The sequence below is a fragment of the Prosopis cineraria genome, unplaced genomic scaffold (assembly GCF_029017545.1).
Source record: "Prosopis cineraria cultivar Desert tree isolate PC_DT_omini unplaced genomic scaffold, ASM2901754v1 PC11, whole genome shotgun sequence".
Taxonomy (NCBI): Eukaryota; Viridiplantae; Streptophyta; class Magnoliopsida; order Fabales; family Fabaceae; genus Prosopis; species Prosopis cineraria.
In genome coordinates, this window is record NW_026555342.1 from 29,597,987 (window position 1) to 29,670,075 (window position 72,089).

At 30.6% G+C, this 72,089-nt stretch overlaps 1 protein-coding gene across 1 annotated transcript; it reads left to right on the top strand.

Annotated features, from left to right (window-relative positions):
* Nucleotides 1-20,138: 20,138 nt before the first annotated feature.
* LOC129286443 (receptor-like protein 43) lies at nucleotides 20,139-50,456 on the top strand. Its single transcript, XM_054922405.1, has 5 exons — nucleotides 20,139-20,613; nucleotides 20,686-20,826; nucleotides 21,350-21,715; nucleotides 35,271-36,442; nucleotides 50,268-50,456. Exons 1-5 carry the CDS (start codon nucleotides 20,139-20,141, stop codon nucleotides 50,454-50,456), a joined length of 2,343 nt encoding a protein of 780 aa, XP_054778380.1.
* Nucleotides 50,457-72,089: the final 21,633 nt, after the last annotated feature.

Consider the following 72,089-nt stretch of genomic DNA (forward strand, 5'->3'; position numbering starts at 1 on the left):
TTGATTAATTCCCACGATGTCTCTGCCTATAATGAAATTACAAAGGAAGCTCTTGAAGATCAAGCAAAGCAGCTTTTGGATCAATTTAAAGATAAGAGAGCAGACAATGATAATTTATTTCTTGCTCCTTACTGCTAAGGCTAAGCCACTTTCTAGCTACTTTTGGTACAAGTAAATATTTTTTATATTTACTTATTTGATAACACTTGTTATTTCTTATTAGGGGCAACTAGATGCTTATTGTGGTTAACCCTATTGCTCTAAAAATTTGGTATCTCGATCCTCTTAATAGAGAACCATGCAATAGGCCAAATATGGTGGAACTTTTTAATAAGTAAGTTGAATTTTTATCAATTATTATTTTAATACCCATATATATATATATGAATTTCTAACATTTATTCTTTACTTCCTTCTCAGAGCTGTGGTCTTGTATCATACTGCGACCATGTTGTCCCCTAGCTTAAGGGCATTAGACTCTTGTGAGAAATGGGTCACAGTTTTTAATCAACAAACCATGGCCTTTAACTATTATTTTATTGATATGTGATTTTTCTTTCATAGTGTCCACTTCAGCTAGATTAGAGCAATGACTGTGGCTATTGCTTGATGAGATTCTTGAAGGACATTATCACCTATGCCCCTACCACATTACCTAACAAGGTATATATTAAATTTAAAGACACTTAAATTATAAATTTTAATAACTTTTTTTAAATAGCTATTAACTTGAATTTGTTATTACTCTTTGCATACAGTACTTCGAGGATGCCTATTGTGTTTGATATGTAGCTACACATATAGAGAAAACCCTTGAAGAGGTAGCTCAGGCTGTGTTCGACATGTGGATAGTAGCAGTAGTTAGGCCCAATTAGTTTTGGTATACACATTTATTTTTTTTGGCTAATTTTATGTCTAAGGCCAATTAGCTTTGAAATTTTAGCCTGCAAACTAGGTAAAATTATGAATATTTTATGGCATTGGGTTTAGGGTATAGGTAGATATAGAAAATTAAAGATGTTTGGATTGTAATTTCAATATAAATAATGATTCATTTGTTTTTGATTGCTAGCTGGCTGGTATATATATTTGATTACTTTGTATTTTCAAGCAACCCTCAACTTTAAAAAAAAAATACAATAAATACTTGATAGTTATTTAAAAAAAATGTCAAATATAAGTTTACTTGACGGTTATTTCAAAATAACCATCAAGAATTGTAAAATACTTGTTAGTATGAAGCAACCATTTTGGCAATATATAACATAGAATTTGCCAAAAAATATTTGATGGCTTTTTCATTGTAATCGTCAAATATTTCTAAATACTTGACCATTATTTTACTATAATTGTCAAATATTACTAACTACTTGACGGTTATTTAAAAATAACTGTCAAGTATATTCTTGTAGGACACTTATACTACAAATGTTGAAGTGATTATTTGACAGTTATTTTGAAATAACTGTTAAGTAATATCTAAAATATTTAATAGTTTTTAACCATCAAATAAATATATGGCGCCCCATTACTTGATGCTTAAAAACTATCAAATAATTTTTAAAATAATCGTCAAGTAAGGGGGTATTATGTAGTAGTGTGAATGAACCCTAATTGATTCTAAAGGCATATAAATTCCTAATTATACAAGAATTGAGTTCCCAAGAATGCAATAATGCATGAATATCATCCTAAAATGTATGCAAATAATGCAATATGTCATATAGTAATATCTTAAGATCAACAAGTTAATTTATTATGATAAGACTCATTAGAAATTTAAAACTGCGCCATAATGTCTATCCCAAGCCCATCTTTTATCTTTTGGTCATCTTTTGGTCTCATAGCTTCTCCAATTCTATATATATATATATATTATGAATTCTTTTTGCTCACACACACACATATAATGAAATTTATAACATCATATTATTTACACAAGGAATAAAGATAGCACAACTCTTTCTTTCAAACAATTTTTTTTTTGTTTTTGCCAAAGAAACAAAGAGTGATGGTTCGAGAACCCATCCAAAAGGGTGTCACATACTAAGAAAATTAACAAAGTAGTACGCAACAAATTCATTGATAAGCTTAAGGTATTATTGCATCAAACGTCAATCACAGGACATTACAGAAGCTGCAGAAGGGAAAATGTTAGAAGAATGGTATAGGGAAGAAGGTTCAGAGAGAAAAAATAACATACAGAAAGATACAAATCACAATAGCCATAATGCCAATCACTTCCCTCAGTCCCTTTTCATAACGTCCCCATCCTTCCATAGCCTTGAGCGGTTGCTGCGCCTCAACATAGTGGGTCCTTCATTCTTGCCACCTAGCTCATCCATGCTGTCCTCCAGCTCACGCAATGTGGCATCACATGTAGCGTGGGGTGTGACAATGCCCCCTTCTACGACATTGACCTTGTCCCTAAGGTCAAAGGACCGGTAATCAGCTAGCAGGGTGTGCACGTGCATCTTTCAAAGTGGGGTCAGGAAGTCCATCCTGGTGGATGAAGACGTGTGTTGCCCAACTAGGACCATGTTTGATCTGACAAAGATCCAGAACCTCCGAAGGTTGAATAATAGGGCCATCCTCGTCAGAACACAGGGGCAAAGGAAGATATGTGGAAGCATCTGAACCACAGTAGTTTTCCAAAGGTGAGGTGTGGAACATGGGATGGATCCGTGCATGGTAGGAAGCTATAATCAATACACAACAAAGCCAACACGATCGGTGACTTTGAAAGGGCTAGAGTATCTAAAACCCAACTTCTGATGATGCCGAAGTTCCACCGAATGCTGATAGTACGGCTAAAGCTTAACGAGAACGAGATCTCCACCAAAGTCGAATGAAACCCCAACTTTAAGTTAGGCCCATACTGATGAAAATATTGATGAGTCTAGTCTTGACAGACTAGTTAAGAACCTCACTACCAATGTTGACGAACCCAAAACTCCCTTATTCCTTACAACTCTTTTTGACTCACCCACCAATCCTCCTACTGTACAATCTGTTACTAAAACATTTTAGAGGAAGAAAACTTGACCAAATCCAAGACTCACAAGCCTAACAAACAACATTGAGGAGATATTAGTCTGTGGAAAATGTTGTGACTCAAGCTCCTGAGCAACACATCGCTACTGAAGTAGAACGAAGAAGAGGAAAAAGAAGTGGAAAAGGAGAAGGAAAAAGAAATTTGTGTTAATAAAATACAAGTTTCCAAGTTATATTTCCACTTTCAACAAGATGAACTGTGTTTATAAATTTTCTAAGATATATTGTTTTATTTGTGGTTATGATTCTTCATTGTTTGTTTACTATTAATATTATTCAATTATGAGACCGATGATAAATTATGCTATTAACTGTCTAGTACCATTAACAACGAGATTAGCCTATTTATTTCCAATATATAATATAAGCTCATGATAATTGTTTCCATTATTATTATTATTATTATTATTATTATTATTATTATTTGGTGACGTTATTTATTAAAAAAATTTGGTAGTGAAAATAAGGGGTGGATATCTAAATTTTATTAATTTCCATTTATATGTCAAGACCTCAAAATCTAAATTAAGTTAATTAAAAAGCTAACAAAAATATAAGATTTTATGGTGTACTCTTAGGCTTCATAACCGCTGACAGAATCGTCTGGCCAAACATATACGTGGCACTTTATGAAGACGCCAACAACGCCCGAAAGAATTAAAAAAAAAAAAGTGCCAGAAGAAAATGACCTTTTGGTAGCGTCCCTCCCAACATCTCACTCATGTGAAGCATTTGGATGATTTATTCGTGAAAAAATATAATAAAATCTCACTAAAATATATAAATAATAATCAGGTCTCTTAAAATATTATAATTTTTTTAAAGTCTTAGGTACCTTTTTATATTAATAATTTTATATTAAATGATTAAATTGTCCCCTTTTTAAAGACATAATGGGTTCACATGGGAATTGTGATCGATTTATTATTCAATTCTTGCAATTTACATCATAAAAGTTGTGATTGCTTAAAGTAAAATTGTAACTAGTTATTTTCAAAATTTGGACTTTAATGATAAAAGAAATTTCACATGAGAAGTTGTAATTTCAATTCTTATATATTCAATTCTTGTGATTCACAAAATTGTGATTGCTTAAATAAAAGTTGTGATTGATTATCTTCAAAAGTTGGACTTTAATGATAAAAAGAAATTTCATATGCAAAGTTGTGATTGCTTAAATAAAAGTTGTGATTGAAAAATTAAACTAGACCCGTTAATTTTAATTTAAAAAGGGGCAATTCAGACATTTAATCTAAAATTATTAATGTCAAAAAGTTACTCAGGGACTTCGAGGGTTATTTATATATTTTGGTGAGATTTTATTGTCATTTTTCAATTATTCTTTGTCTATATTTATCATTCATTTTTAATTTTATTCCTAAAAGCATTACATACAAAAAATGTCATTGAACTTGTATGATTTTTCTTAGAAAGAAAACAGCAAAGAGATGTAGATAAGTTGGAATCAGTTTCTTTTAAATTCTTGTGGTTATAAGGAAAAAAGTAATAACAATAAAGCGATGAAATCAAAATTGAAATAGAGGAGCTAGCTTTTGCATAAACTTAAATCAAAATTAGGTAATGTAAAGAAGATTGGTTACTGTCATGCAGTGGTGGCAAATTTATGGACTTGAGTAGCGTTGGAAAATGAGCTTTAGACGGCTGGATATGAGAGAAGAATATGCAGAACCAAGAAGCAGACTTCTGAAAGTGGCATGGCAATGGTGAAGAAAGATAACCAATGTGGTGATGCATTGGCAAATAACTAGCATATGGATATGGGATTAGGGCTGAATCTTAAAAGCCTGAAAATATTTTAGGGTTCTTATTTTTTAAAACCAGCCTTGGCCCTCACAGCAAAAGGGCAGGTAGTTTTTTCTTTTACAATTTAAAAACCTAATAAACACATTTATAATCCCAAAAAAGCTATTACACATATGATGAAGTTTAAAAAAATAAATTTAAGTAAATCCACAACAAATATGTAAAATTTAAACATCTAAATCCAATATCATAACCATGACTATTGACTCATGACTTCGTTTCGTGAATGACATCTACATGTTGCTTAAGGGGGCCTTAGCTAATTTAGTTATAGGGTTTCTGTTTTTTTTTTTTCCAACTAAAATTTTTATAATGATAACAATAGGACTGGCCCTTTTTTAAACATATTAAGGCTAATACTTTTAAATTCAAAATTTAATTGCACTACCTAAACCACTACCCTGGCCCTAGCTATATTCGGGCCCATTGTCCCGACAATACTAGTAGAAGGTATACATACTTGGATTGAAGAAATTGAATACGTTAAGCTAATTTGTTTGGCAGACAGATGTGGGTTTGGATTTGAAAGGGATTGAGTTGGTATTGTTTTTTCATGTTTCTTTTGGGCTTGGTTTGAACCAAAGGACCCCTCTTTTTCATAAGTCCGTTTGTTTAAGAAGGTAAAACACTTGAAAGTGGATTGGGTTGCATTGGTCGAGAGAAAACATAATTATAATCTTCAGATCTATGGTTTATTATTATAAGAATTATTGAAGTTTTAACATCTTTATTTCTATGCAAATTATTTTACTGAATTGGTAAAAAGTATTCACAAGACATACTGTCAATTCTACAAAAACCGAGTTCCACAAAAAATAAAAATCTTGCCTTTTGATAAAATTTAATAACAAGCCAAATTATTATTTATAAATTATGAATTGCATAGCTCATTTTTTGAAATGCCCATATAAATTATAAATCATTAACCCTGAGTCTAGTAATGCATAGAATGTATAACAATAATTTGGATGCATGTATAGCTAGCAAACACTAGTTTGAATTAAATTGCCTTGCAACTCATGAAGATGTGTGTAAAAATAATTATTCAATAATCAATTTAGTATCATTTAAGTGGTAACTATTATGAAAGTAAAGGTAAAGCTAGTACCAGTGTTGAATTGGCTAAATAAACAAGGCACAAAACAATATTTAATTTTTCTCAGCTAAAGACTCTCAATCTTTAGCTAGATTTTTCTTCTCAAATGCATTGGATACAACTACTGCGTGTTTCACGGAAATATCTCAAAAGTATTTAGTCTTTAATTGACTTCTTTTAGGGGACAACAATTAATCTTTCAAAGTGCATGATTGTGTCCTTGCGAAATGTACCATGTTCCCATTGGTAGAAAAACACAGCAATACTAAGATTAATAAGTTTATTATTATAGACTTATTAGAAATTTCTAAATTTTATTAATAAATTTAGAAGTTCAATAAATTTCGATATCAAATACTTCACATGGATTAACAAAAATAGTCAAAAATTATTTTTATTACTATAATGATAAAGAGTTGTAACTACTTTTCAAGATTACCATCTAATTAAAATTAATATATATTAATTACATTTAATTTTTTCTTATATAATCTCTCCCTACAGTACAATTTATTAAGGGCATTAACGAAAAAGAAGAATTTAATGTTATTAATTTTTTGTTAATGGTATTTTCCCTTATATAAGCCCCTCATATGGGACCTATCCGTAATTTTCCCCTTATAAAATACAATTTTCTTTTTTTACCGACCACAAATCAAAATAATGTAATGATAATTAAAATGTAATTCCTCATCAATGTGATAGCAAAAGAAATTACACAATGCACAATGTTCTTTCTCGTTCTTTGTATCAACTTCTTTTTGGAGACAGCATTCAATCTTTCATACTGTTTAGTGTCCTTAATAAATATTATCGTAACTTAAGTCTACCTTAACCCAACAATACAATTGTCAAATCAAATCCAATAATTAATACTTTGTAACATGGTTCACTAATTTTTATATTGATTATTTCATATTTTATATTCAGAAAAAAAATGTGATAATCCCTATAATTTCATTCAGATTTTCATTTAATCTAAAACTAACCTTGCTCGTATAGCTTTTAGGATTTCAAAAAGTCATAAATTATTGCCGATATAAAATTTTAACATATAAGTAAATTAAATGAAGCTACATTGTTTATTGTCAAAGTTGTTTCTTCTCAAGAAAGCCAATGATACAATTTTCGAAATCAAATTCAATAATCAGACCACATAAGTGAATGTATTGAATTTATTAATTAAATGTGCGTATTAACAAATAACAACCTCTTGGAGATTTTTATAAAATTTAACAATAGGCCATATATTATTTATAAATTATAAATTTTGCATAACTCACTTTGTAAGTTCCATACATATTATAAATCAACCTCATGTATATGGCATATATACTTGATTTGTGAGTAGATTTTGAAAGTCTGCAGACTTTAATTGAATATATCTAGCTATCAACTTTTATTTTTGTGATATATGAAGCTCATTAAATCCACTTTACAACTTTATTTTTGGGAACATACAAGTCTTCACTCAAGACAATTAATTATTTATAGGTCCATTGACAATTGAGCATAGGAGAATGACAACAAATTGACAATTGAGCTTATGGACATTCACTTAAGCTCAGTTGTCAATTGACCTGGGAGTATTAATTTCTTGAGTGTGACCTTAAAGTAATTCTCTCTTATTTTTCTAAAGATAAAAATATAAATTTTTGAAAATACTTTTCATTTGATACTTCATTTATGAAAGAATATTAAGGAGAAAAAATATAAAATGGGAAGGGTAATACTAAAAAAAAACATTATTAATTAAACCTTATTTTATTAAAGTATTTTATATTTTGGGACATTAATCTCCCTCAAAAGTGTCTTATAATTTGAAATGGAAGGAGTATTATTTTTACTAGATGAACAACATAATTACTAATTAATGATGATTCACCTTTTTTTATACAAAGTGATTCATGGTACCATTTAAGTGGTAATTATTATGAAAGTAAAATTGTAAAAGTAATGGAAGTAACAATATGTTGGATTGGCTAAATAAACAAGCTAAGAGGCAAAACAATATTTAATTTTTCTTAGCTAAAGGCTTTCATTCTTTAGCTAGATTTTTTTTTCCTGCAATGCATTATACAACAATTAAGTGGGTCCTCTTAATGTTGACAAACTTTTGTTGGTGCTACAAATAAATAAGAGGCGTAATTTTTTTTTTTCCTCCCCTAAAAAACTCTTCTGCCAGATTTTTCTTCTCAAAGTCTTTGAATACAACTATCGCGTGCTTCACATAAATGTCCCTTCACATAAACATATATTCCAAAATTCTTCAAACTTTAATTGACTGTATTTATTAACTTTTTACTTGTAGGTATATGGCGTACTTAACTTGTGAGTAGACCTTAAAGTTACACTTAATTTATTTCACTCAAAACACCTTATAAATATCTCAAACTTGAGAAATATCTCGACTTGACTTGTTAAATTTCTTTTACAACTTTTCAAAAATACTTTTGATTAACAATAGTTGCAAACAAAGTTGTCATGGTAAAAATCAAGGGCAATTACAAAAGGGAAAATTATGTACAAATCTCATGAAAGAAGTTTCTTTGCAAAAAAAAAAAAAAACTCAAATTTTAAAAAATGCAGTCAAGTCTCCAGGGACTGGAATGTAATTTGAATTTTAATAAAAGAAGACCTTATGCCTTACTTTTTGAAACAAAAAATGTAAAAATTACATGTAGGTCTCATGGAGTTGAGTTATTTACAAACAAGTTTTGCAAAATTCAGAACTACAACTAGGTCCCTTGGGATCTAAGTATAATTTAAAATTTAGATAAAAAGATAATAATATCCCTATTAAATATATGTACATTACATTAGTCAAATAAACATATATACATATTTACGATCATTTCATCAATAATTTATAATTATAATTTCAACTTTTTACAACTGCAACTTTATATATCTAATAACTAAACTGATCAATTTAACTATTAAATATGTCAAGTTACAATTGTAAAAAGTTAAAGTTATGATTGGCAATTACTGGCAAAGTAGCTGTAAACAATTAATGTTAAACTTTGTTTGTAATGCATTATTGTTTAACTATTGGATATGTGAAGTTATAATTATAAAATGTTAAAATTATAGTTGTAAATTGATAATGAAGTAATTGTAAATTAATTATTTAATTGACGTAATGTATATTTAATGGGGGTATTATTGTCTTTGCAGCCTAATTTCAAATTACACTCAAGTCCCAGTGGACCTGGCTGTGGTTTCTAAATTTCATGGAACTTATTTGTAAATAAGTCTGCTCCACGAAACTTATATGTAATTTTTTCCAAAAAAATTCTAGAAGCTGCCGATTTTAACTCAAACTAGCAGAATAAGAGAAAAGAAAACCACAACAACTGTCAATTACAATTCAAGAAACTCATTTTATTAACCTCCACACCATCAATAATCATATTAGCCTTATCATCGCTGGACTAAAATGCATCATTTATCTGCTTGACTGTCAAAGGAAACAATAACTAGGCATCATGATTCTGCAAAAGCCAAGTATTAAGTTGGTTTAGAAGTAAACTTTCACCAGTAAGAAAGCTACCATAATTTTGACCAGTATTCCAAAAAATAATCAAACCAAAACGTTGCAAAACTATGCGATTATGAAGAGGACTAAAACCTAAAAACGCGCATACTTCATAGAAGGTAGTTGTGCCGTTGAATTGGCTCGAATGTATGCTTGTTCTTGCTCTTCATGCAGTTCGGAAATCAAAGCCCTAATAGTAGAGAGCAGCAAAACGGAGTGTACTGTTCCATAAATTTGAAATTGAAATTTCTTTCTAGCATATACAACTAGTCTGATTCTGAGGATGCTAGATTCCACGATATAATTGCAGGAGTCAATCATTACGAGAAATGAATATTCCTCTCATAGTTCAAATGCATACGTAGCAGGAAAAGGGAACAAGCCGGTGACGGAAGCTAAGAGTATAGGGATATAAAGGTATTTTCACTTAAAATTTCAATTACAGCTAAGTTCCAAGAGGCTTTATTGTATTTGTTTAATTTTGCAAGACTTATTGGTGAATAAGTTCCTTATATGAGACCTATATGTAAATTTTCCATTATAAAAGCACAATTTTCTTTCTTACCGACCACAAATCAAAATAATGTAATGATAATCAAATTGTGGCCACTCATCAATGTGATAGCAAAAGAAATTGTACAATACGCATTTTCTTTCTCATTCTTTGTATCTTTCATATTGTTTTTGTCCTCAATAAATATTTATCTCATGAGTCAGACCATGTTCACATCGTGACTTAAGTCTACCTAAACCCAACAATACAATTTTTAAAATTAAATCCAACAATCAAGACTTCGTATCATGGTTCACTAATTTTATATTCAGGAAAAAGGTTACAAACTCTAAAATTTCATTCAGGCTTTCCTTTAATCTAAAACTGATCCTTGCTCGCATAGTTTTAAGGAATTCAAAAAGACGTAAATTATAACTGATATAAAATTTTAACATATAAGTAAATTAAATGAAGCTGCGTTGTTTATTGTCAAAGCTGTTTTTTATCAAGCACGCCAACGATACAATTTTCAAAATCAAATCCAATAATCAAACCGCATTAGTGAATGTATTGAATTTATTCATTAAACATGTGTGTGTTGACAAATAACTAACCTCTTGGAGATTTTGATAAAATTGAACAACAGGCCATGTTACTTATAAATTATAAATTTTGCATAACTCACTTTTTAATTGCAATATAAATTATAAATATTAAATCAACCTCATGTATATGGCATACTAGATTTGTGATTAGACCTCAAAAGTTTGCAGACTTTAATTGACTATATCTAGCTATCAACTTTTTTTTTTTTGTTGATATATGGTGTACTTAAAGTAAATCTCAAAGTCTTGTGAGCAGATGACTTTAATAGAGCCAAAAACACCATCAAAATTCAAAAGAATTGCTTGTACTCATTTTCTAAAGTTGCTTTAATTTCCACTACTCCCAATTATTATTGCACCGCAACGTCTACAAAATGGAAACAAAAAAAAAAAATCAACAGGACATGCGTGATGCATCAATAGTAAAAAGAAATAATTATTGCAACATGACAAAGTTGGAAGTTAATTTCAAGGATCCCATAGTAATATTACATACTCTTTTCCTTGCTATATACAAATTACTTATAATTACCTTACTGGAATTAAGTAATTAAATTATCAGTGTTGTTTAAAAAGAAAGAAATTTTCTAATTTATCCTTGTTAAATATTTTATGACCTTAAATATATTTTATCTCTCATATATAACATTATTTTTTACCCTACTAAGAAAATTGTGAAAAAAAAGTAAAATAGGAAGAACGTAATATTTTTACTAGATAAAGAACGTAATTTAATGATTATTCACTTTATATATATATATATATATATATAAAGTGATTCATAGAAAGCATCACCAATTTTTCTCAAAAGATAATTTATATATAGGATGGGATCGAGTAAAGGCTAGATATTTATACATAATCAAATATGGCTGTCATATATCTCACGGGATGGTCATGTAAGGTCATCATAATATCAATAGATTCAGACCAGTACTTTTGCAAAACTATTACGAGCAATGATGCTTCATCTCGAAATCCAACCTTCATATTATAATTTTTCTCTTGATCTCTATGAAGAATAAGATTATAGAGACAGCATTTATAAGTGTGCTAATATGCCAATAGTAAGATCCAAATTCTACTACATATATGTGTATGTGGTGGCGACATTGGCGTGCGCTTATAAAACATGGATCATTTCACCAAATCAGTGATAATCAAATCATGTTTTGTATTAACTTAAACAATTTTGCTTATATAAGCATACCAAAGGAGTCTTTATTCACACGGCTTATTATCTATATTTTCGATCACTGTTTATCATCATCTATATTAGTGCCGGTTTTTGCAACAGTAATTACCAAAATATGGAAAGGATTTAACTACTTCACATGGCCGATAAAGAAAAATAGTTAAAAATGATTTGTATCACTACAATGGTAAAGAATTGTAACTACTTTTCAATATTACATTTCAATTAAATCAATATTATATTAATCTCTCTACAATACAATTTATTAAGGGCATTTACAGAAAAATAGAATTTAATATTATTAATTTTTTTATTACTAGCTTTTTTGGTGTTAAAAATAGCGTGTTTAACGAAAATATCCCTTCACAAAAACATATATCCCAAAACTCATCAAACTTTAATTGACTATATCTATGAAATGAAGCTGCACTGTTCCTTGTTTCATTCATAAGAAGCTGTTTCTTGTCAAATGGATTGTGACTACAAAGGGCTGATATATAAAACACAAATTTGACTACCATCAAGCACGCCAACATGTTTCCTCTATATTTCTGAAGACTTTAATATTGATATATTTTTTTGTGTGACTTTGTGGTCTTCTCAGTTACGTTCTTTTGGGGATCCTCACTGTAGCTTATGAAACTTTTGACCACAAATGAAAGAACACGGCAAAGTAATATGAAACTTGGGTTTTCTCTTTCACTAGACAACTTCTTTTACAGGACAACTTTTTTTTTTTTAGTTATTTGCGTTCTTATTAAATATTTTCTTGTGGACCAAACCATGTTCACATAATGAGTTAATTAATCAAGGAAAATATATGCAACTTTTATGTTGATTGAGATATTTTTATTCTGGTAATTAACACCTTAATAATCTCTAAATTTAATAACAAATTTTCATTTAAAGTAAAAATATACATATCATAACATTTATTATTTTGTAATTGCTTCTTCAATACAGTAATGATAATACACAAACACTCACTGTTCTCATATGAAATATTTATATAATCACATTTCAGAACAACTTTTGTTTTGCAAAACAAAAAATTGTTTGAAAAGGTGTATTTTGTTTTCTATTGCGAAAAAAAATTAATTGTTCTGAAAAACTAAAAATTAGAATATCTGTTTTCATGTTTCTTACTTTTTGTTCTCCAAAACAAGAGAAATGGTAGAAAATATCATATTTTCATTAATGACAGTTATGTTAATTTGTTTCGCCACTTTATATATGTTTTTTAAAAAATAATGACTCAAACAATTTTTTTTCATTTTTGTTTTCAAAAATTCTACATAATTATTTTAAGAACAAAAAAATAGAAAACAGAAGCGTTCGAACCTGATTTCTGTTTTCAAAAAGAGTTTTATTTTTTAAATAAGTTTTTTGTATTTAATTGTTTAAAAAAATAGAAACATCTTAAACCTGTTTTCATTTTATTTTTCTTGTTTTCAAAACATATTACATTTTCATTATTGAAAATTACAGATACCTTAATCAATCACTGTTATTATTGACCATTTTGAATTCTAAAATTATTTTTAAATTAACAGAATCAAATAAATTTTCTTTTTGCTTGGTTTTGGAAAAATATTTTAAAAATTATACTGTGTAATAGTTTTTAAAAACAAAACATAAAAACTTAACCAAACAGGCTCTTAAGCTTCTTTCTTCTTTCTCTTCTTTTGTTTTGGTTTCTTTTCTCAACAGCCATTTCACTATGCACGAAATTTTCAGACCACACTAGTGAATGGATTGAATTTGTCAAGAGTTTATTAAATATATGTGTATTAACAAATATTTTAGAGATTTATATGTATCATGCTAATTAAACGCTTGGTTATCTACATTAGTTTAGTATAGGGTGCCTAATGCTCCTCAAAAAAAAGTTTAGGGAAAAAAATAATTTTTAATCCTAATTAAAATTTATAACAATTAAATTTTTCATTAATGATTTCATTTAATTTTTATATTGATTATTTCATTTTTTATGGTCAGGAAAACGAAGATAATCTCTAATGTCATTCAGGTTTTCATTTAATCTGAAAATGATCCGTGCTCATATAATTTTAAGATTTCAAAAAGTCATCATTTTTTTATTTCTCAAAAGTATCCTCTTATTAGATGTAATCTTATTCAAGGTACAATTGGATACTAAATGTGGGCACCTTTCCTAGTGGATATTCGAATCTTAGTTCACCACATTGTAAGGAACTAACTCCTTCCACTATACCTAACCCCCATTGGTAAAAAGCCATCAATTATTACCAAGATGAACTTGTAAATTAAATGAAGGTATCTCTTGTATCATTCATAAAACGATGTTGCTCATCAAATGGATTGTGACAAGTGTGATCACAATCAGACTGGACCGGCTAGTTTAATCAGTCAAATTGGAAACTAGCCATATGTTTGGTTAGGAACTAGTGGAGAACCAGCCAAAACTAGTGAAAAATTAATTAGAATCAGTTTTTCTGTTTATTTTAATTTCAATAATCCAAAACTATGTTATTTTGTGTTTTTATTTATCTTTTCGTTGTTTTTTAAGTATTATATATATATATATATATATTATTAGTGGCTCTGGTAAATTATGAAAATCTGTACTATCTTAGTTGGACAATTTATTTGTCATACTCGGTAATTTGTAATGGACAATAAATAGTATTTTGAATTGGGCATGTATGAGATTGTGTTGGTTTAATTTAGCATGTATCAGACTGATATGAACAAATATTACCGAACATATTTGGATAAGTATGGCAGTACATAGATAAATTAAATAATGCTGAAATTTTTTTATCTGTGCTATTTAAAAATTATATTTTGATTGGACTGGTCCAACCATACACGGTTCAGTGAACTAGTGTCCTCATTGATTCTATGCCTGGTTTGGTTCTGAGAACATTGATAATGAAAATGAAATAACGTTCTTTCGGGGATAATCTCTGTAGCCTATCAGATTTGACTGCAAATGAAATAAAAGTTAACTGATGATGAAAATTTGGTCTTCTTTTTCATTGCGCAACTTCTTTTACAGGAAATCTTTTAATTTTTTATAGTTATTTGTGTTCTTATTAAATGTTTTTCTTATGGGCCAAACCATGTTCCCATGATGAGTTAAACTGATGAAAATACATGCTATTTTTACGTTGATATATCTTTCTTTGAGTAGTCAACGATTTAACTATCCCTAAATTTTAATAATAAATTTTCATTTAAAATAAAAAAATCTATATTATCACTTTTATTATTTTATGTTTGATGATAACGTGTTTTACTTGAAAAATGTACTCACCTGATCATTATTGTTTCATGAACTTAACCTAGTATTCATAAATTTATTCCCTGGATTTTGCATTTCCCTTTGAAAATGGTGTGCAGCTTTCTGTTTCTTACTCGTCTTCGATGTCAATAAATGCTGCAAAAAAACAATGCAAGACTACATCCGCAAGGATTTCTACAAGAATCAAGAAATCCTTTTTTCCCCCAACTGAGCCCTCCCATTTCCCATCCATAAAAGGTCTTATCGTGTGATTGAGGATCGATTAATTTTTTTTTTTTAGAAAAATATGGTTGGCAGACGTAATTTTCCTGCAAATTACTATATAATTATATGTGTTTGCAGGTTGTTATGGATAGACATGACAACAACAAGTCCATAGTGGAAGACTTGAAAAGGTTGGATAATGGCTATAAACTTTTTCTCGCTAGGTAAATGAAGTTGCTCTTTTTTTTTTTTTCAATCATTCATAAGTTGTTTCTTGTCAAATGGATTGTTTTTTCCTCCATTACATCAACTTCTTTTACTGGTTGCATTGGCATATTAGCCTTTGTTTATAGATATGAGACTTACTTGACTTGAGGGTAGACCTCAAAGTCGCACTTCATTCCATACCAAACAACTTATAAATATTTCAAAATCGTTCAATAAAAAAACACAAATTTCTTTTTGACTGACCGCAAATTAAAATATTGAAATGATAATGAAAATAGGGTCCCTCATTGACTGACCTTTCAATTTTGAAATGAAACACTTGAAACTTGATTTTGGATTCCATTGGTAGAGAGAACACTGTTGTGTTAAAATTAATAAGATTATATGAATTATTAGAAATTCCTAAATTTGATTAATAAATTTAGAAGTTCAATAAATTCCTTAAATTCTTTGAAGATATTCTTGAAATTATTGGAACATATTAATGGTGGAACATATTAATTTTCTTTTTTCTTTTCACTTTTTCTACGCAACATTTTCATACCATCAAATCAAATAATGTAAGGTTGAATTTATGGTCACCTACTGAATTTCTCTTTTGTAGAGGGATTAAGTGAGTGTTACTTTAAATTTAAAATTAAGATTATTATGCAATATTTTTAATTTTGACTCATCTTTCCTTTAAAGTTTTTGAAAAGAAAATATCAATTACGGCATTGCTTCCTTAATTTGATGTTTATTGTAAAATATGGTGCTTCATTTTGATTTTTTTAATTTCAATATACCAAAACAATGTTATTTTGTGTTTTTATTTATCTTTTGGTTAATTTTTAGTATTATATATATGATTAATTAGTGGCTCAAATAAATTAAGAAAATTTGTACTAGCTTAGTTAGACAATTTATTTGGCATATATACTCGATGATTTTCGTAATTTGTAATAGACAATAAATAGTATTTTGAGTTGGGCAAGTATGAGATTTTGTTAGTTTAATTTAGCATGCATGAGACTGATATGGACAAATATTACTGGACATCTTAGGACAAGTAGCATATCTGACAATATTTGGATAAATATTGTTGAAGTTATTTTGTTTCTGCTGTGTTTTTTTATTAAAAATTATTTTGATTCATGTAGGTCCAACCATGGTTGAGTGAAGTGTATCTTGACTAGTTCAATTCCTGTTCTAGTTCTGAAACATTGATTGTGATTCCTAAGATCTCATTTATTTGTGGCTTTTTGGTCTTCTCGCTAACATTCTTTTGGGGATCTCTGTAGCTTACCAAACTTGACTGTAAATGAAAAGATACTGTGAAGTGATAATGAAAATTTGGTCATATTTGTGTTCTTATTAAATGTTTTCTTATGGGTCAGACCATGTTCCCATGATGAGTTAAATCAAGTAAAATATATGCAATTTTTACGTTGGTTGATATATTTTTCTTAGAGAAATCAATCATTTAATTATCTCAAAATTTTAATAATAAATTTTCATTTAAAGTAAAAAAAATCTATCTTATCATTTTTATTATTTTATGTTTGATTTTTCAACGCAATAATGATGATACAACCACAATCACTCACCATCCGATTATGAAATATCTATATGATCACTTTGATGACTTGTTAATGGATTAAATTTGTTAGGGTTTAATTAAAATAAATAAAAGTTCTTTTGAGCTAGTGTTCATAAATTTATTCTCTCGATTCTGTATTTCCCTTAGAAAATGGTATAGCTTTCTGCTTCTTACTTGTCTTTGCTTTTGTATTTATGTTATCACATAGATGAGTGATCACATGTTGATATCACTGCATTATTTTGATTTGTGGTCAGTAAAATTGAAAATTGTACTTTATCTTGAACGAATTTGAGATAATTATCAACTGATTCATGTGAAATGAAATGAGAAGACTGTGAAGTCTACTCACAAGTCAAATACGCCATACACTTATAAATAAATATTGATGTATATAATACATCCAATACAATTGTTTAACTATAAAATATTTCATTTGCGTCAATATTATTATTTAAAGTATGTTTTGAGAAAAATTAAGTCTTTTTGGATTAAAAGGGAAAAATGTCTTAAAATTTTTTGAAAGAAGCACCGAGTATCATTACCTTTTTGAAAAAGCAATATTACCTAGGAAGTATCAAAATAAAGCAACATCACCCTTTGCTAATGAATTTATTAAATTTTGGGAAGGTTTTTAAATGCTAAAGTATTTTATTATTAAAGTATGTATATCTAATAGGAGTATTGAAGTTGGAAACTTGTTAAATGTTTAGACAGAATTATTAATGAGATTTAAAATTTTCCTTAATTTTGATGAAAATTCTGAAAGAAACTTACAAATAAGAGTAGTATTTTTGTAGTCAAGAGGATGCAGAGATGGTAAAATTAGGAGTATCGCTTCTTTTCCATCTGTCAATAAATGCTGCCAAAGAACCATGCAGGAACACATCTGCAAGGATTTCTACAAGAATCAAGAAAGCTATTTTTACTGTGCACTCCCATTTCTCCAATATTAAAAAGGTCTTAATATGGTTGTAGGATGTAATTTTCTTGCAAATTACTATATAATTATATGTGTATGTTGGTTGTTAAAGATAGACATGACAACACTTAGTCAATAGTGTGGAAGACTTAAAAAGGTTGGATTATGGTTATAAAAAATCTGATTATATGTTATTGATGATGGAAGACTTTTTGAAGCTGGATTGTGTCAAATAAGACATTAACAGTGTTCGTTTACATTTTTCTCTCAGACGTGAATCACAAGTCCATATTGGAAGACTTTAAAAAGTGACCGGCATTATAACCTAGAAAAGAATTTGATTATATGTAATCATAATTTAATATCTACGCCATTTTTGTCAACAGCAAATATATTTTTGATGACCAATTATTTGAATGTCTCTAACAAAAAATCCTAATTGTAAATTTTCCCTTTTTTAACACGCACAAGTCGTTTAACAAGTCAATTAATACGAAAGACTTTACAAAGCTGGGTATGATGACCCCACAAAAAAAATAATTTTTATTAAAAAATTTACTGCTCAGCGTCATAACAAATTAATTGCTATTTTTAAAGTTACATCAAATTTTATAAGTATTTTTCATTAAATACTAATATCTTTTTCAGTCTCTTTTAAATTTTTCATTAATTAGGAGCATATTTTTAAGAGTATTTTTGAGATAAAACATATTAAATATTATAGATTGTGCGCGCGCGCGCTGTAGTAACAAGTATTTTAGAGATGTAAACGTAATATCATGTTAATTAAACACTTGGTTATATACATCAGATTAGTTTTTCCTTTATCTTTTACATTGTGACAGTGACCAATATTCAGCTTTGAACTAAAATCAGATTATTCACATTGTCAACACGTCTTCTTTAATTATTATTGATAATTAAAATTTATAAATCAAATTTGCAAATTGCGTTTTAATTTTTTATGATCCTTCAATATAATTTTTGTGTGAAAGGAAGCGTGACTTTGAGAGTCAAGCACTTCATGACAAATGGGTTGTTGATTATGACTTTCATATGAAATGCTTATGAATATCTCAAAATCGTTAAATATAGAAACACAAATTTTTTTGACTGACTGCAAATTAAAATATTGAAATGATAATTTAACATACGGTCCCTCGTAGACTGACCATTTAATTTTGAAAGTGAAACAGATTTTGGGTTCCATTGGTAGAGACAACACAATGTTAAGATTAATAAGGTTATTATTATATGTCTCTTTTCTTTCCAGTTTTTCTACGCCACATTTTCATACCGTCAAATCAAATAATAATGCGGAATTTATGGTCACCTACTGAATTTCTCTTTTGTAGAGAGATTGACTGTTACTTTAAATTTAAAATTAAGATTACCATGTGTTTTTTGCAAATAACCTTTCTATACAATTTATATATTTTATTGTATATTCATTAAAATATATAAGCTATAAATAGAAAAGTAGAGAATTAAAATTAACTTGAAACAAACACAAGTCAAAAAATAAAAATTCTGCATAGTATGAGATTTCTATAGGAAACGATATTCAGGTTTGTATTGGCTTAAACTTTTTCCTCCCTCTCTCCTTATATTTTTTATTTTGATTGATTGATTAATATGGAACCCATTCACTGCATGCTATTTTATTTAAAATAAAATTACTTGGGTTCTATTAAAAACACTCATCCCCGTAGAAATAGGAGGGGAATTACATATTCATCAATTGAAAATGTTAAAAGGCCTTATCAAGAAAATTACATGTCAAAACTGAGAAGGTTAAAGTACTTCATGCTTGAAACAAAAAGTATTCAAGATAGCTGTGATATTGATGTGGTAAAATCAAATGTGAGATGGTAAAAGTAATATCTTTAAATATAAAAAACAGATATAATTTACCAAACACACTAATTATAATTATTATTTTAGTTGAATTGCTTAATCTTGTCAATCATGAAAGAGGCGTCCTTTTGATTTTCTATTTGTCATTGTGCTTGCACGCCTTGACTTGATTTGGAATTGCTGGAGTATAAAATGATATATGTACAATTCCTAGATACATAACTTGCGATTTTGACAAGTCTGATATGCTAAACATGGGAAAACCTCCTTCCTTTGTTTTCCTGATCTTCTCACTCCATTGCTTCATATCCTCCTTAGCTTTGATTGATACAAACATCACTACAGATAAATCTGCACTTCTTGGCCTTAAATCTTTTATCACTTTAGATCCATATGATTCCTTATCTACTTGGTCTCTCTCTTCTTCCCCATGCAATTGGGTTGGTGTCACTTGCAATACTCGCCATGGAAGGGTCCGTTCCTTGAATCTTGGTGGCACAGATCTTAAAGGCACCATATCTCCACAACTGGGAAATCTCTCATTTCTTGTTGAACTTGATCTCAGTAGCAACAATTTTTATGGTCAAATACCAACAGAGTTAGTTCAACTGCGAAGATTGAAACTATTGAACTTGAGCTACAATGACTTTCAAGGACGAGTTCCAATATGGATAGGAGATTTATCTACACTAGAGCACTTAAATCTTCAAAATAACAGCTTTGATGGATTTATTCCACTATCTCTATTCAATCTATCAAGGTTGGAGACATTAGATTGGAATTCTAATTTAATTGAAGGAACCATTCCTATTGAGGTAGGAAGACTTGAGCGTTTGAAAATTTTACGACTTTCGAGAAACAAACTTTCAGGAATCATTCCTCAAACAATTACCAACTTATCTTCACTTGAGTTATTACATTTGTCTTATAACACTTTGTCAGGTATGCTTTGGATTATTTTTATATCTATATTTATTTTTGCTATAAACTTCTCAATTTGGTTAGCTTGATATATTCCCTCAAGGATCACGTGGAAGGATCTCAGTTAATTTGTCTAAACTAATTTATATTTTTTGGTATTTTGTGTTCTTTTTATTCAGTTTTTGTTTTTCGGTTTTGAAATCATTTTATTTTCAATAAATCACGTGCAACATGCCACTGAAGCAAATAGAATATTTTTTTCTTTATGAAAATGTATTCAAATAGAATATTTGCTAACATTGTGAGCTTTATTTCCTATGGATCTTATCCTTAAGTATAATTTTTGCTTTTGAATCTGATGTCAATAAATATGCATATAACTACCCCTATATATCGTCTTTAATGTAGAACACATGAAACACGAGATTGAGAAAGCACTCATGCTTTAAACAAGCATAAAAAATGCATACTTTAAAAAGTTCTTCCATATTGTTACTGCTCATGATACACATTGACATAATATTTCTCTTCTTGATATTTCAAGGAGGCATACCAAATGAGATTGGTGATCTTCCACGACTACAGATAATATATCTTGGAGATAATCAACTTGCTGGTTCTATACCAATCTCATTATTTAACATATCACTGCTACAAGAAGTTGATCTTGCAATAAATAATTTATCTGGGAGTCTCCCAACAAATGTGTGTTTTGGACTTCCAAAACTTGAAATATTCTATGTCAATGGAAATGATTTGTCTGGAAAAATACCTTCCGTTTGGCATCAATGCAAGGAATTGGTAGAGTTACAATTAGGTGATAATATGTTCAAACAAGGAATCATTCCAAGTGATATTGGAAATTTGACAAGCCTCCAATTCTTGTGTCTTGACAATAACAATTTGCAAGGTAAGAGTTTAAATTATATGATTTTTTTAGACCATGTGTGTGATTTTATTTGTTTATTTTAATCTCACAAATAAAAATAATTTTAAAATATGTTTGGTATGTTTGTGATGGGGGCGGGTGTGTGTTTGTGCATTTGTATGTTTGGTCACATAATGGTGGGACCACTATTTATGTAAAAATGATCTCCAAATAGATATTTTTATTAATTTGCGAAAAACATCCCAATGCAATATAAGTAACTGCACAAATTTAAAAGAATTGTATTTAAAAATATTTTATAATAAAGATTATCTTAATTTGATAGAAATGACAAGTAAGGTTTCGATCTTTTTATATAAATATATATACTACCTTTCATTTTTCATTTTTCCCTGCACATTGTCTTTTCAAGGAAATCTTCTTATTTTTTTTAATACAGAGAATCCATCCATATATCTCAATGAATCACACATAAAAAACGCTCACAATACATGGCAAACTGACAAGTAATTTATTTTATGATTATTAGTCTTTCCAATATTTATAGGTCGTGGTTTTTTTTTTCAAATTAATTGCACTTATATATTATCATTTAGGGTATGTTAGCCTTATTTCTCAAAGGAAGTCTTAAAATGATGTGATAAAAAATGTGAATGCGTTATATGTTTAATATATAATCTCGTGACACTCTCTACACAGGAAGAGTATTTGTGGCAAAGTAATTTTGATGATATATCCAAATATCTCATAAAAATATTTATGTTTTTTTGCATCTACTAAAGTTACATTATTGTATTCTTTGAACTCTTAGAAGATTTCATGTGGTCAATTAATAAAATTTCATAAAGCTTCCATGTTTAATTCTATTATTATATCTTTTTTTATTCTTTTTATGACACTTATATTTGTTGAGTGTTTAATGTAAAATATAAATAGCAAGAAACAATTGGGGTTAATGCACCCCTTGCATAATTTTATGCTTTCAAGGAAATTTTGTGTATTATTTATATTGTCTCCAAAAGTTTCAATTGAAGATATTTTCATTCCATAAGTATAAACTTGTTTGTCTTAACCATCAAACAAATTAATATTTTGTATTTTTTTAGGTGAAATTCCTTCATTTCTTTGGAACATGTCTTCTTTGAGAGAGGTTTATCTTAGAAGGAATTATTTAAATGGCAATTTGCCGGAAGGAATGTGTCATCAACTCCCTTTGCTAGAATTCTTGTCTGTTACAGATAACTATTTAGAGGGAAGCATTCCAAAATCAATAAGTAACTGTATATCTTTAAAAGGATTATATTTGGGCATCAACTCATTTTCAGGTATGCACTTGTGTCCTAATCTTTTTCTCCAATAAAATAAGTCTAAAAAAGGATTCTTTCTCATCGTCTCATTCATATTGTACATTCGTATATTGGTTTGATTTTATCTTTAAAATAAATGTATATTATTCTGCCATTTAAACTTTCTTGAAGGGTTTTCCAAAATGAGTGATTAACCTTACAAGGCATAGATACAGAACATTCAACTTTATTTTAGATAATCCAAATTATACATTAATTTCATTAAATAACATTTAATGAAAAGCTTTTTGTTCTAGATTATATTATTTAATTCTAAAGTGAATTATGAATAATGATACAATTATATTTCGGCGCTATCTTGTTTACAGATATGCCCTTATCTATATAATTATGGATTTGGGTGGATCGGTGTTGGATTTGATTCCTAATCTCTCCAATAGAAATAAATTTGAAATGAGATTTGCGTTTTCATCATTCCACTCATTTTCTATATTTATATAATGTGCTAGCGAAGCAAAGAGTTGCCAACTCATTAGAACACACATAGTGTAAGGGCCATAATTTTGCTATTCCAAGATATGTTCATACACGTACATGAATATTGCAATATTTTTATAATATACATTCTCTGTGATAGAAAGACTCAAGCTGGGGCAGGGCACGGTGGTAATCTTTGTGATACATTCAATTCTCATATGTATGTGTGTGTGTGTTTAATCTATTTGTCAATGCTAGATTATTATTTTTATATTCCTAGAAAATGGCCATCAATAAGTATAATTTCATATATAGGTTTCTTGTTTCATTCTATCATTATCTTATTTTTCTTCTTTTCAAGATCAATTTAGTATTAAAGATCAATCAAACTCTGTAATTAACTATTAGCTTATTTTAATGTAATTTTTATTCTCTTTAGTTTTAAATTGAAACAGGTGAAATTGTATTGTCTCTCTTTAGCATTTCTACTCTAAGAATTATGGATTTTATGTAAAACAATTTGAATGGGAATCTTCTAATATTAGCTGCCAACGAGACGTTGCTGGAAAAATGATATCTGCCAAAATATGTTTATTCTATATTTAATTCCAGAATATGTAATTGAAAGTATTTTAATTCATTATATAAAAACTAAAATTTTATTGTACTTTTCATGCTGATGATGAATTTATCGTTAAACTTATATCCTTGTATATATTAGATAACTTTAATGCAAAATATAAATAATTTGGTTGTTGATATTAGATAGTTGAAATTAATTCCATAATCACTTTTTAGCATTTCTTTATCTTTAAAAGAAAATTTAATGCCCAATTGGTGATTGATATTGAAAGAATCCTCTTTAAATTGCTTTCCAACAAAAATTGTATTATTTTTATATCAATGTTAAGCCTCTAATTAACAAATTTTCATGTATTATTTATATCATTGCGTGCAAATTTGGGGAATTGCTAGTCTTATGTGTACTAACCCCACACAAACATTTTTTTTTATAGGCAAAGTCCCTTCATTTATTTGGAACATGTCTTCTTTGATAGAGGTTGCCTTTGACTTCAATCATTTAAATGGTAATTTGTCTGAAAAAATGTGCCATCAGCTCCCTTTACTACAAACCTTCTTTGTTTCATATAATCAATTAGAGGGAAGCATTCCAAGATCAATAAGTAACTGCACATCTTTGAAAGCATTGTCTCTAGATGGTAACTCATTTACAGGTATGCACTTATTTATATATTAATTGTTTTCTTTCTTAAAAACATTGTTTTCGGAAAAAAGATTTTGTTTTTCATCATTTCATTCATATTGTTCATTCATGATATTTGTAACATGAAATTGAAGTGCGATTTTTAAATCCTCTTGGCTCTTGGTGTGTCACATCATTTATACTTTATTCAATAAAAAAAAAACTTCACAATGGACCAACATTTTGTATACTTTTTTTATATTTTATCTCTCTAGCTCCTATTAACTTTAGCTTTATATTTATTAAACAAATAAAAAAATTGGTAATGGGTTTTTGGTTATATGTTCTGAAAAACAAAAGAAAATTAGAGGCTGTCATGAAAAACTAAAAAAAAAAAAAGACAGCACATCTTTTTAATATGTTGTCGTCTTTTGTTCTACAAAATTAGAAAAGAGATAGAGAACATCATGTTTTAATTAATGACATTATTTAAATAAAGCAAACCAATATTTCACTATTCACTTTACCATTTTAGATATATTTTTCAGAATAATAATTCAAAAAAATTGTTTGTAAAATTGTTCTAAAAAATTACTCTATAGAAACATTTAAAGAACAAATAAATAGAGAAAAGAGTCTAACAATATTTTTTTACTTGTTTAACTTTTTCTTCGACTGTGTTACAATTTTTCTTTTTTATTTAAAAATTATTAGTTTCTAATTAAACAATAAATTCAATTGTTATTGCCCCTCAAAGGAATTTTATGATTTTATTAAAAGTTTATATTTTAAATCTGTTACGAAGACTAAAAAACAATTAGTAATTGTGTTAAAAATTTAAAAATTATTAATTTTCTCCTAAAATTTAGGGCTTGTTTAGCAACCTATTATGGGAATAGTTTTCTGTTCTATGGAACAAAAAAATATGTTTGGTAATGTATTTTTAAAAAGTGTTTTGGAGAACAAAAAAATAAAATATTATTATGAAGAATAAAAAATGAAAACATCTTTTAGGTGTTATAGAATTGTTGCTCTGGAGAACAAGGAAAGATGAAAAAAAAAACCTATTTTCATTTTTTTCGTTCTCAAAATATGTTCTACAAAATACTAATTCTCAGAATAAGAAAATAAACATAGTTTCAAACAGGCCCCTAATTTTCTACTCCCTTTCCTTCCAATTTTAAGAACTTATTCTATAATCAGATAAATAATATAAAAATTTTGATAAAATAAATAAAATTTTAAAAAAGTAAATATAAATTATATTGATTGATTTATATTAGGTTAGGCAAGTATGTGGATTTCCAAGGTTCTTTACCACAATTTTTGAAGTTCTAAAGCGAAATGAGAAACTAAAGGTACACCAGGTGCCACACAAGTTTTGATTACATTACTAGTGAGTAAATACAATTGGTGTTCATTTGACAAAGAGAAGGCAAAGCAGAATTTCCTAGGCAGCCTAAGCTGTAACAACTAAGTAAGTCACGCTGGGCAAACTTGGATGAAGTTGGGTAAGTTGTCTGAGTACTATTGTGCTAGGCAAGTGTGTTGAGTTTGGTAGCGTGTCAAGAGAGCCCCTTAGTTATGCGCTCATTGCTTATTTATAGAAGAAGACAACGCGCTCCTTTGAAGTTGAATTATAGCATCAAAATGAATAGGTAATGCTCCATGCTGTCTTAAATATTGAGGGTGTCTTATGTCATAGGGATTGATAAGGGTTAGTGTGTCGCATTACTTGGAAAGCAAGAATTGGGTAAGGTTGGGTCGCTAATCTCCTTAAATGCTATGTTCCACTTATCCTCAGTAGGACTATTTATATATTAGGCCTCTATTTTGGTTGATTCTAAATTGGGCTTTGCCACTTCATTACTTTGGGCCTAGAGCGCTACATCTAGTATAAACAATTGCCCCTCGTTTGCGATGTTATGGTCCTAAGGGAGAGAAACATTTGCACACACCCTTAAGTATTTCATACATTACAAGCCATATGTCATGTCTAGGTTTGGATAATGGTTACTCAACGCATGTTCTCGAAGCACTATCATTACCTCCACAGTGATTCATTTGCCTAGGGTTTTATAGCCCTATTTAAACATCGATTCGCATTCACTTTTCTCGATCCTCTGAACCACTTGTTTTTGGCAATTTTTCTTCAACTTCTACCTCTTCATCTACCTTTATTCCTCATCTTTTACTACTAATTATGCAAGTCAAGCTAGTTTCCTACTAGTTTTTTGGCTTAAGGTTTAAGTATAAATATTCTTTAAGATTTGGGTTGTTCTCTAATTTTTATTTTCCTTTGACAATTCCTAAGGTTTGAACACTCTATCTTCACTTCAATCCTCTGTGCAGTTTGAGTGAGTATTTGAGTCCTTAGCTTTTGTATTTCTAACTTATAGGTCAAGTTAACTGAGTCTTGTCCATCTTGAGTTGTTGACTAGAAATAATCTCATTTTTTTGTTCATGAATGAATGTCATTCTTTTACTCCTACTACTCATCTAGGCAGCTTATTGTACTTATGCTCGCACTTTGAGATAGAATTACTGGAGTACCCCTTTCCCTTAGACAAACTTAGGGAATCCCTATTTGCTAGGGTTATGGCAGAACCCCTATACCTAGGAAGAAGTGTTAGCCTAAGAACAACAATGATAGTCATTGGATCCCCTAGGTGATTTGTCTCCAACCCCATTATGCTAGCCTATGGTCAAAGCTAGGGATCCTTGATTTAATCAAGCTAATCTTTGCATAAACTATTAAGGCCACTTTACTCCTAAAGACTTGCTCCAATTCTGGGCAAAGAACTCTTGCTTCTTGTTCCCTTTTAGCATTATGATGATTATGCTCCGGGATGTGTTCCTCTTGACCAGATTAACAATCATTGGTCCTCTTCTATTATCAGACATTAAAGTATGATGATAAGGCACCCCCTAAAGCCATCTACTTGGTAAAGTTAGAAAATGGTTACCAAACTTTAGCTCGCTTGACCCTTGCCAAAAGCATTCCTTACATATAGAGGAGCACATCCACTTCTTATGGGCCTTGGTAAGCAAGTAAATTTTATGCCTTCTTGGTGGGAGGCTTACATTGGATTTGTTCCCTTTATCGTAATCCTTGGCCATAGGGCATACTTTCACTCTAGGGATGATGCTTTTAGGATCCCTGTACAACTCCATGAAAATTGTTGTTGAGGCCGAGAAGTCCTTCAATAGGTTGCCTAGAGTTTTATGGTTCTTATAGCTATGGAGCTTGGCATATTTCCTCGAGCTACTCCCAGTACTGCTTGCCTATTCATACAACTACAAGGAGCAAGTCCTTGTTGGGTACTTGAGAGATACCAACAAGTATCCTTTAACAACAATCCTTTCTCTTACGAACACAATTTGCTTATGACATACTTTATTTTCCATTGAGGACCACTATCTGCCCTTATAGTTTCATGAACCTCTAAAGAAGTAACACTTCCAAAAGCTTCACGCTACTTTGTTTTTGTTTTACACCACCCTTAATTTGCTAATATTTTGGGGTGTCAGCACTCCTAAGCTGACATCATATGTAAAGAACTACCTACCTTAGTTTGGGCTTTACAATTCGGGCTAGAGGTTTGCATCCCTAGCGCCCACACATTATTGGGTGTAGACCTTCCCAAAGATTGCCAACATTAAGCCACTCAAAAGAACTTATAGTCATGTCTTCTCTGCGGAGGTGAGTCCTTCAAATGTGTTCTTTACTTGATGGTGGCACATTTAGTACTCTGCCATTGTGCATGGTTTTTTAGTAAGTATTTCCCTTGCCACTTGTAATGTTCGCATTAACATTACCACACTTCACCATGCACAATCAAAACATATTTGATAATTAGGAGTCTTTAAGCCTTAAGTTTACCCTAACCATAGAAGGATTAAATCAATTAAAATTTGATACATACTTGAAAACATTTGGGATCCCAAAAACCCTTCAAATAGGTAGTTTGATCTCAAACTAATTTGTATTTTTTTAAAAAAAAAGTATAAGAAGCATGGAAGAACAAGGGAAGCAAAACAAGGGTAGAATAGTTATTTTTACACTTTTTGGCACACATGCCATGGCATGTGAGCTAAATGTTACCAATGTTTGGTATCCATTGGATGACTTCGGCAGCTGCAAAACATTAGGGAGAGCCTTGGCTACATAATTGATGTCCAATAACAAGAATTGTCAATGATAGTTGAACTTCAACAAAAAGATATCCTTGAGGCTAATAGTTAGGGTGCCAAAAGGGTAAGTAAAGCAGGAGTGGTTCTTGACTAAAAATCATGATAAGGTCTATAGGAGTAGACCATCGATAGGAGCTAAGTTATAGCTTATGTCTATGAGATCCAAGATACCTAGCTTCAACAACTATACAACAAATTGGGAGAAAAGATACTCAACCTATTATACCCAACGGCTTTATTATTTTTTTCCCAACAATTAATCATGCCTAGAGTTGCTCGCTTCACGATAGTCTTAGGAAATAGACATTCACCCAGGCGAGTCAGAGGGTAAGGTTATGCTAATGACTCCTTCAAATTCAAGTAAAGGCATAGGTAAAGAGAGCCTCCTATGTTAGTCAATGAAAAAGAGCAGGGGGCCTATTTGAAATGAAGAAAAGAGGAAACAACCATTATATCGTACAAAGGGTATCTAGATGACTTGACCAACAAGTTAAAGCTATTAGAGGGAAAAAATTATAGGCTTTTACTTGAATTGAACATAGGTTCATAGAGAAGATAACAAGTGTGAGCCTTAGAAGTAAAACAAGTATAATTCAGTAATGAAAATTGCAATAAATGGAAGAAAGAGTAAAATGACCGTGAAGCCAAAGTAAGGGAGGTGGAATTCAGCGTACCTCATTGGTAGCAATAGAAGAAAAAGATGCCATTTTCAAGCTAGAAACACAAGTAAAATTGAGGTAAGGAAATCATCGGGAGTTCAAGGTTAGTAGAAGAGTGAGTAAAGAGAAGAGCTGAAGAGTCTAAGGGTTTAAATGAGGTTTTGCAACCCTAGTCAAACCAAAGTGCTAAAGGAAGTAATGATAGTACTCTAAGAATGTGTGTGATTTAACTGCTACACATATCCTAACATGACATGTGGCCTAAAACACTAATATGTGCACAAATGTTTCTCACTCTAACACCAAATCGATGCATATGGGGGCATTATTTGAACCAAAATTGGAGCGCTAGGTCTAGTTATAGAGGATCTTGAGGCCCAAACTTAAGGAAGGAGAACTTAGCCTATTTACTATCTAACTTTGCGAAAATAAGTAGGACGATACATTTTGAGGGAAGCTTTGATAGAGTTGTGCCCACTTTTCCACGATCTCAGATTCTTAGCACTCCCAAGTCCATTATCTCACATGATGGAGCTCCCTCAGGGAGCTGGAGATGTGAATATATACTCCTAATGGTGCCAAAATCAAAATTCAAAAGGAGTGTGCTATTGTCATTTTGCTATAAACAGGCAACAAGTGAGTAACTAAAGGACTCTTAATACTCTGCCAAATTCACACTACCATTGCCTAGCATAATTACTTTATTCTTGACCCTATATCATCTTCAACCTCATGTTGTGCAACTCACTTTCTCTATGTATACTCAACTCCTTATGCTAGTTTCCTAGACTTGTCTACTCCTCCATATTCACGAAACCTTTCATTGTATTTACTTCTTTTTTCAAGTAATACCACCAAGCTTTACACTCTTTCATGGCACACTTATTATTATTTTCACAAGTCACTTAACTTTCCAAGGAAATTTTGATAAAGGACCTTTGAAAAAATAATTAATTTTAAAATTAAAATTAAATTATTTTAAAAAAATCAATCAAAGTCTTATAACTATCAGCCTACTTTAATGTAAATTATATGCTTTTTACTTTTTAATTGAAATAGGCAAAATTCCATCATCTCCCTTTAACATTCCTACTTTTAAGAATTATGGTTTTTATTGAAAAACAATTTGAAGAATTATAGCATTACTTTTTATGAAGAAGTTCATTCTGTTATAAAATTGTTATTACCTATCAATTTTTGTGTTTCCAGGTTTTATACCCAAGGAAATAGTAAATCTTGTTAAACTTAAAATCTTAGATTTGGGATCAAATCACTTGAGTGGACCCATTCCTTTCAATGGGACGAGGTTGGTAGATTTATTTCTGGAACACAATTTCTTTACAGGTAAATCCAATCTAATCTCCTAATTTTATCTCTTAATTTTATATGTTTTAAGGAAATTTTCATTTATTATTTGTGCTTATTCTCTCTGTATGTGTGTGTGTGTATATATATATATTAATTGTTCGTAAAATTTATAACTGAAATTTCTTTAAAAATAAAAATTATAGTATAGTTGATATGTTTAACACAATCCATTTTTCTTAACCAATGACATTGAATTTCGAGAAAATTAATCCTTAAGTCCTTGTAGCTTTTCTCAATTTTAAATGGGAGAATGACAATAAAATCCCCCCAAATTATATAAATGACAATGTAGTCCTTGAAAATGCCATAATTTCACTAAAGTCCCCAAAGACCTTTGTGTCAATAAATTTTAAATTAAAAAAAACCATTTTACCTTTATTGTTAAGTTATGAGTTCTTATTCAATTCTTGTGATTTTTTGAATAAAAATTGTTATTATTTAAATAAAAGTTGTGAATAGGGTTTGCTATTTTGAAATTTTTTTTCAATATTAGAAATTACATTTGATAAGTTGCAATTGCTTATTCAACTCTTGCGACTGAGAGAATAAAAGTTGTTATTGCTTAAGTAAAAGTTATGATTGAGGCTTGTTTTTCAATAATAAAAATTACACTTGACAAGTTGTTATTTTTTATTCAACTCTCACAATTCAAACAACAAAAGTTGTGATTAGGGCTTGTTATTTTTAATAAGGGTAAATTAGTCTTTTAACTTTAAAATTTATTGACATAGCAGTCCCTAAGGACTTATGTAAAATTATGACATTTTGACGGACCATATTATCATTTATATAATTAAGGGGGATTTTATTGTCAATTTTTCCATTTTAAATTCAATTCCTGTAGTTTATTTTGTTTTAATCAAGTACTCATACTTTGATACATTAGATATGTTAATCCCTAAAAGTTGAAAATAATAATGAATTATTAAATTTCCCAAAACAAAAATAATTTTAAAATTTATAGAAAATTTGATATAATATCTTTCAAAAAAAGCAAATTTGATTTATTACACTTATTAATTTTCATTAATTTTCTTAAAATTCTATATATATAAATTATTTATAAGAAAAACTTAATTATATAAATTTTTGATTTATAAAAATTATGTAATTAAATCTAAAGTTATACAATCTTTTAAAAAATATAACAGTTCTTAATTTTATTTTTAGAAAAAATAAAGGATTGTTTTGACTGGTCATAGGTATATGCTTTTGTTGGAGATAATACTATTTGAAGTACGATCATGCACTAAATATCAAAAGATTATGGGCACCTCTCTTAGCAAGAATTCAAACAATCTTCAGAGATTAAAAAATTTAATAAATCAAACTATAAAGACTCGATTAAAACAAAATAAAGTGCCAAAACCTAATTTAAAATTGAAAAAGCCATAAGGACCTACAAACATATATTTCCTTGGATATTTATGTCATAAAAAGGGGCAATGATTTTCTCCTCTCCCTTCCCATCATCTTTCCCTCCACTTTTTAATTTCTAACCATTAAATCAAGATTTTGAATGATCCATATTTGATCTCCTTCAAAACATTTTATTTTATTTTACTTTTATTGTATTTTTAACTTGTTCTTATTAAGTTTTAGTACTTGGAATTTTATTATTTATATTTTTAAAATTTAATATTTTAATAATAATTTTATAAGAAATCAAATCTAAACCATTTAAATTTTGATCAAATGGCTAGAAAGAGAAAAGAATGGAAGAGGATGGGAAAGAAAAAGAGAGAATCCATGCTCCATAAAAAGTTGTTACACACAGGCATCTGCCAAAAAAAAAAACCAATATATTTTTTATATACGGTAATGGGAGGGTGTTGCCCAAAAAGTTGTGATTGAAATTATTTAATTCCTTAAATAAAAATACTTGATGTATTAATTCATCGTTAAGACATCATTCATATTCTCATTCAAAAAAATAAAATAAAATACAATCATTCATGTTCTTTTTAAAAATACTCCACTTCATGTCTACAATGGACTCACACCCACGTGTTCTATTGACTTTAGTTATATATATATATATATATATTTACATTCTTTACCTATTTAACTTCTTTTCCATTTTTATTTTATTGATATATTAATTTGAATTAATAAATTCAGTAAATAAGGTGTAAAAATTAAATTTTAAAAACAAATCAATTACCGTGGCACCCCAAATATAATTTATGATTTTCTTAATTCTTTTTTATTTTTAAACTTTAACGAAGACAAAAAAATAAATTTAAATTTTCATATATTTTTATCTAGACAATATAAAGACGTGATTTTTTTTTTTAAGATATAAAGACATGAGATGTTGTTACGTTATTGTTATAAGATGAAATGAATTAGACTATTAGTTGGAATTTTTTGGTATACATGCCAGGGTTAATATTTCCTTTAGGAAACAACTCGATCGATCTATTTTATTTCATTAAATTTCAAATTATGTGATATTTCTTTTTTTATTTCTAAGCATTTTTTACATAGAAATTTCAAACTTATAATAAACATAAATATTATTTAAAAAATTATAACAATAGACAAAACTTAGATATTTAGCCTTATATAAAAATTAAAATACCTCTGTGCAATCAAAATAGAACAAGTACACTTCAAAGTAGTAGTAGTACTAACAACAACTTGTTAGAGGCTGAATAATAGATAAAAAATATGCACATCTTGGCCTGATTGGATAAAAATTATAAATAATTTACAATTTTTCTTATCTTTTGGTTGAATATTTCTTTATTTAAATATTAGTTTAGGGTTGTGAAGAGATTTATTTTATAATTTATATATTATTTAAAAATATTACATTAATTATAACTGGTTCAGCTCAGTTTAATTATTAACCCTTAAATCAATGGATGTAGAGGGGAAGCACTATTAGTTGATGTAGCCATTTAGGTTCCATATAAGTATATAAAGCTAATTATATAAATTATTTTCTAAAAATTAAAATTTTGGAGTTCAATAAAATTTTAAATAGAACCTTTTTTTGCCAGAAAATAGAACTCAAACTCTAGTTCAACCAAATTTTGCACTCAATTTTGTGAAAGAGATGTTTCTGTTTATAACTTAGGAAACTATAAGGACTAATAAAAAGGAAAAAAATTATAAGGACTTAATTAAAAATAAGCTGAAATTATAACAAGATGGAGATTAATTTTCTCTTTATTAATTTACAAAACTAAGTTACACACTCTAATAATTACATTCAAAATCAAAACAAAAAGAATACTTGCCTATCTTACAAGTATATCATTTTGGTTTAAAGAGGAACTGTGCTACTCGTTCAATAATGATTTGTGAAATCAAATAAAGCTATTCAAATTAAAAAATTTCACAAAATAATTTTTTTTTGAATTTAAAAAATTATAAAATAAAAGATAAAAAGTTAAAGTTAAAAGAAGAGACAAAGTATGCAATATATATATATATATATATAAACATAGACTCATTATATAGGATGTGGAGCCTTTATCTACTGAAGTTGAACAGAGTATTCTAAGATCTAAGAGTACCAAAGAATTTCTTACTCTAGCTATACAATTTTTTTTTTCTATACATAGTTTAATAAGCCACACAGTATTAATTGGCAATGCACAAAAAAAATTTTATATAGTTAAATTCTTTTTTATCAGGATATTTTTGTGATCAGATATAGTTAAATAAATTCTTAACATACCTGCAATTAAAAGAAGGCAAGTAACTTGATGGTTTGAAAAAAATTTGCTTTTTCATTTTCCACTATCTATGCAGAGATTATTTAGCATAACACAAATACTAAACTATTTGGAATTATACAGAGATACTTGTAGTATACATGTACATCACATGCAAACAATATTACCTTTTATATCTTTTCTTTTTAAAAGATCATTTAGCCTTAGCAATTAACAAATTACAAAGCCCTCAACATTTTAGCCTTAGTTAGAAACAACAAATTGCAAGGGTCCATTATATACATGAACTTTGCCTACTCAAAAATTTAATTTAAGTTAGTTGTATCTTGCGAACAACATTAAATATGTATTTCATTAATTTAAAATAAAATTTATTAAATAGATTACTAAAGAAACAATATATTTTTTATAATCAATATAGTAGAAAATTAAATTTTCAAGTATATGTGTTTTAGATTTAAAAAATGAGATCAAATAAATTTGTTTCGAGTAGCAAAAAATGAATTTTTTTTTTTAGATGGAGCAAGTAAAATTTTTAGGGGAGACTGTAACTTTTTTCCTCATAACTAACCCTATCTTTGGACCTTTCTCACAACTTTCCCATAGGAAGAATGCAATTTGACCACTTCTCTTGGGAAAACATGTGTTTCATTGACTTGAGTTTCAACTTGCTTCAAGGAGAGCTCCCTTCTTCAATTTGCAATGCCAGTTCACTTGAAATTCTCAACCTATCCCACAACAATTTCAGTGGCCCAATTCCACATTGCATTGGGAGCTGTAGCCCTGCACTTTATGTGTTGGATTTGCAAAGTAATAGCTTTTATGGCACCATACCAAAGTCATTTGAGTTGGGAAACAAGTTGAGGACCCTAAATCTTAATGACAATCTTCTGTATGGGTCGTTACCTCAATCTTTGGTCCATTGCAAAAAATTAGAAGTCTTAGACATTGGTAGAAATGCCATTCATGGTACATTTCCCCATTGGGTTCAAGACCTTAAAGAATTGAAAGTGCTTGTTCTTAGAGAGAATAAGTTACATGGTTTTATCCCTAATTTAAATAGCAAAGCTGACTATGCCTTTACAAAGTTGAGAGTCTTTGACATATCCAACAACAACTTAAGTGGTCCTTTACCTGCAACATACTTCAAATCTTTTGATGCTATGAAAAATCAAGAGGGAGAAATTGGTTTAGAATACATGGGTTCCAATCTATCTGATCTCATTGTCACATATCATGACTCCATTGAGGTCACCTTGAAAGGATATGACATTTATATGGAGAAGATCTTGACTATTTTCACATGCATTGATCTATCTAATAACATGTTTGAGGGAGAAATTTCAATATCGATTGGGCAACTTAGAGCATTGAAGGGGCTCAATTTTTCTCATAATAGGTTCATTGGTGTGATTCCAAACTCGATAGGAAATTTGATAAATTTGGAGTGGTTGGACTTGTCATCAAATAAGCTTATTGGAAAAATTCCTACTGAGTTGACTAGTCTCAACTTCCTATCTATCTTAAACCTTTCACGAAACAAACTTGAAGGTTGCATTCCTAGGGGCCAACAGTTTGAGACTTTCACAAGTGATTCCTTTGAAGGAAACAAACAATTGCATGGTTTTCAACTAATGATTCCTTGCATCCCTAATAGGGAAAGACAACCACCACTACAAAGTTCAAGTTTTGAGGCTAGATTTGAATTTGGATGGAGACCTATCTTGCTAGGGTATACATGTGGAGCCTTACTTGGATCAACAACGTTTTGGGTTGTGATATTTACTGGTAAACCTCAAAGGCTTGCAAATTTTGTGGATGATCCACTTGCAAAGAAAGGGAGGAGAAGGGTTAGAAACCGTCACTCATAGAAGCTATATCTTCTTTGTATGTTTCAAAATTTCTCTTCTACATAAAATTTTCTTTTTTTTTTTATCTTTTTTTCCCTCTTGTTAAATGTTCAAGTTCTTGTGTTTATTTTTCAATATTTGTTAGCAAAGTCGTGAGGAAATCAAAATCTATTTCTGTTAGCTATATAGTAATTGCAAATCAAAGTATTTTTCTCTTTGCTATTATAATTGCTTTTTATGTGTATCTTTTAGAAAATTGGGAAAGATAATAGTCAATCTTTTTTAGCTTTATCTACAATAATTGCTTGAATGATTGTTTTTTTATCATGAAAAAAAGAGATGAAATGTCATATAGGAATAGCTTGGTGGCAAAGGTAGGATTGGGGTGTGTGTGTAAATATTAATAGCTCTATCACTCCTGATTAATAAAGGGGTGGAAAAAGGGAGATGAAATATATCAATAAGTTAATTAATTGTTTGGTTCTTTAATTTAAACCTCAATTAAATTGATTAAGTCATCTGGCACTTATGATTGTAATGTTTTGGAGGGTCATAATAATAACACATTAAATTGAAAATAAAATTCAATTTATAATATGTGTTCAATCAGTTTTCTTCTATTGAGGAATGTATGTATGTGTTTATTAGCATGATCATAATTGTTGAGTGTGTGTGTGTATCGCAAACTGTCTAGAGCATTATAAGACTTTTCATGAATCCCCTGTTTTCATGAAACTGTTGCCGACTATTGGAGTAGATAAGTACATTCAACAGATGGCTTCCTGGCTAAAAATGAAATTGAATCGATAATCCCAGTCCTTATTTTTTAATTGATATATATATATATATATATATTAAAATTCTAATTAGTTTTTTCTTCTCTTTTGTTCATGCTCAGTGGTTACTACAAAATTAATTCGTAGAAATATGTTGCCCTTGTTTTGATTACGACAAAGTTAAAGAAGATTTTGTGTTTAACATGTCTAAATTACTTAGAAAGTTGGAAAGATATTAAGTTGGACAGGTTAAAACTCTTCATTTTTTTTTTGTGTCAAACTTCCATCAATATTTCAAAATATTTGCTCAAATATTTCAAAGTTTCTGTTCTGTTAAACTTCAAAACTTGTGAATATTTTCTTTTGATATTTTCAAAGATGTTTCCCTGTGCTTTCCTGTCAAATCTTTCTAAGTTTTTGTTAATATTTCGAAATATTTTTCTTCAGTCATTTGATTCTTCAATATTTCAAATTTTTTCTGATATTTCGAAGTATTTGCGCTTGCTGTTACAATCTCTAATTTACTTTGAAGTTTTTGACAAATATTTCAAAGTTTCGGAGCTTTCTAATACAATCTCTTAAATACTTCAAAGTAAAAAAAAAAAATCAAAAGATTTCATCTTGCCCTTGTCTGAAATTCAATCCTTCAAAGTTTTGTTCAATATTTCATAATATTCTCTTCTCGTTGAAACTTAAGATGTTATTTCAAAATTACTTCTAATGTTTCAAATTATCTTACCCTCGCTCATTAAGCTTTCACAAAATTTCAAAATTTCTTCCAAAAAACAAAAAACTTCAAAAATTCTTCAAGAGTGAAGTTCATCAGTTTTCTCCTAATTTCTGGTTTTCACTTTGATTTTTTGGGTTAAAGTGCATATTTTCTCTTAAAGTATTTTTCGAGGAGCACTCAGCACCTTAACGTTTTTGTTGGAGTAATTTTGCCCTTAAAGTTATTAAAATAGAGCATTTTTTCCATTTCCATCAAAATTCCAACATTAACTTCAAACATTGATTGTTAGAAAATTTGACTGAAAAGACAAAAATGTTCCATTTTAATAACTTTAAGGATAAAATTGCTCCAACAAAAATATTAGGGTGTTGGGTGCTCCTTGCAAAATACTTCAAGGATAAAAATGCACCTTTACCCTTTTATAAATTAGTCTAAACTTATTCTTTATTGATTCCAAACTTAATTATATCTAGATTAACATCTCTTGAACTTTGGATTCCACTTTAACAAGTTTAATCTCTTTGATAAAAAAACTTCTTAAGTTTTAATATTTCAAAAGATCTTCAAATATTTTGAAGTTTTGCTTCTACAATAATAATGTCAAAACATTTTTTAATGCATTTTTGCTTTAAGCCCAAAACACGTAACCTAGCCAAAAAAAAAAACTTCTTTCATCCATCTTTCATGGGAAACTTAACATTGTCATAAACAACAAACATTTGATAAAGCATTCAACGTTCTAAGTAATGAGAAACAAGTCTCAATAGATACATTTATGAGTCTAACAAACATTGGCGCAAAGACAATATAAAAGGATGAATTTATGAAGATTGAAGTGCGGAAGTTCTTGCGCAATATGTGATATTCAATTCATTCAACTACCTTTTGCTAAAATCTTTAGAAAATCTATTTAATATGTTCATCCAACCACTTAGGAAAACCTATTCCAAAGATTTCAAAGATGTAAGAAAAATATTTTTAAATAGATATCTCTCTAAATAAGTGAATATGAATATAATGAAAGCTTATAAACTAGTTGAGATCTTTTCTATAGAATATTGAATGCAAGTTAGTAAGAATTGAAGGCAAGAGACTTAATGGTCAAAGAATTGTTACCCACTCACTTAAATGAGGTCCTGCATTCATTATTATATAAAAAAGCTCTCAAGTGATTTATAAAATTTCATTATATTCACATTCACACTTTTAGAGACCTATTGATTTGAAAATATTTTGCTTACATCTTTGAAATCTTAGGAAGATATTTTCCTAAGTAGTTGGTTGTTCTTACAAGTGTTATAAGTTGTTTTTCTAAAATCAAGATGGGTGTAGTCTTATGGTTTATACTGTGGTACCAAGCACCACCAAAGGTTGTGTCTATAGTGAAGAATTCTTAGAGGTGTTTTAAAGACTATACTTAGGCTAAATGGTTAGACTGAACCAAAATAAATCATTTGTGTAGTATCTTTATCCCTTTACTCTTTATATTCAGCTCATCTTTATATTGCTCTCTCTTGGTTCTTGTCTTTAGGTGATTTGTTTATCTAAAGAACTTTGTTTTAATTAATTTGCTTTAGTTCCTTGTCTCAAAAGAAGTTGTGAAAATTCATTTTTTTGGTAAACTATGAAAATTCATTTTTACTTCTTATCTTATAAATCAGTATTTCACAAGCTTTTCCTGATTTCAATCTAGTCATACACTTGTGTTTGGAAACTTAACTTATACCTTCTTTCAAGTGTTTTGACAAACCTAGCAACAGAAGTATTTGGAATTCACTTACTTGTTTTTGTTAAACTTTTTGTTGCACCTTCATTTTAGTTAAACTTTGCATGTTTAGTTTGACAATTGCTAAACACCCAATTCACCCCCTCTTAAGTGTAGTTGCTTGATCTTACAACAACTTCTTTCCCTTTGTCACGTAATTCAATATCCTTCTCCTTTTCTTGGTCGATTATAGTCTCAACCCCTTTCTCTTAGGGAATATTAGCTTCCTTAGTGTCCATGTGGTCAAGTTTCTTAGGAATAAGTTTGTGGGTTTTTGTTTTAGGTTGATTCTTCTTCCTCATGAAATTTTTTGTGACAGGTCATTCAGTAGGAAGTGTTAGTTGAGATTTTAGAGTTTTTGGTGCGGAAGGCTCAACTATATTCTTTGTAAGTTGCTTAACCCAACAATTGAGATTAGATTCATCCTTATTATCTGATGAGTTAGTGTCACACTCTAAAACTTAGATATGACCGGCATAAGATATATGCAAAAACATACATCCATTAAGCCTTTATCAAGGAAAACTCTAATTTAATATCTTATTGCATTTGAAATATGATTAGAAATCATCACAACACTTTCATCTAAACAAAATAATCCTAACATTTTTGTAGAAATTTTGGCAAAAATATTGTGCTTTCTACAAATGCATGGGCCATGACAAGTAATAAAGTGTGAGTGAAGTATCATTCCCATGGAGATTTGTTTAAAAATGATGATTAAGAAAAGACTAAGCAAATACAATTAAGTTGAGCAAAACATAATTAGGTGAAGATGATTTTGCAAACTATATTAACACTAGAAAATAAAGAAAAGCAATTGATTCACAAATTTCAAGCACAAAATGGAACCTAAGACTATTTTATCGCCCTCGTATCTCATAATACAAAAATTACCTCCTCTCATAAATGCTTTTAATGAAGTTAAGTACTAACCTAGGATTTTAAAAATACTCTCTTTCAAGTTATGAACAAGTGTTTAGCTAAATGAATTTTCAATCTCTTGTTACAATTAATAAAACTTAATTTTAAACACTAACCCTAATGTGGTTATGCAGGGCTAGCAAATATATCTCTATCTTACAAGTAAAACCATCCATTCAGCATGAAAATTTCAAATTCTTTCACTATTTTACCCAAATTAGCTCTCTCAAAGCATTACCTAAGTGAGCCCAACATCTAAATGATGGCCAAACAATTAGAAGAATTAAGAAAAGAGTAAAATAAACACACACACACACACACACATCATTAATTACAAAAAGAGAGGAGGAACTTTGTGTTAATTTATACAAGGGTTCCAAATAACCCTAGAGCAAAGTGTTTAGCTGCTTATAATCATCAAAAGATATAAATACACAAAATATTTCAACCCATATTAGAATATAAGAGAGGAAATGGAAGACAAATAGAAAAGCTGAAGAGAAAGAGCTCCAAATATCTTCAAAACTCCAATATCTTAGACCCAACTCTTCTATTTTCCAAACCCTAGTACTTAAAGCTCCAAATAGTTGCCCAAAGTCTAAAGAATGTGTTCTGAATCGAGCTAGTAGTATATACGTATCCTACCCAAGTATTTTCAGATAATAACAAAACAGAACATTTTGCTGACAGCAGTAAAAGTCGCAAACAAAAGTTGCAACTTTGGGACAACTTTGACAGTTTTGAATTATTTTCATAGTTAACAAAACTTATCCTTTTTTGCACTTGATTTCTTCATCCAGAAGCATCAACAAAAGTCCAATAATGCATCTAATCAAACCTTAAACCAAAATAACACAAAATTAGCCCAAAAGTATTGAATTAAAAATAAATGTGCAAACCCAAAGCAAGATATACATTTTGTTAATTTGGGCAATCAAAATATAAAAAATTGAGCCAAAATATATTAAAATATAAGAAAAATGTGCTTAAATGACATGAAATTCTAAAGGTTATCAATAACCTTCCCTACAAATAAGACCTCACAAAATCTCTACAAAAACCATTTATAGAACCAAATCAGTAATACGGAGCTCTGCTCCCCCATAATAGACAAACAATATAAATTACAATTTATAATTCTATCTATAGTTAATGTGGAGCATATGAAGCAGACTATAAAAACAATACATAAACTCACATTTAGATCAAGTTGAGATTTGTCCAAAGAAATTCTTCTGCTTTAGTTTATCAATAAATTCCCTTGAGGATCAATAAGAGAGTAAAGTCCTACTATTATTTGAGGCCAAAATATTTTTAGTGAATAACATCTCAATTTAAAACCAAAAGAAATAAAGAGAATATGTACTGCTAACATAATCAGGAATATCTATTTGAAAAAAAATTAGAAACTCATACCTCATAGGCCACATGATTGTATATAAATATATGAATCATATATGTATTAATCCAAGTAATGATGACATATAATTAGAATTTCACCTTCATATTACAATATATGTTTTGAACAATTAAGAATATGTAACTCTTTTCAAAATCTACATGTGAACAAAATACAATTCATTTAACAAATATAATTTAGAATAAACGGTAAGTTTTAAAACTCAATTTTCTTAACAAGACTTAATCTGAACGATTGACAAGTGTACACACAAAGTCTACTAGGGTAAATAACAACAAGGGTGGGTATACAATTCATGAAGGTAAGTAACCAACAAGCATTGCTTAAAGCCATAAAATGATTAACCATGGCTAGAAGCCATGAAACAAGCAAGACATGAAGCCCATGAACAACAAGCTTGAGTACTAAGCTCATGAATAACAAATGTGAATACGATGCTCACGAGTACCAAACTAGCTAGGATTTAACCATAGCTCATCAGGGGCTAAAGGATTGCTATTAGCAACTAATATTCTATATTCAATCCCACCGAAATATTTTCAAACATCCAAAAAATCAAATTATTGTCGGAACACCATATTATTTTTCAAATATTGAAATTCAGGAAAGAATATTGTTGAACATAAACATTCTTGACATAAGTTCTCATGAATGATGTCTTAAAAAAGTTTATCTATTCCATGCGTGAGTGTTTATAGTCAATATATGGAAAAATAAATACTAAGATATCATTTGTAAAAGTAATTCTCATGGCATTCATTTGAAACATAATTCCAATGCTTTCTATAAAATTTAATATAATGAAAATTTTCATGTATAATAGTCAATATCAAAATAGAACAAAAATCAAAAGATCATAACATTATATATATATATATATATATGCTCAATCAATATTTTTAATAAAATTAATTGTGCTAACAAGTCATTGGGATAACAAGTCATTGGGATATTATTCACTTACTTGAAACATTCCTAAATATAAATTACTCCTAATTAGCCACTTTTGTAATATTGTTTGTGTCTTAATTTCCAAACGAGTCAAATGGAGAAATGAAAGAAGGGAACTGAAGTCTCTACATCCCACCTCTAGAACAGGGACGACAAGAAAAAAAAAAAGAAAAAGAGCCAATAAAACCAATGGTGGAGCAAGGGAAGAACTTGGCGTCAAACATGAAAAAGGAAGAGCGAGTCCTGCGTTAGAGTAGCATCGTTGGCAAAGCAGGAAGAAAGAGCTCACCTTGTGAAAATGAAAGAGAAGGCAGCCATTACACCCATAGCACGATATGAGCAAAGGAAAAAGAGAAGGACCGATGGTGCCAAAACAAGGAAGGAAGAAGAAATCGCGACCTCACAAAACCACCATAGCGGCGGACGAATGGCCCACCCATAGTTGCTGGCGACGGATGAACGAAAAGGAGGAACAGAGGTTGGATAGAGATCTCTCTCTTTGGTTTTGGAGAAACTGAAAAATTGAAAGAAGGAAATTGAAGAAAGGTTGATTTATGCGTTTTTGGGTTTCATATTTTAATTTATTTTTTAATTATTATTTTTTATGGAATTTCGGTAATTTCCTTAAGCTAAGGAAGAATTGCTTACTGAAACTAGACACGGCATTTTTTAGGCTTCCTTTTTTCTCCATCCTATCTAAATTTCTTCTCTCATTGAATCACATATTTAATATTCTCTGTTTTTTAAAAAAAACATTTTTAATTAAATTTTATTTTCAATAAGTTAGTTAATTGTTTTCAAACTAGCATTATTTCATTATATTTATCCTTAGTTAATAAGGTATTCTATTTAAAAATAAATATAAAGTAATTTATTTATTAAGGATATTTTAAAAAAACACAATAATTACAAATTGTAACACTGAAAATACTTTATATTTTTCTAAATTAAACTATTATCTCATGCAAATTAAAAAAAACGTTTTGATGTAGCTATAGACTAAGTCATAAGCGTATTTTATTACAGACTTATTACTGAGCTGCCAAACCCAGTATAACTGAAGATTTTTGCAAGAGGAAGGTGAAGAACACTAACATTTGACACAATCAAAAGCTACATTTTACCGGGTGTTCATAAAACTAATTAATGGATCTTTAGAGGTTGTTTTGAAAGGTTTTAAAATTTTATTCCACTACATGTTCCAAAAATACAAAACTTGAATGGTTTAAATCTTTCTTTGAAAGCTGTGTCATATATATCTCTATTATATAAGAACACAATCTGTCAGGAATTTACACATATCCTTAAGTAGAAAGCTGATAAGATAACTGATCGGTCACATATTTTATATACTAAAACACTTGATTTTGGCATCAAATTGTGCATATTAGAGTTTCATTCTCGATTTTGAGTTGTCTTTTCCATATTGATTATGTGAACCCTAATGTTGCTATTTGATGATTGATTTGTCACTCCCAAACTATAAATTGATATCTTGGGTATTAATTCTTTCCTTTTCCTCTTTAATTATCTTTTTAAAATTTATTTAGTCTTGTGTTTTCATTTTCAGACTTTGTGAGGGCAAATTGGGAATCAACTAGCAAAGACTAAGTCAACATGTTTGGAAGAAGTCAAGACCAAGGGAAGGCTGATGTGGCGTGAAAATTCCAGATTTAATTGAGGGAAATTAATTGAATAAAAGCCAAGGAGCATGGGAAGCATGAAGGACACATCATCAAGGCAAAAATGAGCATGGGAGGCGTGACATAAGTGCTGAATCTAAGTGGGATGAGGTGGCAGCTGAACCAGGGTCCACATGAGTCACATTTTCCCCACCTTAGTCACATGTTCCAAGCTTCAATTCCAGCTCATATAATCAGCTAATTAGGCGCCATATATAATTCATATTTCAGCCAAATTAATTCAATTTCTAGCTGGAAATTCAAGCAAAATCAGATCTGGACACTTTGGTTTTATCACCCTTTTGCCTTGTTTTTATCACCCACTCACATTTTCCACACAAATATAAACCTTTTCTTTTCATTTTCAGCTCATAATTTCGGATCCACTCTCTCTCTTCAGCACATTTTCTCTGAATTCTCTCTTCTTCTTCATTTTTGGGTCCAGCCCTCATCTCTAGCCTCACGTCCAGATTTCATCCATTCAAGTCCAGAATTTCGTCCACCATTGTCCACATCCAGATTCAAATTCCTTCATCCAGCTTAATTGTCTTCTTCTACCACTACTAGAAAAATGCAAATTAATGAAAAAATTTAGTGAGGGAACGTCTATTCCTCTCCAAGATATCAAATTAGTGAGAAAAATTAACGAGAGATATTGATTTTATAGCTTGATTTAAAATTAGCAAAATTAGCAAGGAAAATAGTGAGGGATTGTCAATCCCTCTCTAAAATAAGAGAAGTAGTGAGGAAAATAGTGAGGGGACTACTACTCCCTTTCTAGAATGAGAGAATTAGCGAGGAAAATAGCGAAGGACTATCAATCCTTCTCTAAAATAAGATAATTAGCGAGAAAAAAATACAAGGGACTATCAATTCCTCTTTAAAATAAGATAATTTGTGAGGGATTTAGTGAGGGATTCTATCCCTAGCTAATTACTGCAAATTTACTTATATATTTAATTTTTTAAGTATATATTTAATTATTTTTATTTAAAAATAAAAATTAAATTTAAAAATTAGCTAAATACATAATAAAATTATTTAATATTTAATATTTTCTTTATTTTAAGTTGATTTTCATTAATAAAATAATATTTTATAAAAAATATAATATAAAGAATAATTTAAATAAAATATAAATATTTTTAACATATTAATAATTGAAAATAAAATTTAATATGTATATATGTGTGTATTTTTATAATATATTATTTGATATATTTATGTAGTTAAATAATATATATTTAACTTCTTATATAATAACTACAAGTGCCTTTTAGTTCAACTGGTAAAAAAGGAGAGAATAAGGCTTAGAAGGTATGAGATCAAGGGTTCAAGTCTTGGCTTTGGCAAAAATAATAAATATATGACATGATAAGGAGCAAGTGACATGGTGCAAGGTAGACAATGATATGTCATGAGTTGTTGCACATGTGATGAATAATGGGGCATGAGATAATAGGTGATATGGCGGTTGATGAGGCACAGGTTGTTGGTAATATGTCACAAGTTCACACACACATGGCCGGTGATGTGGCATCACTATTTTTAAATATAGACATATTTAGCGAAGAATTAGCGAGAGAATCCCTCGCTAAATTATTGAATTTTGAACACTATTAGTGAGGGATTCAGTCCCTGGCTAATTTTAGCAGGGACTAAATCCCTTGCTAAAATTCCTCAAATTAACAAGGGAAATACGTTTTCTTTCTGAATTTAGCGAGTCCTTTTTTAAGCTATAAATTTAGCAAGAGACAAAATTCCTTACTAAAACGCAATTTAGCTAGGGAAAATGACATTTAGTAAGGAATTTGTCCCTTGCTAAATTCTATTTTTCTAGTAGTGTACATTCCATTTCATCTAGATTGTTTCCCTTATCCAGCCTCAATTTCGTCCATTGCAGCACACAAATTCCAGCTTCATATCTTCATATACATTCATCCATGGAAGCTTCTCAAGCTCAAGAACTCATTCAAGTGAAGGAGAGGAGCATGAATGGCTGATTAACATTGAGCTCCAAGGAAGATGACTTAGCAATTTGAGAGTTCTAGGTTTGTTCTCTTCATGCGTTTTCTCAATTTCATAATTTCTTCTTGATTCTTAAGGAATTTTGAGTTTGTAGTCTGATTTTGAATTTGTGATTCCAATTCACGTTTAGTTGAGATTATGCTTGTTGAATTAAAGTTTTAATGTTGTGTTCAGATTCAAGAATTCATGAATTGACTTGAATTTTCTTAGGTTGTTCATGTGTTCTTGCTGACTCTCAATCAAAGTTCATGTTATGCTTGAGTTAGATCCATATGAGTTATATGAATCTAGGTTAAGTTGTTTTTTTGCCACTTAGTTGGTCAGCAACTCATGTGGTGTGTGAACAAGGCTGGACATGATGTTAAACTTTGAAGGCTTTTAAGTGTTTTATCTTAGGCTAATTGAGATAGCTTGTGTGGATTCAAATTTGGAATTTAAGGACAATTGCTAGGGATTCTTACTTGGGCTCTCCATTACACATATTCATATTATCTCATTAAATTCCGAAATTATAAACATTGATTCTTGCATTTTGTAGATCAAGCTGAACCTTTAATCACTCTCATACTCTTGTTAACTTGTTGGCATTTGAAATAGAAGTTTGTATGCATTGTTCTCTAGGGACATGATCTAGAATGTTCATAACTACATTCTAGTTTTATTTGATGGACCAATGTGACTTAGGGCTTCATCAATAACCTAGCATGTCTATGAGTATTTTTTTATGATGTATTTAAATAATCTATCTGTTTCATCGTTATTTATGAAGTATTTAAAATTTTTATCTATACGAAAAGTAACTCCCCAAAACAAGTTTTCTTTTTGTTCATTTTAGTCCATCCAGATCCTGAGTCAAGTCAAGATAGGTTGCCATGGTTAATGGCTGAACATGGAATCAAACTTATCCTTATTTTAGTTTGTGCACATATCCAAGAGCTTAATTTTTTTTTTTTGGCCCCGGTAGAAATCCAAGAGCTTAATTGAAATGTGAATAGGATAAATCGATCAAGAAGATTCAGTGAAAAGATAACATCGACTTCCATGGATGTGAAAAAAAATTGATTTTAGAAAAGCTCATCATTTAAACTATGATTAAAGGGCCTTTTGCCCTCAACTAATCACTTAGGAGCCACTAGTATTCTAAACTTTTGTGCAGTGCAATTTTTCCCTTCAATTTTTAAAAATGGGGCTTTGAACATCACACTGTTAAAAAAGTTAATTTTGACTATTAGTTGATTTTAAAATTTCAAGAAATAACCTCAAAAATTAGGTAAAATGCAAAAATATGATTTTGATCAACCATCATTTTAGGGACTTAATTAATATTGATTTTCTTATAGGTACTTATTTGTAATTCTATGTGACCTTTTATGTAATTTTTAAATTTATTTTGTAATTTTTTGTTTTATTAACTATTATCAGTGAGGGACCAAAAAATAATCATTGGAGGCATAGTTTGCACTTCAAATACATATTAATATTTTTATAAAAAAAATATAATATCTATTAAATTATATCAATGGTAGAAGTTAATAAAATTAAATATTAAAAACAATGCATAAAACATAGCATTATAATAATATAAAAGATTCTCTTTATATAAACAATTTTTTTGTGATAAAATTTTTCATAAACAATTTATGTTAAAATTATTACTTTTCCATTTTAAAACTATTGCTATTTAAAGTTATGAAACACACACACACTCTCTCCCTCTCTCCCCCCCTTCTCCCTCTCTCTATTAAAAAATATAAGGCATTTTTTGGATGTTGGATGTTCAAAAAATAAGAATTTTTAGTTTTCCAATGTGTAGTTAATGAGTTTTTTTCCCCTCAAAAATACCCTTAATAAACAACCACTCAATCCTTTCCTTTTAAGTGAAACATCCTATTAAATAAGAGCCAATATGAATAAATAGTATTAGTTTAAAGACAATAATTAACTTATTGAAATGTGATTCAATAAAAAATATTTTATATTTTTGAACAGAGGGAGTATAATTTTGGATAATAAATTTTCTAGTGGGATAAATAAAATTTTATGAGGGGATAATTTGATGTGAGGGTGGCAATTGAAATTTTTCAAGGGGAAAACTAAAATTATTTAGTGTTCCTTGGTATTTTTTTTTTTGGGTTGTCACGTAAGTTCATGACTATTGAAGTTAACATTTTTAACGCTAGAGTGCTCAATGCACCATTTTCAAAAATTGTAAGGGAAAATTTATACCATATGAAAGTTTTGGATATTAGGTACTCTTGAGCGAATACTTTAAAGAAAAAAATTCCCTTTAACCTTTTATAATATCTATTGTTGCTTTCAGTGTTGAAAAATTGTTAAAAATGACAATTGTTAAGAAAAAAAGTTGAGACAAATGAAAGAAAAAGAACAACTTTGAACATGTAAATAATTTTTTCTTGATTTATTTTATTTTTTGATTTAATTTAATCTAGTTTATTTTGTTTGTTTGATCTAACCCAATTTATTTTAGTTGTTTGATTTAATTTAATTCAATTTTTTTGTTTGAACAGGTGATTAAGTGGCTACAAGAAACAATAATCACATTCCTCTGACAGTAGCTCTCAATAAAGTGATCCTATTCTTGCCTCTACTACTGATTACCAGCAGCAGGGTGGGCGAGACAAAGAGGAGAGATTAAGGAGGGGTTCGGTAGTTATGAGCATGTTGTGAGGTCAAGAGCACTTAGGAGAAAGCTATCTACTCAGTGAAACAATAGAGGCTAATGCACTGACTTGGACAACTTGGTGAGCTATATTACACTAGTTGCTAAAGCTAATACACCACTCAGTATGGCGAATTGGGTAAAGGCACCTATTCATTGAAGGATTTAGTCTGAAACGCAGTCTTTGTAAGATATTTCTTATTTGTCATTTGAAAACTTTTTTATATAAAAATTTCAACTAATCTAGAATATGATTAACGTCTTTTGCAATTTGGATTTAAGCTCGACGAGAGTCAAAAGAAGTTTGTTTTGCAAAAAGCTGGGATATCCGTTACAGTTTCAGAGCATGGGTAACCCAAAAACTCTTGAAGAACCCAAACATAGTAGGCATTAAAGATGAAGTTCCCCCCATCCTGAGATCCGTGATTAATATGAATCAATAGGCTGAGTTTATTGACTCTTGTCATAGTAAAGAGTTCAAGGTAATATTTCTTCCTCAATGTTAGCTTTTATTGCCTATATATTTACATTGACTCAAATATTTTTTGTTTTCATAGGGAATAAGCACCATAAACAAGGTGAGGGTAAAGAAGAACAAATATCACTTCTTGAAAGGATAAGAGTTATGTTGCTATTGAGAAAGACTATTTAAAGGAGCAGGATCAAAGGGTTCTATATCTCGTGGCAAGCTTTGGCCCTTGGTACAAACATATAATTAGTAAACTATTCTGGAGCCCCATGTGAAGGAGATTGTTGACAAAATTGTAAGTAGTAGTTTCTTTCTTTTATTGTGTGATAAGTTTTTTATTCATTTGTATTTAAAGGACCTAGGCATTCATATTTACTTTCCTCTATTGTATAATTCACAGGTGACCCTATCTCAAGGGGTAGAATCAGGAGCTTTACCTCCTAACGAGGATGTCTTGGAGAAGGCTTTAAGGAATGTTGATCACCCTACTCATGTTTGGGGTGCAAGATTTAGAGTAACCAAGAAGGAGTACTTTGCTAAGGCCCTAAAGAAACCTAAAAGACTATCACTATTGGAGAGGTGGATTTAATGTGGCAAGAGCTTCATAAGACCCAAGCAATTATGGAGAAGAAAAATAAATACATTAAAATGTTGCTCAAGGGGCATGTGTTAGGGATTTTAGCAATAGAGTTTAGCCCTTCAAGTGTGAAAGAAATCTGCACAGGCATCCCCTTTCCAAAACTACCTGAGGTAATGTTGCTAAGTTCCTTAATCTTGTTCTTTTTATTTATTTTACTCTTCTCTCATGTGGTGTAACATTTTTGTCCTTTTGTTTATGGAGAGTTTGAGATCGAGTTCCTAGATAACATCTATACTTGCACGTGGTTGCAACTAGACTCATGCACAACACTGTTTGGAGCACTATGATTCACAATGTGCTCTTCCCTACTAATCATGTAAAGGTGCAATTGATGGTTGTGCATGAACCCAATTATCCCCTACCTAGTGCCTAAACCAGATGCAAAAACTATACAAGCATTATATAGCTTCAAGGCCTACCCTGCTCATTTACTATAAGTTCCAACACCAAATAAAAATGTAAATTAATTAAATATTTCTCATCATTGTACTTTCTTTTCAAATTAATCACTAACAATGTGTTTATATCATGTTGACAAGTTACTAGAGTTATCCCTAAAGGGCAAGGGCAAGAGCAAGAATACTTTTAAGGGGACTAAAGTTTTAATCACATATCCGTTGCCTACCTCTTCACCTTCATCCTTAAAGCCTATTGCAAAGCCTTGCCTCAAAGGGCTTGCCTCAAAGGGTGTATTGAAGGCAATGGTGGCTACCTCGAAGGTTGCATTGAGGGCTAAGGTAGTTACACTAAAGGTCCCTTAGGTTCAAATGGTTCAAGCACTCTCCACAAAGAACCGTGAAATGTTACATCATTATGCAAAATCCTACAATGGTGTCATGGTATCATTTGAGAAGGAGATTTATAGTAATGTTAGCATATGGGATAACATTGATAGTGAGATTGCAAGAGGTTATTAACCATATAAAGGCAAGCACATCTCTTTGCAATTATTTTATGAGGTACACATTTATTGATAAACTACCTTCAATAATTTACTTTTATTTAACAATTTTTATTGATTTAATTATTATTTTGATGTATAAGGCACTTGCACAATATGATGATAGCACCTATGTGTCTTACAAATATGGTAATTTTGATAAATCTGCACTTTACCTCCTCTCACAGGCAGGCGTAATGGATGATGAGCAGTGAGAAGAGAAAACAAATGATATCACTAATTACCTAGCCCAATGTGTAATCAGGGAGAATAAAATTTTCTTGGCACTATTTTGTGATGGGTGAATCATTTTTGGTATTAATCACATTTGATTTTTTTAATTAAGTTATTTTTTTATTAACACATGCTAATATATGTGTGTGTGTTTGTGTGTGTGCATTCGTGCTCATTGTGATAGGGCTTATTGTGTCACACCCTAATACTATAGGCATGATCGGCATGAAATATGAGGTGAACTCATAATTCATAAGCCTTGATTAACCAAAAATTAAGTTAAAATATCGATATATGTAAGTTATATATAATATTAAAGTTCATAAAGTTTTTAAATTTTTGTAGAAATTTTGGCAGAGTCTCCCTTATAATTTGGACCTTACAAAATTTCCACAACAATAGAACCTATCAACCAAACCAACAAGCAGACTAGCACCATTCTAACAATTTACATAATAACAAAATATGACTAGAACCTAACTATGGTGCACGTAGAGCACTAAGTTTTGATTACAAATTACAAAATAAAATATATAGTTTTACCAACACAATAATCACAATAGACTTCCTATTTTCAAAAAGAAAAAGGCCCCTTAAACGATCTATTGGAGGTGTAGGTCAGCTACAATATCTGAGACCAAAGAAATTACTAGTGAATAGCATCCCAATCAAAATTATAATAAAGAAAATATGAAGTTAATAAATAATAAATTTAATTAAAAAGGACCTAATGAAATATTGAATAATATACTTAAGCTTGAAATAAGTAATGATTTTTTTATACTATAATCGTGAAATTAATTAATGTTATTAGGATAACTTGAATGTATTAAAATTTTTACTGTTCATAAAATAGAAATTTTTTAATAATAGTGCAATTCGATAAAGTACTTTTTAGAGAATTACTTGAGAAATGAAATTTTAACTTAAATTTAGGAGGGCTTTATTAGAACGAATAACAAGCGTGAACATACAGTCCACGAGGGTAAGTAACCAATCAAGCATGGACACACAGTCCACGAGGGTAAGTAACTTATCAAGCACAGCTAAAGGCCACGAAACAAGCACGGTTGAAGCCATGAATCAAGCACAAGTATGAAGCCTATGAAAACAAGTGTGAGTACGATGCTCATGAATAATCATCCCTTCGTTTCACGTGTATTGGCTATAGCACGGGGCTAGCACCTCTAATAAGCAATCTGCTAGCTATGTGCACCATGGTGCGCCAAGGGCTAGTGGGACTACCGTTAGCATCCAGCATTTTGAACTTAGTCCTCCTCAATAAAATCAAGCATGTGTGGAGTAAGAAAGCAATTTCAAAATTTTCTCTTTCAAACACCATTCAACCATCACTTTCATTGTCCAATTTTATCGTTATTTCCTCCATATATACATGAATCATTGCATTAAAAATTTTATATCAACATGAAGTTCATTAATTAAACTACTTTAAAAAATATATATATGATTTATCATATGTACATTTCAACCATTACTTATCAACAATATAAGTCACTAGTAAAATCATGACATTTTCATTAATAAGACAATTATTAGAAAAAAATAGGATTAATAATGATATTTGTACAATTTATAAAGAATAACAGTAAAATTTAAATAAATAATTTTATAAACACTTGACTAGAAATTTATTTGGAACGCTACCCACTCACCTAATTATTTCCCAAAGTTCTAAAGTGTACTTCTCTTAATCTTTGACTTTAACTCTAATGGTGCTCTTAATTTCTTGACAAATAAATCATAATTCTAAAATCATTTATCAAGAAATTTTTAATCACTTGCTATACATTTGAATCCAATCCAACCAATAATAAAGATAATACTCTAACCAATTATGTTTCAAATACACTTTAGTTAATTAAATCATTTGACAACTTTCAATTTATCCCTATACTCCCTTATGACCCATACTCATTTATAAATCATAATAAACTATCAATCATTCTAAAGTGTAACATCCTGAGTTATAATCCTTGAAACTAGTTGTTAATTAAGGGTAAATTAGTAATTAGTAGATTGTTTATGGTTTGGATGTTGAGTTAATGTTTTATGTTGTTTGGGTGTTACATTGTTAGGATTGAAGGGTAGAAAGATAATCCAGGACTTAACGTGCGAGCACAAGTGAGGTTAAACTCACTGCGCCATGCGTCATGGTAGAAGCTACATACGCCACGACGCATTGTCTAGGGATCACTTAAACTGATGTGAATAGCTCATGAAATCAGTAAAAGAAGGGCTAGAACCACATTTGGAGAGGAGGAGGAGGAGTCAATCTCTACTAGGGCAAGCCATAACTGGAGCTCAAAAGTCTGCTTTGATTGATAACTTACTGGGTAAGTATCACACAATCCCAAACTTCAATTCTACCCTTTTTTCATTGAATTTCATTGAATGAAAAATTGAATCATGAGATTCTAAGGTGTTGTAATCTTAAAGAAAGGATTAAAATGGGCTATCGAATATAGAACTAAGGTTTTGTGACTAGCATGGAGTTGAATGGTTGTGCTTTGAGAATTTAAGCTCAAAATGGCCTAAAAGTTAGGTTGAAATTGAGAAATTAGGTAAATAAATGTGTTAGGAGGTTATAATGACTATTTAAGTAGCCTATACTAATGACTATAAATAATGGATAAGTAGATTCAAAGGGTTCTATTGAACTGTTTTATGTGTTAAGGAATCTGGTTTAGTCGAATCAATACTTTTGAAAAGTGTTGAGAATTGACTGAGATACACTATGTTATGTAGATTAAGCACCTGTGAGGTTGCTCATGAGAATCTTTGCCCCTGGGAGCTTAGTGTGATTGGTAACCCTTAGTAGCAAGGGTTGTAACTAGAGTAACCCTATTTTTGATTATAATTACATGTATTGTGTTATGAACTGATAGAGTAGCAACATTATGAAAGTATATGCATACGGGTGTGTGAGTATTGATTAAAATGAATTTGAAGTGGTATATGCATTGACATACATTGCATCCATAAGATATACCTTAGATTATGGTAGGAGGACGTGGCTCTACCGTGAGGAGGTTCAAGAAGTCCTGATGATCCAGAGTATAGAGCTTGACTCTACTAGCACAAACTTAGGAGAAGAATCCTGATGATCTGGAGCGTAGAGCTTGACTCTACCATAACGGACCTAGGATATCGAATGATCTATGAGGTTACCTTAGACTAGGGTAAGGGGTCGTGATCCTACTCTATATAAGGTTAGGAAGTCCTAATGATCCAGAGCGTAGAGCTTGACTTTGCCATGATGGACCTAGGAGACCACCTATACGTAAAGATGATTACCTGATCTAAGAAGTGGTATGGTGGGCCCTGTTCTTGGTGACTGGAAATTCTGGTCTGAGTATAGAGATTACTCTGGTAGGGGAACCAAGAATGCATTGCATGAGCATAACGAGATTGATGAGACTTACTTCTTATTTGTGCATATGATATTGCTTTTATTGATACACATGCTACTTTATTGCTTGTTTATGATTTTACTTTTAACCAATAATTGGGATTACCTCTGAGTTACTGGCACATATGTCTCACTTCGTTACTTTTGAACATAAGTGAAGAGAGTGCGAGAAAGTCAGGAAAGGAAGCGAGGAAAGAGTAGCCTCACTTGGTAGCAGTATAACTACCATTTGAATGAGATTTGTAGAGTTAATTTGCCAACTAAGATGTATAGATGTAAGTGAATATGAGAAAGTGAATTGTGTTGTAAATCTTGCTTGTATACATATATATAGTGTTGCATTATGCCAAGTGTGCCCTAATGGAGGGTATGTGGGTAGGCTTCAATGCGAATCGAGTAAGTATATGTTATGTTGTAACTTGTTCCACTGGTGTATTTATGTGATGATTATGTGTTGATTATAAATTGTTACTATGTGAGAACATAATACAAATGGTGAGAACTTGACACAAATGATGAGGCAGAGCCCCATGTGGAATAGTTGAGTTGTAATATCCTAGGAATTTTAAGTATAATTATTATATTGTGTTTTAAATGTATTTTAGTAATTTTAGAGTAAATATAGCAAGAAATAAAAGCTGGCTTGGTAGAGATAGTGTAGCCATTTGATTAGTAGGACTAAAGTTTGAACCTTAGGGAGGTCAAGAGCAGAGATTTTTTTTTTTGCTTCAGCTCTTCCTAAAATTACCATTATGCCCTTCTTTAAATCTGAATATATGTCTTCCTCCCCTTCTTCGATTTTTCCAGAACCATGTGTGAGTGATAGAGCTCTAATTTTCTGCCCCATTATAATTCGTCTCTTCCCTTCCATTTCTAATGGTCACCAATGAAGGTGGAGGCTCGCCGTAGCTGTGCACGCCCAAAGCTTCGTTATGCTTTTTGTCTCTATTTATCTCCTTCATTTTTGTTTAGTCCTCATCATTCACGCATGCGTTATTGATGGGTGTGAGAATCAAGTCACCGGCATTGTAAACATATGCTGTAGTCGTCCATTGCTAAAAGCTCAAGCCATAAATCCATGGTCCTTCAATTTGTCGTCAATCTCTGTATTTCTTTTTACTATTTGTCTTATTAAATCTTCTTCTTTCTCCTTCATTCTTCCTATTTATGAGTGATTAACAAGTGAAGAGCTAATTTGATGTTGTTAGAAGGCTAATTCATGGGTAAGAGGCTAATTTAATGCTGTTGTCTTCTTCCCCTGTTCAGCTGTGGTTTCATTTTTTCCCCTCCCTGTTGTTACGTTAGTTTAGCTAAAGTAAGCAACTTTGACCTTTTTTTTCCTTTGGATAAAGCTGTAACTGTGTGATGTTATAGAGTTGAAACTGCAAATTTTCCTTTGTGTTTCATTAATACTTGTGGCTGTATGTGTGTTCGAATATGAAGGGGAAGCCTAAGCTAATTTTTTAAAAAAAATTGATGATGTAGATTTGAATTTTAATTGAGTTTTATTTGGTTATTGACTATAATATTATCATTTTGAAATCTTTGGAAGTGAAATTAAAAAGGAAGAGGCTGGTATTTGTTTAAGAGGTAATGCCCATATGGTGTCTGATAAAATGCCTTAGGAGAGTTTTACTTGAAATTGCAATTATTAAAGTCTCATTAAATTCCTTGGAAGACATAATTGGCTGGGATAGTGTTATCTATGAATTTAGCTCAAAAATTTGGAAAAGGAGATACTTGAATTGGAATTTTTCTATAACTTTGTGGGATGTCACAAGAAACATGAATTGGCTTGGGGTGTTGCTCATTTGTGAACTTGAATCAAATATTACAAAGAAATTTATTTATGTTATTGAGAGATGAAGTGAATTCTTGAGAATGTTGTGGTTATTAATTTCTAAAGTATACTGTTTCCTTATGATTTAATTCTAGGATTGACTTAGAAGGGGAATGAAATCTTTATAATTTAAAGGAATTTAATTAAATTGTATTATTTTATATTTTTTATTGGAGGTGTGGAAGAAGAAGATTTTAATAGGAAGTAAAGGGGAATTTTGCATTTTGGAATTTTCAGGTGAGTGAATAACGTCCCAAATAATTTAGTAGCAAAGTTTCTTTTCATCAGAGATATTGATTTCAACAATTCACAATTTTATCTATTTATATATGTGTGTATATGTATATATTTTATAAGCATTGATTATTTCTGATAATTGAATATCTCTATTTCCTAAAGTCATGTTATGTGCATACAACATTAATCAAATTGTTTTTTTTATAAGTTCTAGTAATCCTTTATTCGACAAGGACAATCATGAAAATTTATGAAAGAGTTTGTAAGTTTTTACATTGAAAAGAACGGGTGTTTACATAATTCATGCGAATCTGATATGGAGAAGAGAAAATTTTAATTCGATAATGATTATTTTTCTCATATGTTTGAAAATTAATTTTTAAAGGGACTTTAGACAGAACACTGGTTGCTAATGGCAGTTCCGTTAGCCCTTGACGCGCCATAGTCAATTACTAACTAGTTTGATTTTCGTGAACTCTGTTCTCACGTCTGTTATTCGTGGGTATTGTACCCGCATTTGTTTCATGGCTATGACCACGTCTAGTTAGTTACCCTTATGGACTATGTGTCCACGTTTGTTTCGTGGCTTTAGTAGTGTCTAGTTACTTACCCTCGTGGACTGTATATCCACGTTTGTTAATTGTTTTGAAAAGTCCCTATAAACATGAATTTAATTATTTAATAATTTTATATTCCAATGGTTTTAATTAGTAATCTATTTATAATTATCCATTTTGTTTATTTGCTTCTTTGAAATCAAGTGATAATATTTGATATGATGATTTAATGATTTAAGATTTCATTTAAGGTTACATAGAATTCTTTTATTCCAAATTTATTTAAATTTTCATGAAGATCGTTGTGTTTTTAACTTTCTTTTTTTTTCATGTTTAATTAATTAATTAATTATTTTTGGGAGGTTATTCACCGAAAATAATTTTGGTCTCAGATAGTGTAGCTAACACTGAACCACCAACTGGACATTGAAGAGTTTATGATTGACTAGAATTGAAGAAGTTAAGGATTTAACTTTCTCTTGATGTAAAGTTTTAATTATGAAATTTTATTTTGTAAACTTATTGTTAGGTACTCCACATAGTTTGTGATTAGGTTGTTTATGTTATTATATATTTTGTCTACTGGCTGGAAGGAGCTCTGCTCCTGATTGACTTGATGTTTTTGGTAGAAACATTGTATTGTAGAATTTTTGAGAGATCCTATTTATAGAGGAAGTTCTGCCAAAATTTCTATAAAAACACTAAAACTTTTATTATAGGAGAACATTAGTAAAGGTGTTACAGATTTCAAGTCTAATTATGTTTTATAAATAAATATTAAATATTAGATTAAGGTTTCCTTTATCACTGCTTAAGGGATGTATGATTATGTATACATCCCATACCAGTCACGTCTAATTTTTGGGATGTGACACGAGTATATTTGTGAGTCTCGACCATATAGTGTGGAGCCCCATATGTAAGAGTTGGAGGGTTAAAAGTGGAACAAGTCTAGTTATATATGTGAATATGTGTTGTATATATGTTTTCCTTATATAAGACCACAATTGTGTAATGTGGCATTGAGAGGTCAAAATGGGCTATTGATGTGATATTTATGATATGTGATACTAATCAGGTGTATGTGGTCCTTTTGGACTAAGAGCCAAGTGGTCTAATGGGACAAGGAATGAGAATTGAGCACTTAGGGTGTAAGTTTTTGAAAGAAGAAGTAATTTTTTACACCCGGGTGTTCAATTTTAGATCAGACTATCAGATCAAGTCCAAACTTATTCCATTAGCTAGTATATATTCTAAGCTTCATGTGGGCGCTTAAATCACTCTAATCGGATGTTAGGTGTAAAAATGGCGCACATCAGAAGTTTATTATTTTTACTGATAAATGACAGTAGAAGCAAACCAAAATTTCAACCAATAAATGCAATAGTCAAACTACCTCTCTCTCTCTCTCTCTCTCTCTCACAAAACTTTTAGCAACTGAGGATGAAGGAGAGATAAAGAACAAGCACACTTCACTCTATGATGAGCAGAAATCAATGGTAGCAAGAGACAAGGGAAAATGATAGATCTTTAACCAAAAGAGAAAAGAAACAAGTAGCTTACCATATGCAGGTGTAACAGCTAGAACTGAGAAGGAAGAGAAGTTGAAGATGACATGCATATACCCGCTAACACTAAAAAAGAAAGGAGTAGAGGAGGATGATAGGGGATGAGTTTTCGGTGGCCCAACCCCCATAGTAGCCATTGTTGTGAATGGAGAGAAGAGGAACGAATGAGTGATGACGGTGAAGAGGGAAGTGAATGGCAGTGTTTAAAGATGCTGACCAGTGGTGAAAAGGAAGGAAAGATTCAGACTCTCTCTCTCTCTCTCTCTCTATTCTTCACTGTCTCAGCTTCGAATAAAAGGGAGAATGAGAAATATCTAATTCAAAGGATAATTGGGAAATTTACAAGAAATGGCTCATGGAGAATTATAAGAAAGGGAACAAAATTTTTCTATAACTTAAAATAAAATAAAACCAAATTTTTACTTAGTAGAATTTGAACTTCGAATCTTCAAGAAAATTACTAGTATAAGCTCCATTTAAATTATTGATCTTAACTTATTATAAAACTAATTTAAATAAAATATCAATTGAAAGAAAACTTAATTTATTTAAAAATTTAGGGTCATTACATTCTCCCCTCATTAGGAAATTCGATCCTCCAAATTTGAATGAATGCTTACCTCAATTGTTAAATAAATGCAGATACTTCTCTAGCATTTTGCTCTCTACTTTCCAAGTAGTTTCTTCAATGGAATAGTTACGCCATAATACCTTCTTAGAGGTTATTTCCTTCAATCCTAGTTTCTTTATTTTCCTCTCAAGAATGGCTACTAGAACTTCTTCATAAGTCTTTGTTTATTTGGGTTTCTTGAGTTACAACATGAGAAGGATGATACAAATACTTCTACAACATTGACACATCAAACATAGGATAAATGCCATTTAACTTCATACGCAAAACAAAACAGTAATGTAATTATCCTAAATTTTAATTTGAATAAAATTTTTCTCCTGAGGGATATTTTATTTACATAAGTTTTCTTTAGCAAGTTTGATTTTAGTTTATTTTAAATTATAGGAGAGTTGGCTCCTTCTTGTAATTTTCCTTGTGTTTTTTCTTGCTATTTTCCCTAAAATTTATTTGATCAGATTATATCTTCGAGTGAAAGAAAAAAACAGAGCATTCGCAAATCTCTTCTTCACCGACATTGGACTACCCCCTTCCCATCACTGTCGAACCCTTCCTCCTCACCTCCGGCATGTTCTTCTCCTCACCGTCAGCGTGCTTCTTGCTTCACTGGTTCGTTTTTGGTGTTCGTCCATTTGCTGCCTGGTATTGAGCTTAATTTTTACTCTGATTTTTGCTGTTCTGTGGCTGAAAGTGCTGCTCGGAGATGTTCTCTTTCCCTTCTTCAGTTTCGGTCACGTGTTGACTCAAGGGGGCTACTGTAGTTTTGTTGGAGGTGAGTTGCTGTTCTTTATTTCTTTTCTGCTCAATGGCCGACTGTGGCGGTACGTGCGTTCGGTTCCTATATGGTCTTCCTCCTAAACTGTAAGCATCATGTTTGCTTGATCTTCATCTTCACTCTTGCTCCCTACTCTGCTAGTTGGTGTCTTGTGAGTGGGTATGATAAATTCAATTTCCTCCTCTTTGTTTTTGGTCAAAAATTCTGCCTCTGCTTTTCTTGTTGCTGCCATGGCTTGCTTGAGAATTAAGGAGCTGAATTGGTTAGTATTGTGGAATTTTATTGTGATGCAAAGCTTAATGTTAATGATAAAATTTATGTGAAAAGTTAATTAAATGGCTAAAGATGCCCTCAAAGATGCTCGTGAAAAAAGTTGAATGAATAATTTAGGAGCTATTTTGGATAACATTGAATGTTATTCTATTAATGTTGAGCTAAAGATTGATGAAAAAATTAAATGTTGAAAATCGTTGAATTTGCTTGAATGTTTGTCCCATGATTTTGTTAACCACAAATGTTCTCATGGTGCTTGCAAAATTTATTTGAAAAATTTATTGGTGAAAATTAGATTATTAAATTTTTATAATAGAGATTAGATAAATTATGAATATTACTCAAAAGAGTATATGTAAATTTTAAAATTTTAAAGATATCAAAATAGGAGAAAGGAATGCCTGGAATGCCTTTATAGTATGTTATTAAATCTATAGGAAGCAAGAGAATGGTTGGTATGAGTTATGGTTCAGAATATGTTACAAGGAGATATGAAAATGAATTGAGAATTGTCAAAAGTTTAACTAACCCAAGTATACCTGGAATATAATTAGTTAGAGTATTATCTTTAATATTGTTAGATTGAATTTAAATGCCCATTAAGTGCTTGAAAATTATTTGATAAATTATTTTAAAAATTTGATTTATTTGTCAGGACATTAAGGATATCATTAAAATAAAGGTGTAAAGTAAGAGAAGCAAATTTTAAAACTTTTGAGAAACTTTAAGGTGAATTGGTAGCATTCCAAATGAATTTCTAGTAATTATTTATAAAATTCCTTTACTTAAATTTTAATACTATTTCTTTATTAGTGATTTAAACATTCTTGTGAATTCTATTTTTTTTAATAATTATTTTCCTAATAAAGATATCTTAATCTTACTATTAATTTATTCTATTGATAAGTAATAATAGAAGTTGATATATGACAAATGGTGTTACTTTAAAAAAAAAAGATCAATTGTTTAACTTTATGTTTTATATGAAAACTTTTAGTATAGTAACTCATGCGTGAAGGAAATGACAATGAATATGAGAATGGAAGATGACAATCAAATCGTATATTTTAAAAGTGAAAATTTTGAAATTTTTTTTCAATTTTATGCACGCTTGATTTTAATTAGGGGGACTGAATTCAGAATAGTGGATGCTAACGGCAGTTTAGTTAGCCCGTGGCGAGCCATAGTACACCTACTTAGCAGGGTGTTTGTTTGATCTGCCAGCCTCGTGTGAAGGCCAACGCACGTGGATCAAAGGGATGGTAATTCGTGAGTATCATACTCATGCTTGTTTTCATGGGCCTCGTGCTTGCACTTGATTTGTGGCTCCTGTAACACTTGTTTCGTGGCTTTTAGTTGTGCTTAATTGATTATTTACCCTTGTGGATTGTATGTCCATGCTTATTATTCGTTCTGATAAAACCCTCCTAAATTTAAACTAAATTTTTTTTCATTTCTCTAATAATTCTCTAGAAGTACTTTATCACACTGCACTATCATTGAAAATTTTATATTTATGGTTAGTAAAAAGTTTTAACATATATGTGATCTTATTAGCATTGTTTAATCTCAAAATCATTATTTATTTCTAGCTTAAGGATATAATTCATTATTTTATTAAGTCATTTGAAGTTAAATTTATTATTTATTATCTTTATATTTTTTATTTATAATTTTGATTGGAATGCTGCTCATCAGTAATTTATTTGGTCCCAGATATTATGGCTAATTATAACTTAGTGCTCCACATACACTATAGTTAGGTCCTTGTCTTATTTTGTTATTGTATAAATTTGCTGGAATTAAGCAAGTCTCTTGCTGGTCAGGTTGGCAAGTTTTGGTGTTGTTGTGGAAATTTTGGGAGGTCCAAGTTATAGGGGAGACTCTGCCAAATTTTTTATAAAACACTTAAGACTTTACAAACTTTATTAAATATAACTTACACATATCAATATTTTAGCTTAATTTTTGGTTATTAAGGCTTACGAAATATGAGTTTTCCTTATATTTCATATCGATCATACCCTTAGTATTGGGGTGTGACAAATGATATTAGAGTATAGGTTTCTATGGTTATGTGGAGCAAGGATTCTTCTTTGAGGCCCCAATTATTATTATGAATTTAGGTATAATAATAATTGAGACTTTATTGAAAGCCTTTTAGGATGTCTCAAAGAGTCATTCCCTTTTCTATTTATCATGCTTCCCATATAGTTACTGTATTTTAAATAAATATTTGTAATATTTCTTCATATAGTGAGATTGTCACTTAGGCATTTTCCTTTTAGTAGAAGTTCTAGTAGTAGTAGAGAATTTGATAGTTCTTTTAGTTCACATAATGAACTTCCCTTTATTAGTTGAGGGTAGGGTTATTAACGAGCCATGATTAAGGGTGGTGTATATTTAGGAGATTTTATCTAAGATTGAGCCTTTAGACCCTAAATTTCATGAGGGTGCTTTGTCATCTACACATGGTACAGGGAACTTATAGTGATATTGGAGAAGAGACTGCTTTAGTGAAGTTGATTGATTTTGTTAAGTTGAATCTTCCTGCTTTCTCAATAACCAATAAGAAAGAAAACTAACTAAGGTTCTTGATGGCCTTGTGAAGACATGATGATCCTTAAGATGCCCAGATCTTATGTTCCTCTCTCTACTAATGCTTCAATTCTTAGATATAGTTTTCAAAATCCTAGACCCCAGTCTAAGACAGCATTGAATTAACTAAGTTATGCTAGACCTTGTTATGCTAATTGTGGGAGTTTTCATTCTGGACCTTGTCATACGGCATCTAGTACTTGTTATGAGTGTGGATAGGTTAATTATTTGATAAGAAACTATCCTCTTATTAATCGATGTTTAGTTGGGGATTTATTCCATCTCCTCCCTACTCGACTACTTTTATGAGAGTGCTTTCTGCTACTGCTAGTAGGGTTATGTTGGGAAAAACATCTAGGAAGCGAGGACAATCTTCAAGGTAAGGACAAACACAAGTTTTTGCTATGACTTGACAAGATGCTTGAGCTTCAAATGATGTGATCACAAGTCTTATTCATATGCATTGTTTGATCCTGGCTCAACACATTCATATGTTTTTGCATACTTTTCAAAGAAGTTAGGTAAAGAACCCATCAAACTTGATGATTTCCTTTTGTAGTTGCAACTCTAGTAGGAGAACCTCTCTTTGTTATGTAGGGATACAAATCTTGTGAAATATCTCTTTAGGGTAGAGAAATCCTAGTTGGTTTGATGATATTAGATATGATTGATTTTGTTGCAATTTTGGGCATGAAATGGTTAGCCTCTTGTCATGCCACTATTGACTTCTACTTAAAAGTGGTAAGACTTGAAATTCATGGAGAAACTCCTTTTGTTATACAATGGAGACAAATTGACAAACTGAATGGTTTAATTTTAATCTCGAAAGCCAATGACTATTGATGAAAGGTTGCCAAGGGTACTTGGCCTTGGTAAATGATGTTGAGAAATTAGTTTCTAGTTTGAAACAAATTCCAATAGCTAGAGAATTTCCTGATGTCTTTCCAGATGAGTTGCTTAGACTACCCCCAAATAGGGAGATTGAATTCTTTATTGATGTGATTCCAAGTACTCAGCCAATTTCAATTTTCCCTTATAGAATGGCACTGTTTGAGCTAAGAGAATTGAAGAATCAACTATAAAAGCCATTAAATAAGGGATTTATTCATCCTAGTACTTCTCCTTAGGGAGCACCAGTTCTCTTTGTGAAAAGAAGGTTGGGTCGCTAAGACTTTGCATTGATTATCAATAGCTTAACAAGGTAACTATAGAAAAAAAATGAAGAAATAAATACCCGTTATCTAGCATCGATGATCTCTTTAATCAGTTAGCAGGAGCTCGATGTTTCTCAAAAAAATTGATCTACATTCATGATATCATTGGTTGAAAAAAAAGGACATTCTAAAAAAATGCATTTAAAACTCAATATGGTCACTATGAGTTCTTGGTAATGTCTTCAGGTTGACAAATGCTTTGATTGCATTTATGGACTTGATGAATCGAGTATTTAGACCATTCCTGGACAAGTTTATAATTGTTTTCATTGATGATATTCTAATGCATTCGAAGAGTTCGGATGAACATAAATAAAACTTTTAACTAATATTGCAGACAAGAGGGAACACTAACTTTATGCAAAGTTTTCAAAATGTGAACTTTGGCTTGTTCAAGTTACATTCTTAGGCCATGTTATGTCTAAAGACGGTATACAAGTTAATCCAAGTAATTAAAGTCGAAGCAGTTCAAAATTGGCCACAATCTACTACAGTTACAGAGATCTAGAGTTTCCTAGGTCTAGCTGGTTATTATCGTTGTTTTGACAAAGAAATTTTTAGGATAGTTGTACCTTCGACTAGATTAACCCAGGAAAATGTGAAGTTTGTTGGAGTAATAAGTGTGAGGAAAGCTTTTAGAAGCTAAAAGATTGTTTAACGTATGCACCATTGTTAAGCTTGTCATCAGGAATTGGAGGATATGCAATTTACCATGGTGTTCCTTGGGTAGGTCTTGATTATGTTTTAATGCGAAATAGGAGAGTAATTGCATTTGCATATAGGAAACTCAAGAAACATGAGCAAAATTACCCAATGCAAGACTTGAAAACGGCAGCGATTGTTTTTGCTCTGAATCTAGCGAGATTATTTGTATGGTAAGACATGTGAAATTTTCACTGATCATAAGAGTCTTAAATATATCTTCGAGCAAAAAGATCTTAATCTTAGACAAATAAGATGGATGGAATTGCTCAAAGATTATGATTCATAATTTGTTATCATTCTGGCAAGGAAAATTATAGTGGCTGATGCTTTAACCATAAAATTTATGGGTAGTCTGGCACATATAACAATGGTAAGGAGACTTTTAGTGTAGGAAATTCATAAGCTTGTGCAAAATGGAATGAAATTTGAAATTTCTTAGAAAGGAGTGTTTTTGGCTCATATGCAAACCCATTCTCCATAGATTGATCAAATTAAAGCTGCTTAAAAATTGGATTCAAAACTTTGTAGACTAAAATAGTTGGTAAAAAAAGGATGTAGTAGACTTTGTTTCGAGATGTTTAGTCTGTTAACAAGTTAAGTGTAACATCCCTAATTTCTAATCCTGCGTTAATGACTGATTAGTAGATGAATTAGTGATTTAATATGGGATTAGGATTCTTAATAGTGAAGTGTTATTTTGACTCGTTGGGATGTTATATGCATAGATATGAATGGAAGAGCGGAATACTAAAGTAGAGCGTGTGAGCATAGTGAGGATTTTCCTTACTGTGTCACATGTCACAACAGGGGATAGATACACCACTGCGTATGGTACAAAACTTTGATTAATAGAGACGTGTCCAGCTTGTGAGACAAAAGGGAAGAACATGAGAGAAGAGTACAGACTTGGGGAAGAGTAGGAGAACTAATAGGGCAAGCATAATTAGGAGCAAGGATGGTGTTTCCGACCTGTTACTTATTGGGTAAGTCACGTACTGCCTTAACCCCCAATTGTACCCTATTTTCTCTTAGTTTTAACTAGTGAGAAATTGAATTTGGGAGTTTTAAGGAGTTGATTTCTTACCCTATAGTAATAGAAAGGTTCTTTGGAACTAAACTAGTACTTTGTGATTGGTTTAAGTCAAAACTGTAACATCCTAAAAATTTTAAGACTCAAATTTATTAAAAAACAAAATATCTATAATTAAATTACAATTAAGAGTAATTTGATACAGGTCCAGAGTTTAAATTTTACTAAGTAAAAGTTTGTTTTTATTTTAATTTTAACTATGAGAAAAATTACCAAAGTTGACAAGGCTTTTGTGCTATAATAAAGAAATGTTGGGCCCTTCCTTGTAATTTTTTCTAAAGTGTTTGGATCAATTTTTTAAAAGCAGATTCATGCAAAAATGTAACAAAGAGAGCAAAGAAACAAAGAGCAAGAAAATGAGATAGTGAGAAGAAGAAGAGAGGAGGAAGAGAGGGAGTTAGGTTTGGATCTAGGAGGCTTTGCAACCGTTTCAAACTTAGCTACACAATAGGTAAACTCCCTACTTCAATCCTCTTCCTTCCCTCTTAGTTTTCTTGAGTTTTTAGAAGAGAGAAATTCTTGATTTTGATTCTAAAGGCTTTGTTCTTGTAAGCTTTGATTTTCTTGGGTCCTATGAAGGTTGTTTTGAGTTTCTTTATGGTGCTCTAATATTTTGAGTGGGCAATTGGATGAAAAGAGGTGTTTTGGGCATAAATTCAAACCCTAAGAGATTGGATTTCACTCCTCAATGGTTTAAGTCTATTGATTTAGTTATAATTATACTATTTGAATCCAATAAGATTTAAATTAAGTTTTGATTTTCATTATAAGGGCTAATGGTGAAAGTTAGTGACACTAAGTGAAGGTTTTTAATTGATTAAAAATCATATGAATTGAAAATTTGCCTAGTGGTGGCTAATAAATGGTTTTGGTGGTTAAGTGATACTATGTGAATGGTTGGTTTAATATATTGACCATTAGGATGGAGTATGGCTCATTGACCCAAGTTGTGTGGTATGAGTTATAGTCTTCATTAATGTTAGTCATCATAAAAAGTGATATTAATCACTTATATGTTGTAGGAAATTATTGGTGGAACTTAATTGGAGGATAAAAAACAAGCCAAGTTTTATTTTGTATAAGGGGAAATCTTTTGGTATAAAAGGGTTGAGGTAATAGGGGAATTTATATTTCTTATTTCTTTATTTAGCTATTTTTGAATAAATATTACTAACTATTATACATTAAATGTTTTAAATGATTAAATGCAATTGATTGTATTTTATAAAGACTTATGGGGTATTACTTGGATAATAGTGCATATATGTTTTCTATTTGTTTCACAATAATGTTGTTATAGAAACAAAGTTGTTTGCATACATTGTAATTGTAGAGAATAGAAGTTGCAGTTAAGAAAGTGTAATTGGGTTAAGTACCTTAGAGAGACTAAGGAACCGCTTAAAAGAGGAGTGATATTTGTTATACTACCTTAAAGTGTTGAAGTTGTCAATACTCGGGAAAGGTAGGCAAGAGTGAAAGGCATGATGTCGGTGGGAGTTCACCAATGGGGAGGTGTGGACTTGTGATATTTTATGGCACATTGCCAATACTCAGTGTTGCTTTTCGTATTATGGGCTCAGTGCACTAAAGTGGTTAGTAGATTGAGTATTCGATACCTCTCAATGGGGAAGGGAATCTGACATATAAAGTGTGAGGTTGAGTGCCTAGGCCAAGCTAGCCCTCACATAGAGAGTAAGTCGGATTGGCTCTAGGAAGGAGTTAGCTTCGGCTGCTCAGGATTTACATTGAAGGAGCACAGGCGGTTAGGTGGATTCGATCATGCCTTAAATTATGTTTTGTGCCTATAGAGGTACAAGTGAGTATAAGGTTTACCTACGAGCTAAAGAGTGCCAAGGGGCATTCTATTGGTCAGGAAAGGCCACACTGGCCTATGTCATGCATTCATGCATTTGAAATAGCTAAATTATATACTCTGTTGAATTTATTATTCATTTATTTGATTATGACTTTCTTTATAATAATCAATGTTGATTTCTCTGTTATTAAGACTGTGGTTGTCTCACCCCTTTCCTTTCAATATTTTTAGGTCTAAGCGAAGGATCTAGTGGTGGATGGGGAAAGGAGCAGAGTTAGGGGTTATTTGTGAATTGTGAAGAACTACAACCCCTTTCTTTTGAGTAAATATGTTGTAATGTATTTATGATTAGGGTGCCAATAGGATGTAATTATGTATATATGTGTGGATTATATGGCTTGTATATGAATTTTTGTCTGCTTGTAAACTTGTAACTAAGAAACTTGGTTATGGTGTGTGGTTTTGATGAATTTATTTGGTAGACCAAGTTTCCACTACAAGTGAATGTTTAGTTTGGTATTTATGTGATTCTATAAGCAAATGTAAAGTGGTTGCATTGCAAATGGTGTGTTATAGGAAAACATACGCCTTAAATAGAGAGAGTGGGTGTGTGGGCCCCACAGAGATCTCTGAGCTAAGTGAAAGTGTTTAGCGTGTGTATTCATATGTATATTTGGTATTTAGAACTATTTTTGGCCACTCTTGTGTGATTTGTAAATTTTGGGGGTTTAGGGTCCATTTTGAGAAATGGCACCCTGGTGGTCAAATTTTGATATAAGAGATTTTTTTCATCATTTAAATGTTTTATCAGGTACTCCTAGTCCTATTTGATGTGTCCAGAGTGTTCTCACAGGTTTGTGACTATTAGGATAAGATTTGGACAATTTGGAAAATGGTTTTTACCAAAAAGTTGCACTTTTGCATCCAGGTGCCCAAATTTCAATCCGACCATTTGATTTTCCTAAAATTTAGATCACAAGTAAAACATTTTATAATCTTTGTGTGGGCTTTAGAATCACCTTGATCGAACATAATACAGAGAAACGGTGCTCTTCGGAAGTTAGTCAGGAGGTGCTATGCTGTCATGACAGTAAAGTGGCTGAATTTGCAACATGTATGAATTTCAATCCATCCATTAGATATTTTCAAAATTTAGTATGCTAATAGTACTCTTCAAAAGTGACATGTGGGCTTTGGAATCGCTCCAATCTGAGGTCAAATGATGAAATTGTGCACTCTGAAAGTTAGTCCAGAAGTGCTGTCATGTCCAGAAATGCTGTCATGACAGCAACTTTATCCAATCTTGTAGAGTGTCTAAATTCTAATCTAACCATTAGATCATTTTTTAATTTGGTACACTACTAGTAATCATTAAAAATGACATGTGAGCTTTAAAATCACTTCGATCGGAGGTTGAACGGCGGAACGGAGCCTCTTGGAATTTGACCTGGAAGGGTTGTCATGGCAACAATTTAATGCTATCATGACAGCATCTTTTTATTCTGCTTTTGCATGGCTTGCTTCTATGCACTATAGGTAGAACCTATAAATGTTTTTAAAGGTTTTAAATGTTTATTTTGAGACAGTGTATTTGTTTAGTGATTTAAATGATTTGTTTTCTAAATTAGTTTTAAGATCAACTCCTTAACCACACTTAATTTATTGAATTCTGTGATTATTGGATAACACTCGGGGCAAGTGTTACAAAAACAATAAAGTTTTGAAACTGTAAACAAGAATTGCCCTAATCTAGAGAGAGAGTAGTAAGAGAAATTGGCTAGAAATGTTAAAGCTTGAAATGAGGGGTAATCAGTGGTAAAGCATGTAATCAAGTATGAAATGTAGATATGATAGCGACTGGGTGCATAAATGTGATAATTGACACTTTTGTTAATAGTGAAAATTGACTTTGGGTTGTCAATTTTGTGTAGATTCTAGTATGTGATGCACGAATTATAAAAAAGGAGCCTGAATAGGGTTGTTTGGAACACGGGTAACCTTTTCTAGTAAACGGAAGGGTTGGGATAACTATATAGTTTATTATGTTCATTATCTATTATAACTATATAGAAGTGAATACCAAATGATAAATTGTGAATTTATGAGTTTTATGCATAATTGTTATTAAAATGGTTTTAGCATGAACATTAGTTTGTGAAATAAAATTTGAAAAGTTTGATTTCAATGGATATATATATATATATGATATGAAAGTATATATATTGTGGAAATGTGGAGAAGCAGTGGAAATTGTGAAAGAGCATGATCATAGGGGGTGGGAGTTCACCCAGGATATGTGGGGATGTGTGTGTGGAGATATATGAGTGAAAAATCTATATGATTGGACTGACACCATGGGACATCTGGTGTAGCATTATATGGGCTGTGACCATTGGGTAATTTGGTACAGCATATTATGAGACTGTTACCATAGGACATCCAGGTAGTCTAGCAACTCCCTAGTGTTAGATAAGGTGCAGTTAGGAGTCAACGACACCTTTATCACAAGTGTGAGAAAAGAGAAACCATAGTCCATAAGTGGGTTAGATTACCTTTGGCTAGGTGTTTTTACCATTAAAAGTATGCTTGGGTTGACAAGTGGTTGATCCAGGAGAGCCTATGGTTTCATGTTGGGGAGTATTAGAGGTTTAATGGCTAGATAATTATGCTAGTGTGCTCTTAAAAAGATAATATTTCTTCATACTTTGATATATATATATATATATGTGTGTGATATTACCTTATTTTCATTACTTTAGCATGGTTATTTATGGTAATAGGCATTAAATGAGCTACATTGGTTACTAATATTTTTATCTCAGCTGTGGTTATTCACATTTTTTATGCTCTGGTGCTAGTGGTTCGAAGGGAAAAGACATTGGCTGAGTATAAATCTCTTACTAAGCCTTTGTAAGGTTTTGGGTGTAATGAAGTTATTTTTATTAGTCCTGAATATATATATATATATATATATAAGTTGCCATAAGATTCAATACATGTGCATAAAGTGGTAATTGTGGTATGTTTTGATGATTTTGAGTTCTCTAGCCCTTGTATATGTGTAAATAGTGAAATGATTGGATGGGCTAGTGGAAAAATGTGTATGTGTGTGAGTATGAGATATTTGAAAAGTATGTAGGATGATTTGGCCGTGTATGAGATAAAGAAGTGAAAATGTGATTTTGGCCCAAAATGTGAAATGGGCAGTTTACAGGCCAAACATGTGTATGTATGTTATGTTGTGCATGTTTGTGGTCAATCAGGTGTGCATTGTCCATTTGGATATGGTTAAGGCCTAAAAAGTGACTAATGACAATTGGTTTCAAATTGAGACATTAAGTGACAAAATTTTGGCAGAAAATGGTCAAAATGTACTTTGGTGTCCAATTTTTAATAGAGATATCAGATTGAGTTGAAACCAATGTTAGTAGTTAGATTTTGAAATAACCTTCGTGTGGGCGCTTGAACCATCCCAATCGGACATCGTATGTGAAAATGGAGCGTATTTGAATTTTATATTAGAAACTGTCATTTGACAGCAAATTCAAGTGTGTGTGCAACAGTGCATATACCCGCATGTCATAGCGCACGGCACAGAGCAAGCGACTATAGGTCTCTGTGCCATATGCCGCGATGCATATGGTATGAGCCGTGGTGCACGGTGTAAAATTTCA

Excerpts from the sequence above, each read along its gene's own strand:
- LOC129286443 (XM_054922405.1), top strand. The coding sequence starts at position 20,139 with ATGGGAAAACCTCCTTCCTTTGTTTTCCTGATCTTCTCACTCCATTGC. Across the intron at positions 20,827-21,349 it reads GTCTTATAACACTTTGTCAG|GAGGCATACCAAATGAGATT; the intron begins GTATGCTTTGGA and ends TGATATTTCAAG. Across the intron at positions 36,443-50,267 it reads CAAAGAAAGGGAGGAGAAGG|GTGACCCTATCTCAAGGGGT; the intron begins GTTAGAAACCGT and ends TATAATTCACAG.